Source organism: Cannabis sativa, chromosome 2, assembly GCF_029168945.1.
Source record: "Cannabis sativa cultivar Pink pepper isolate KNU-18-1 chromosome 2, ASM2916894v1, whole genome shotgun sequence".
In the NCBI taxonomy this organism is placed as follows: domain Eukaryota; kingdom Viridiplantae; phylum Streptophyta; class Magnoliopsida; order Rosales; family Cannabaceae; genus Cannabis; species Cannabis sativa.
The window spans coordinates 31,364,782-31,436,870 of NC_083602.1; the positions used below are offsets into that span (position 1 = coordinate 31,364,782).

Below are 72,089 nucleotides of genomic sequence, written 5' to 3' on the forward strand. Positions count from 1 at the left end.
CAAAAGATGGTTAAAGGTTTCAAATCAAACCCATAATCTGCCATCATTTGTTTCATCCATAACAATTGGGTACAACAACTACCCGCAGCAATGTACTCAGCCTCTGCTGTGGACATAGAGATTGAGTTTTGCTTCTTGCTATGCCATGAAACCAAATTTTTTTCAAGATAGAAACATCCACCACTAGTACTTTTTCTATCATCTGCATTACCTGCCCAATCAGCATCACTAAAGCAAACAAGGTTAGAATTAGTGTCTTTTGAAAACCAAATCCCAAAATCAATAGTGCTATTTACATAGCGAATGATTCTTTTCACAGCAGAAAAATGGGATTCCAGGGGATTTGCCTGATATCGTGCACAAACACCAACACTATAACAAATGTCAGGACGACTAGCAGTAAGATAAAGCAAACTACCTATCATACTTCGATACAAAGTTTGATCTACCTTTACTCCTTGTTCATCTTTGCTTAATTTCAAAGTTGTGCTCATGGGAGTGTTGGTATGTTTGGCTTTCTCAAGACCAAACTTTTTCACCAAATTCTTTCCATACTTGCTTTGAGGGACAAAAGTTCCCTCATCTGATTGCTTCACTTGAAGACCGAGAAAATAAGTGAGTTCACCTACCATACTCATTTCGAACTCCTTTTGCATTTGGGAAACAAAAACCTGCACTTCAGAGTTAGAAGTAGTTCCAAAAACAAGATCATCAACATATGAAAAAATAATATCAAATTGAATGTGTGTGATGAACTGTGTTTTAATAACATTTCCTTTTCTATAACCATGAGAGTGTAAAAACTCAGATAGACGCTCATACCAAGCACGGGGTGCTTGTTTCATGCCATACAAAGCCTTGTCTAAAACATGATCAAGAAGATGGGAATCCTTAATCGCTCCATTTTGTTGTGGGATTTTAGGAGCAGAAAGATTATGAAAAATACCATAAGATTTACAGAATTTACCATACACAGTATTTTCAAAATCTTTTCCATGATTACTCTTACCACGAACTATCTTACCAATGTTGCAATCTTTTTGAACTTTTAATTTCAAGCAAGGATACTTAAGAACATCAAAAGTATCAATGTTTTCTCTAAAAAATTCTACCCATGAAAACCAAGAGAAATCATCAGCACACATAAAAATATACCTCTTACCATTCAAGCTTTCAACCTGGATTGGACCCATTAAGTCCATATGTAGGAGTTCGAGAACTCTGGAAGTATTCACATCAGAAACACTCTTATGAGAAATTTTCAGTTGCTTACCAAGCTGACATGGTCTACATTTTCCCAAGGACTCCTTACCTAATTTAGGTAATCCTCGAACAATTCCTGCATTAGACAATCTCCTCAGATTTTCAAAATGAATATGACCAAGTTTTTCATGCCATAAATCAGTGGTGTTAATAGCAGAGTGACAAGTAGCATAGGTAGTGATGGTGTAATAGTTATCATTAGATCTGAACCCTTGCAAGACAATTTCACCAAGAATATTATACACATAACAATGATTACTATCAAAGCTCACAGTATAACCCTGATCACAAATTTGACTAATGCTAAGAAGATTAGCTTTTAGTCCATCAACCAACATGACATTCTTCAATCTAGGAAGCCCTTCGAAATTGAGAGTTCCTATCCCTATGACTTTTCCAACAAGACCGTTACCAAAAGTAACTTCTTCACACTGCATTGGTCTGATGTTCTCAAGATATTCTTTTTCACCTGTCATGTGTCTAGAACACCCACTATCAAAGTACCACATGTTAGTAGCAATAGTTTTAAAACAAGAAGAACCTACCAAGCATTTATTTTTGACAACCCATTTTTGTTTTTGTAAAACATGTTTATTTCCAAGGTAATTAGATTTAAACATGTTTTGCATAGTGATGCATTTAGGTCGAATGTGACCTTTTCTCCCACAAAAATGGCAAATAGGGATGAAACGTCTTCCATTCCCTTTAGAATTGTCAAACTTACCGTGGTGCTTCTTTTCTGTAACAGCAGAGTGCTTTGCTCTAGAGACAGAAACCTGCGAGGTAGAAATAGTTCTTCCAGAAACAAAACTATTAGATTTAACAAAAGTGGTATTAGAATTAGGTTGATTAGAAACATAACCCAGACCAACATGATTGGTTTGGCCAGATTTTTGAATTTTTTCAAAGATGGTGGAACCTGGATTTAGCATTTTCACATTCTTTTTAATGTTATCAAATTCCTTGGTTAAAGAAATAATTTTAGACTCTTTTAAAGATAGTTCAGATTTACAACATTTAAGTTTATCTTCCAACTCATTAATGTTGTTACACAAGACTTTATTATCTTTAACCAGGGAGCGATTGTCAGCACATTTTTCCATCAACTTACCAAATATTACCTTGTAGGATTCAACCATAGAATTCTCATCAATTTCTGACTCATCTGATTCGGATCTAGATTCTTCCTTGTTGTCATCGATCGAGGTATTATTCATGCACATGAATTTTCCTTTTTCCTGCAAATTTCTTGACAAAACACTTGTTAGAGCAACTTTTTCTTTTTCATCTTCACTACTTTCAGAATCATCACTCCAAGTAACATTCAATCCCTTTTTATTTTTCTTTAAGGTATTGGCACATTCAGATTGAATATGACCATACCCTTCACACTCTCTGCAACGAATACTTTTGTTAGATGAAAAAGGTTTAGAGGGATTGTTACTTGAAATGTTACAATTTGAGTTCTTTGAAAAGTTCATTTTATTTCCAACAGATTTCATGTATCTTTGGAAATTTTTTGCTAACAAGGTCATTTCATCATCATTTTCATCATCAGAAACAATAATTTCAGAATCATTGAAAGCATTACCATTGATTTTCTCATTCGAGAGACTTTGCTTACTCTTTTTCTTGATCTGTTGATTCAACTCAAAAGTTCTTAAAGATCCCATGAGTTCCTCAACCTTCATTTTGCCAAAGTCTTTTGCCTCTTCCATTGCAAGCAATTTTGTATCAAACCGTCGGGAAGAACTCGAACAATTTTTCGAACCAAGACAAAGATTCATCTAATTTTTCTCCCAAGGCAAAGAACTCATTAGAAATATCAGATAATCTTTCATAAAAATCATTTAAAGTTTCAGTATCTGACATTCTCAATTCATCAAATCTAGTTTGCAACATGGTAAATCGTGATCTCTTTACATCAGGAGTACCTTCAAATTGAATTTGAAGGATTTCCCAAGCTTCCTTTGCAGATTCACAAGATAAGATTAATTTAATAAAACCTTCACCAACACCATTAAAAATAGCATGTAAAGCTTTATTATTATAACCAGACAATTTTTCATCTTCAGTGGTCCAACTGAGTTCAGATTTTACCTGAGTATTACCTTTTTCATCATTTTCAGTAGGTTGAGACCAACCTATAAGAATAGCTCTCCATGCCTTCTCATCTTGCGATTTGATGAATGCTCTCATCCTGACCTTCCAATAAGTATAATTCGACTCATTTAACAGAGGAGGTCGAGAGATAGAGCTTCCTTCTGCAAACAAAGACATCTCACACAAAACAAGTTAAACGGAATAACCTCAAGATCTCACTAAGAATTTAGTGACTTGCTCTGATACCAATTGAAATTCCGTATTTTAATATTCCCAGTTTGATTATTTAATTAAATGATTAATTAAATGCAGAATAATAAAAGCTGTACCGAAAACGATTTTACGTAGTTACGTAATGCAACTCTGTAACTCCAGAGAAACCCGTAAAAACAAACGAAGGCATAAAAGTAAAAACACACAAGATTTTTGTACGTGGTTTCAACAATCCTTTCAGATTGTTACTAGTCCACGGGGCCACGCCCAGAGATAAGATTCATTAGATCGGTATCAAAAATACAAAGTAATTGACTTATGCATAAATAGACTCCCTCTTATTGTATGCCGCAAACTTGATGTATTCCACCTACTAACCGAATCTTGATAAAACTCCAAGTGCTCAAACTCCCTTCGATCACCTTGAAGAGTGCTTGAATCCTCCCGATTCAAGGCTTAAAGGCTATCTCCCGAAAGCCTATACAACCATCTCCCGAAGGTTGTGTGCTTGTATCCTCCCGATGCAAGACTTCAAAAGCAATCTCCCGAAAGCTTGTAAATACCCTTCTCCCGAAGGTGCACTGATGTTCTTCTTCGTTGTAGACTTGAATACAGACTCAAGACAATACAAACAACAAATAAACAGAGTAAGAGTAGAACAACTCTTCTCTACAAAACAAAGACACTCTTTTCTTATGATATGAAAGTGAATAAAAGAGTTAACATAACAAAGACACTCTTTCCTTCAGATATGAATATAATTCTAAGTGTGTGAAAGAGATAACAAAACCTAGCAGCTATAGGATGTATTTATAATGAATATACATCTCATAGACAGCTTACATTCGGTCTGAACAAGACATCTACTCACTAGAAACTTCCCTAAAATAATTCTTCAATCAGTCCAGGAATTTTCGTTTCTGTACCTACAGAATCGTGGGCAGTAACTACAATTTTCCTTTTATAGAAAAGGAAAGTTTAGCTCCGGTTTTCTCTTCAAGAAACCTGATCTAAGAAAATGGGAAACTCAACACAAGATCAGATTACACAGCTGGTTAGATAAAAACGAAATGGGTAACCAAACTTACCTTTTTTACCTTTTTTCCAAAAATAGGAAAGCTAGACAACTTTCCTTTCAAGTTTGAATACACCAAATAGGAAACCATATTAATGTATACCAGCCGAAAATATACAATGAATAATAAAATATTTTTGTCAATTAAATATGCCAAAAATAGAATTAACAGTGTATTTGTACTTATTTTGTTATGTAACCGATTCACTTTAGATTTATGTCTCAATATTTTTGGAATTGATTCTCACATTTTTTTTTTAATTATTACCAATTTTTGAGGTATTATGTGTTATTCGTTTTTACTCAATTTGTTGTTGAACTAGTTTGGATTTTAATTTATGTATAAGTATTTTAGGAATTGATTTTCTCTTTATTTTTTTTAATTATAACTTATTTGAGTTACTCTGTATTATTTATTTGTATTCATATGTTATAGAACCGATTCAATTTAATTATAACTGGTTTGAGTTATTTCATGTTATTTATTGTTATTCAGTATAACACTGTTATAGAACCAGTTTTATTTTAAAGCTAATTAGTAATTCCCCCCCCCCTCCCATTTTTGACATGTACCAAATCATGCCCCCTAAACTTTTTTGGTCGTTAAAAATTCCCCCTGAACTAATGAGATTGTTAGATTTAAGGACTTTTGTCTAATTTTACTTAAAAAAAATCTAACATGGATGAAAGTTCAAGGAGCATGATTTAGTACATATCAAAATTTGAGGGACATGATTTGGTAGATATCAAAGTCTGAGGAGCATGATTTAGTACATAAACAATTACTGAAACAGTAAAATTGAATAAAATTAGACAAAAGTCCTTAAATCTAACAATCTCAATAGTTCTGGGGGAATTTTTAACAGCCAAAAAAGTTTGGGGGGCATGATTTGGTACATATCAAAATTCGGGGGAGAAAAATCCTAATTAGCCTTATTTTAATTATAACAAGTTTGAATTATTTTGTGTTTTTATTTATATTTTTTTTTATATTATTTATTTATGTCATATAAGTAAAATTCATTCAATTTTTTCATTAAAAAACCCCTTTAGTTGGGAATATACATTTATGCCATATATATTTTTGTACCTAGGTAAATTCTCCATGGTTGTTTAAAGAAAATAAGGGAAAAATGGAGAGGGGACACATCATCATAATATCCCATCTTCTCCATACATATTTAAGTTTCAAAAAATCTAACAACGGTCATGGTCCCCCTTGAGTAAGATGTATATCTATCTCTATATCTGTAATTCTAAGGCTAATTAAGATTTTTACTCCCCAAACTTTAACATGTACCAAATTATGCCCTCTGAATTTTTCTAGCCTTTAAAAATTCCCCCTGAACTATTGTGATTGTTAGATTTAAGGATTTTTGTTTAAATTCATTCAATTTTACTATTTCAGTGATTGTTCATATACTAAATCATGCTCCCCAAACTTTGATATCTACCAAATCATGCCCATCGAATTTTGACATATACTAACTCATGCCCCTGAACTTTCATCCATGTTAGACTTTTTTTTACTAAAATTAGACAAAAGTCCTTAAATTGATCAATCTTAATTGTTCAGGGAGCATTTTTAACGACCTTAAAAGTTCAAGGAGCATAATTTGGTACATGTCAAAGTTCGGGAGTAAAAATCTTAATTAGTCTAATTCTAATTATCAACTATATTTATAGCTGAAAAAATATAAAAGAATAAAGTGATGAAAAAATAAATGTAAGATATTCAAAGAATGTCGATACATTAATTCAAAGTAGTCCTTTCATTGGATCGGTAGCTAAAACAAAATTTTATTAAGTAGTAGAGAATTAAGCTCCTTAATAAGTGTACTTAAAATGTAATTGGATCATATAAATATATAAAAATTAGAGAACTAAACCGCGCTTCGCGCAGTGTTGATCAACATTTGTTATTTTACTTTTTATGTAAAATGTTGCATTGTGATTTTTAAATTATTAAAAAAGTAACTAAACAGAATTCTAAAAATATAATTATCTTTGAAATATGTAGAAGTCTTCAAAAGAGGGCATGCAATCTGCGATTAGGGCGGTCTTTCACAATAAATATAATTTTGCTAGTTGGTAAATTTTTGTATGAATAAGTATAATATAAAATACACCGTTGATATGTGTTTTGGAAGATGTATACTCCTTAAATGGAAAGGATCATTCCCAAGGAGTCCGTACAATGTGACAAAGATAAAATTTAAACATGCACAAATAGAAAAAGAAATATATACATGTAAACACATGAAACTAACAACTACCGAGCTTGGTCACGACTTGCCAAAGCTTCATATGCAGGTTTGAGACATCTGTAGTAAGATTGATTGAAACTAATGTTAATAACAAATAGGAACAAAACTAAAAAAATCAATATATGAGGAAAATTCAAAAGATATAAAGTAAACAAAGAAAATTGCAAAAGAATGAAGAAAAAATACAAAGCAAAAAAACTTCTAATCATCCAATTAAAATGCAAAATAGAATAAAAATTGAGATAAATTAAAAAATTAGGAATAAATTAGAGAAGAGAGATTAGCTGCCACATCAACTCCTAAAAACACTCTTTTATATATATATATATATATTGATATATTGATGATTGATTATAAATAAAAAAAAATAAATATTTTTATATCAATTACTACAAATTTAAAAATACAAAAAAAATACAAAAATACATTAATATGAAGAAAAAAAAATTATTTATATGCTTTCAACTTTTCTTTTATAAAAATACGATTTTTAGTAAAAGTAATAAATTGTTTTCTAGTTGTTTTATAGTTTAGTTATAGATAGAATGAGGTTGTTTTTCGTAATTATATAACTAATTTAAAATTGTTGTGTGGTTAATTTTTTCATTATATAGTTTTTAATTATTTTCTTATTTTTTATTTAGAAATATGTATTTTTGTAATTTTAACTAAAAAAAAGTATTTTTATAAATAAAAATTTAAAATATTAAAATTGAAAATAAAATATTAAAAAAGAGTGGATTTTAAAAAATTCACCAAAAAAAGTTTGTACCCACCCACCACCACCACCCTATAAAAAATTTAATTTGACCATAACATCTTTTATATTTGATCTTTTGATTTCCCTTTTGTCAAATTATATATTAAAAAAGAAACCTTAATAATTTACTATATAGTGTCGTAATACATGACTAATCTGTATGAATGAAGTCATCAATGATCACACACACACTAAAATCCTAGGATAACAAAAACAATGAATTGAATGCTTTAACCCTGTTTCACCGCCTCATATACTTACAAGTATTCCATATATATAGGAGTCCCAAGTTTCCATTTTAGTACACAAGAACAACACACAACAGACAATAAGACTACTTAGAAAAATCCAACCCCAAATAACCAACTATGGCGCAAGAGAAAAGTGTCAATATTCCAAGAGTGAAATTGGGAAACCAAGGATTGGAGGTAAATTCTAGAACCCATCAAAATCTTTACTATGAACTTTTCATTTTGTTCAGATTTAAAGTTGTGATGAAGTTCACAAACTACAAAACCATAAATTTTAGCTAAAACCCAGTTGGAAATTATATCAAATACTGATTTTACAGGTTTCAAAGCTTGGATTCGGATGTATGGGACTTACCGGAGTCTACAACGCACCAGTCCCTGATGAGGTTGGCATATCAATAATCAAATATGCCTTCAGCAGAGGAATAACATTTTTTGACACCTCAGATATCTATGGAGAGAAGTCTGCTAATGAAATTTTGGTTGGCAAGGTATACTTAATTTGTTTAAATCCAAACATATTCGTATCTTAAAATATTGTTATTTCTCGGTACTGAATCAAATTTATTGTATAGGAATATTGATGTTATGTATACATATATAAATTAAATTAAGGTCAAATATGTTTTATTAAATAATAAAATTACATTTTCTGTATTTATTCCTATTAAAAATTATTTTAAAGTTGGTTATAATAAAAAATAAAATCGTTAAAAATTGAGCTTAGGGTTCTATTTTTATTATTTTAAAAAATATAAAGTATATTTTATCATTTAACAAAACAGAGATTCTAATTTATAATTTTTACAAAATACTGGATTCAAAATAGTATTTACTCTTAAATTAATGATATTTTGCAGGCTTTGAAGGAGTTGCCTCGAGATCAAGTTCAGTTAGCCACAAAATTTGGTATTGTGGAAATAAGAGCTGACCAAATTGAGGTGAATGGAAGTCCTCAATATGTCCGGTCCTGCTGTGAGGCTAGTCTTAAGCGTCTCAATGTGGACTATATTGATCTCTACTATCTGCACCGAGTAGACACAACAATCCCCATTGAGGATACTGTGAGTACATTTTTCATCATATATATTAATATAAAAAAATTTAGCTAGTTCTTGATCATTTACTATTTATATATATGTTACAATTATTATTTGTAGATGGGAGAGCTGAAGAAGTTGGTAGAAGAAGGTAAAATAAAGTACATTGGATTATCTGAGGCTAGCTCAGACACAATAAGAAGAGCACATGCTGTTCATCCCATCACTGCCATACAATTGGAATGGTCTCTTTGGACTCGTGATATTGAAGAACAAATCATCCCACTTTGCCGGTATTTAATCTATATTTTATGAGATTATTATAAGTATCGATTAATTAACTTAAAATAGTAATTATTGATTGATTAGTTTTGGTTAAAATGTTAATTAATGACAGTGAACTTGGAATTGGGGTAGTTCCATATAGCCCTCTTGGTCGTGGATTTTTCGGTGGCAAGGCAGTTGTGGAGAGTCTACCTCCAAATACTTTTCTGGTATAGTACCATAAATATTAAAGCTTCCTAAGAAGATAAATCCACCTGATATTTACTTATTATGTCACTTTGTGTCTATTTTTTTTTTTTTTTAATTTATCTAATACTGGTTATTGTTTGTATCGCTGAATGTAAGTTTTTATGAACCGGCCAACCAGAATAACTCGCCCAAATCAAAGTAAATAACTCAAAGAAAAATATAAACTGAAAAACTTAACGAAATATAACTTATCTAATTTTTATATTAGACGGATTGAAAATAATACCAACCCATATCCGAACTAACCCGACTAATCCAACTAAAATATTTATATATATTATATCTAAGTTATATATAATATAATCTATATACATATTTATTAAAAAAAATAAAAAATTGAAACCACAATATTTTTTTTACGGTAATAAATTTAAATTTTAAATTTAATTTATATATTTATCTTATTATCACAATTAAATAAAATATAATAATTGAATGTGAAAAAAAATAAATATTAGTGCTCGATTTGGGCGAGTTAATCTGACTGGCCGGGTTGAAGTTTAATGTTTTGTTAATTGAGCGGGTTGCATTTAAACTTTTATAACTTTTTGAGTTGAATAAAATGTAGCATAAACCGACTAAACTGAGTGACATACTACTTATTATTATTTGTTTTGAATATGTAGGAATCACACCCTAGGTTTCAAGGAGAAAATATAGAGAGAAACAAACTCTTGTATAATCAAATGGAGAAGATGGCTCAAAAATATGGATGTACGATTCCACAATTGGCACTTGCCTGGGTTCTTCATCAAGGTGATGACGTGGCGCCTATTCCTGGTGAGACAAACTCATTCATTATGCCACTATTTGTATATTAATTAGTAGCAAAAGTAAGTTAACTAAGCTTGTTTTGTTGATTAATATTGTAGGTACAACTAAGACAAAGAATCTCGATGATAACATTGGATCATTAAGAGTGAAACTGAGCAAAGAAGACTTGAAGGAGATTTCTGATTTGGTAGCCATCAATGACGTGGCAGGTGATAGAATACAAGATGCTTTTATTCGTTGTTCATGGAAGTTTGCAAATACACCACTTAAAATTGGGAATTGAAGAAAAAATGCCATTGTTAAATATTCTGTCTCACACTTCAGCAGAGTTTCAGTCTCAGATATAGTCTGTTTTGTAACAATAGACACTGCTAGCTCATGCACTTTCCTTCCAATAGCTTCTTCTCTTTTCTACATTATGTTTTGTTTCTTTGTTCAGAAACATCAATTTATACTACTTTTTAATTGTGAATTTACTATTTTGTACAACTTATTGTCTAAATTTATATTTACAAACATATTTATATCCTGTAAATGTAAGAAATTTAGCTGTCATGTATATGAATTAATTAATTCTAGCTTCAAAATCATACTTAAACAACATGAGTTAAATCAAAACAAACTAATCAAGAACAAAACTAGCAAACACATATCAAACCAGAAACATAAACACCAAGATAAATCTTGATAGCTTCTAGACACAACAAGAAACGAGAATTATACTGGTTCAAATCCCAAGTTCAATGTGAATTTTGTCCTACTCCAGTTTAAAAGCACGACCACCAATCTTTATTTGATGAGAATAAGAGTTATCAATCGTAGAAGCTACAAAAAAATAATCACAGTGAATCTTCTATGGTGTAATCAGGGGCGGAGCCAGAATAATATATTAGGGGGGGCCATTAATTTATCCTTGTGTGAAAATTCTGTATCAAATATATTTTTCATATAATTATAAAATAGTTTTAATACAAAAATACATTAAACAAATAGATTTAACACCTAAAAATTCCATATCATGCACTCAATAATAATAATAATATAAATCATATATATAATCAAGCAGGGATGGACGCAGTAAAAAAAAGTGTGGGGGCTATAGCCCTCACTAAAAAAAAATAGTGTTAAAAAAAATTAAATATCTTCTATTTAATTAAATAATTATACAACAAAATAGTAAAAAGTCCCCACAAAATAATTATAATTTTAATGTAAAGTAAATAAAAAATATATTTATAATAATTAAGCCCCCACTGATCAAAAATTCTAGGTCCGTCACTGTAATCAAGTAAGATAATTCTTGTAAAAAAAATCTTAAAATTTGTATTTTGAATTTTATAAGCACAAACTTGATATACATACAAAAATAAAATATTGTATTACAAAACAAATGAAGAAATATAATATCTCAATTTTTTTTATAAAACAACAAAAATTAATCACAAGTTATTACATATAAAAGTTTAAATTCTTAATAATGCTTTATTGCTTTAATAATATATAATATCTATTGTATATGTTTTTCTTCTTTAATTATTTTTTATTACTTGTATGTTGCATTGTATTTTAACTTGTGTACATTTGTAGTAAAAATATTAAAATTAATTTTAGATCAATTATTCTTAAATATTAATTTACTTGACATTAAAAGAATGTAGATCTCACTACAAAATACATTATAAATTTTAGGTATATAATTAGAAATTAGATTAAAATGTGTGTACACAATTATCAATAAAAATTTAATTTTGAAAAGTCAAAATACAGTAAAATAATAACATAGATGGAAGATCACTAAATGAAAATAAGTACTCTATACTATGTATTGAAAAAGTATTGTAATTGTATCCATAAAATTCAGGGGGGGCCACGGCCACCCAATGGTATAATGTGGCTCCGCCCCTGGGTGTAATCCATCAACACTCATTAACTCACTAACCCGAGCCAACATAATCATCAATGTTGCTCAATACAATTTCTCAATCACAACTCTTTATCTCTTAGATATCTCTCTCACGTTCACACTCTAACTTCTCTCTACAGTGTTGTCTCTCTCCGTTTTTTGGTTGAGTCTTCTTTTTGTTGTTCTTATGAAATGAGATGAGTAGCTCTCTTTATATAGGACAATGGATCCAATATATTTGCTATCATTTTTTACAATTAAGTTAGTTAATGAACAACTAACTAACCGAATCTTGATTAGGAGTTTAAGGAATTATACCACAATTAATTCTACCTTATTTCTTCAAGCATTAACAAGTTGTGCACATTTGTCCTATGGAGGCAGTAGTACTTTCATGTGTAGCTTCTTAGCAACTAAGGTTGAGTAAGTCCAAGGAATGCTTGAATTTACTGATAGGTAACACGTTAGTGCCAATATCAGCAGGGTTCTCTTCTAACTTTATTTTCTCCGGCTCGATTACTTCTTCTTCTACATTCTCCCTTATTAAAAATAACCAAATATTAATGTGTTTTGTCTTCTCGTAATAAACCGAATTCTTACACAAATGAATCGAAGATTGGCTGTTAGAATATACCCTTGTCCTTCCAACTATAAGCTTCAACTCCTTCAGAAATCCTTGTAGCCATATTGCTTTTTTGAATACCTCTGTGGTCGCGATGAATTCTGCTTTTGTAGTTGAAAGTCCTACTACGAATTGGATCTATGACTTCCAACTAATACAATCTCCATTAGTTTGAAACACATATGAGGTAGTAGACCTCATAGTATCCTTGTTTTATGCATAATCAACATCCACATATTCTTTTAAAGTTACTTTAAAACTCTCTTGTAAGTCAATCTAATATTTGATGTCCCTCTCAAATATCTCATCAGCCATTTGAGTGTCTTCCAATGGTTTATCCCAGGATTTGACATGAACCTACTCAATATACTTAAAGCATGAGCAATGTAGGTCTTGTGCTAACCATGACATACATGAGACACCCCAAAGCCATTGCATATGGAATTTTTTCCATCTCTTCTACTATCATAGGACTTTTCTCCTTGGTTAATACAAATTGTCCTCCAAGAGGTACTAAAGTGCTCTTAGAATCTTGCATCTTGAACTTTGTTAGGATCTTCTCAATGTAGTTCTTTTTCTTTAGGTGCATTACTCCATCACTCTTAGATCGATGAACTTCTAAACCAAGTATCTTCTTTACTTCTCCCAATTCCTTCATGTCAAATTCTTCCTTGAGTTTATCTTTAATTCCTTTGATCACTGCCTTGTCTTTACCCATTATCAACAAGTCATCTACTTAGAGTAGAAGATAAACAATTGTTAACTCTTCTAGGTGCTTGAAATACAAATAGTGATTGAACTTGGACCATGTGAAACCAATCTTCTAAACATAGCTGTTAAATTTATTGTTCTATTGTCTTGGAGATTGCTTAAGGCCATATAGGGACTTTTTCAACTTAAAAAACCAACTCGTTTCCATCTTATTCCACCTAAAATACAGGTGGTTGCTCCATGTATATCTCTTCTTCTTCTATATAACCATTTAGAAACATAGTTTTGACATCAAGTTGCTCCACTTCTAAACCTTGTTGAGTTTCCATTGACCACATAAGTCAAATGGTCTTATACTTCACTATAGGTGAGAATACCTCAGTGTAATTTATCACATCCACATGAGTGAAATCTTTGGAAACTAATCTTTTGTTGAATCTTACTAGCTCATCCTCTATCACCACTTCTTTAGCCTTTAGAATCCATTTGAATAATATCACATTCTTGTCCTCAGATCTTAGAACCAAGACCAAAGTCTTGTTCTGTAATATCCCGAAAAATATACTGATATTTTAATTGGACATATTTTATTAAATATGTGATTATATGGATATTAAAGTAGGCTTATAATCCTACTTAAAGCTAATTACGAGTTGATTAGGAAATATGAATTAATGAATAATAAAGCGTAATTTATTAATTACGGAGATTGTATTGGAATATGTGGGTATCGTAGATACCATAATTTGAATAAAATATTTTCGGGCCTGCGATTGTGGAATTTGACAGAATGGTCAGAAATGTCACGATGGTTGAAATTGTGTTATATTGGAATTATACCGGATTAGGTTAAAATGTTGGAAAGTATGTTTGATCAGGAAAGTTAGAAAATGACCAAAATACCCCTAGAATGTGTTTAGTTTAAGTTTAGGGGGGAAGGGTAAAATAGTCATTTTACCATGTATAATTTTAGTTTTGTCTTATGTGAATTTTCTTAATCTTTTGTTGGCTGAATTAAAGATAAACCTTAGGTTTATTCTTTGTTTTTTTTTTATTTAAGGGTAGGAATTTAAATTAAAAACCAAAAAGATGAAAGAAGGATATTTATATATTTTCTCTCTCTTCCTCTCTCTCGAAAATCCTAAGAAACCAGCTGAAAACTAAGTTTTTCTTCTTCAATCAACCAAGTCTAGGTTGGATTAAGTTACTTCTAAGTGCTGCCCAAGATTGAAAGGTGAGTTTCATGTTCTTGACCTTGAATTTCCGTGGTTTAGATTAAGCTTTGCTTAGGGTTAAGTCTAATTTCTGAGCTGTGATGTTTTGGTGAGTTTAGAATGTGTTTGGAGATTGGATTTAGAGTATGCTTAGGCTTGAATCAGTTGGGGTTAGTGGCTGCTTGCTTTGCTTTGGTTAAGGTGAGGTTTATTAAGTCTAATTTCATTTGATTATGCAATTTTGATTGAATAAATAAATTGTTGTAAATTGATGGTTGGAATATGTTGTATTTGTGATATTGAATTGGTCTGGAGCTGTTGGGCAGGTGTGGTTGAGTTTTGGTTCGAGTTTGGAGAGAAAACTCAAGATTGAAACCCTGCCAGAACCGGTCGACCGGTTGGTTCTGGTGTAGCAGAACGGGTTGACCGGTTTAGGCAGCAGGGGGAAATTTTCAGTTTTCTTCATGGCCGGTTTTAGGGCTCGGGGTGATTTCCGTATTTGGGATAGATTGTTTAAGAGTTGTAAAACTTATTTTGGAGCTAATGGAAGATAGGGTTTACCGATTATGGGAATTAGGGTTATTTCCAGAATGATTGATTTAAGTTATTTATTAAATGTTGTTGTCGTGATATAGGACTCGGGATCGTCAAAGCTTTGATTCCACCTAGGTCAGCATGTACGCTAAATTTCTGGACTGAGGTAAGAAAAGTATTAAATACTGTATAAGGTTAATGTTATGATTGTTACAGTTTCGATTAAGATCGAAATCTTGTTATACGTTGTTGTGACTTAATCCTAATCGAGGTTAACGATATGTATTGGATTTGACTCGATTATGATCGAGGGAAGTATTATGAAACGATTATTATCGTTTGACTCAATTATGATCGAGGGAAGTATTATGAAACGATTATTATCGTTTGACTCGATTATGATCGAGGGAAGTATTATGAAACGATTATTATCGTTTGACTCGATTATGATCGAGGAAAGTATTATGAAACGATTATTATCGTTTGACTCCATTATGATCGAGGGAAGTATTATGAAACGATTATTATCGTTTGACTCCATTATGATCGAGGGAAGTATTATGAAACGATTATTATCGTTGTGGCTCGATTATGATCGAGTAAAAGAAACAGTTATTACCGTTATGAATAATTACTCTTGAAACCGCGGATAGGTTTCTTACTTATCGTTGCGGTATCGGGCAACGATAGTGACATATATAGCTCGTGGGTAACGAATGGTAAGGGTACTTTATGAAGTGCCGGGATTGTGTGATTACGAGGTTGTGAGATGGATTAAGTGTATTGTTATATGATGAGTTGTAATTGAACATATTATGTTATAATGTGACTGAACAAATGTTATATTGCTTGTGAAGTTAATCACTTTTCTTGTAATGATGCATGATTAGAGTGCTTTATGAAGTACTGAAATTGAGTGGATATGTAATGTGTGAACTGGAGTGTCTTATGAAGCATTGAAAGTAAGTGTTTGCAATACTATATGATTATGGTGTTTTATGAAACACTGAGGTTATTGGTTATGTATAACTATAAATACTCTTAATTTTGTAATAAGTTTGCTTGTATAAACGTTGAGTTGTATATGTACGTTGAAAGAGAATGATCTCTTGGTATGTATAACATGTGGTACTATAATTGGCTATTATTTTCCATGATTTTCTTTATCTAGTAGCTTTTCTTGCTGAGTCACTGTGACTCACGGGTACTTCATGGTGCAGGTAAGAAGATTAGCAGTTTTGTTCAGCCATGGGTCAGAGGTCTTCCAGCAGTGTACATATCAACCGTGTTGTCTTGGCTCTCGTAAAGCAGGATCAACCCTTTTCTAAGATTTGATGTATAACCTAATCTTGTTCAAATGGATTTGTAATTAGTTGTAAAAGAATTTTATTAGCAGGGGATCCCCATATTACGGCAGTATTTAAAAATGAAAGTCTTATGTTGAATTTAATTAAAGGTTTTAATTAAACCACACTTTTCCAAAAATTATAGATTAGTAATAATAAGTTTATAAAAGCACACACGTGGCGTCCCTTATAGTCAGGGCGTTACATGTTCTTTCTAAGCGAGCTTAATTCATCATCCACAAATCGAGACCACTCCTTGTTCTTTCCATTTCAAGCCTCTTCTATACTCAATAGTTATAGTATGTCACACTACTGGGTCTATTGATAAAACATAAGCAATCAGATAAGCCTCTACAAACCTTGCTAGAATATAAATTTTTCTTCTGGTTCTATCTCACAAGTTGATAGTCAGACAAATATGGTTGTTCCTCATTCTCATTTGGAGTTGTGCCTGTGCTGTCATTCTTCTCACTTGGTTCAAATCCTTTGAGCTTGATTTCAAACTCTGTTAGATATTTCCTCTTGCCAGATGAATCTGCATCAGGTAACACACTGCCCTTCTCGGCTTTCAAGTGAGGGAAATTATTTTCATTAAACACAACATTTCTAGAAATTATCACCTTAGTTTTCCCATTCTGGTTTATGCAGATTCTATAACCTTTTGTGCCTATAGGATAACTTAGAAAAGTGCATTTGACAGATCTAGCCTCAAGCTTATCATTGGATTGATGTGCATATGTTGCACATCCAAACACTCTCAAGTGTTTCAAGTTTGGTATCTTCCTATACCACTTCTCAAAGGTGTCTTCAAGTCTATGACTCTATTAAGGCTCCTATTATCAAGGTAATAGGCAGTAGCTAATGCCTCTCCCCAATAAGGCTATCTCAAGCCCAAACTAAGAAGTAAATGCCTCACTTTGTTCAAAAGGTTTCTATTCAGATACTCAGCAACTCCATTATGTTGTGGAGATTTCACAACTGTCCTATGCCTATTTATCCCATGCTCATTACATAATCTATCAAACTCAGTGTTGATGAATTCTAGACCATTATTGGATTTAAGTGTCTTAACCTTTAAATTTGTTTTGTTTTCCATCTAAACTTTTCATATCTTAAATTTTTCTACATACTCATCTTTGGTCTTAAGTAAATAAGTCCAAACACATCTACTAAAGTCATCAACAATAGATAGGAAGTATTATTTACCTAAAAGTGTTGGGATTCTACTTGGCCCCCAAATATCAACATGCACATACTCTAGGACTACCTTTGTGTTGTGAGTTGCTGATGTGAACTTTATCTTGTGTTTCTTACTATTAACCCCAAAAGTTAGCGTTGTTAACTCTCAAGATTGGTTGACTAATAATCACGAGATTATTAAGAATGTGCTTAGGGAATTGCTCCAAAGGCATAGTAGTGCATGGTCATTCGACATGCGCATACTCAAAGTCGCTCGACCATGGCCTGAGAGATGTCACTCGGTCATGGCTTGAGAGATGTCGCTTGGCCATGCCTTAAAAGATGTCGCTTATCCTTAGCTTGAAGATGTCACTCGGCCATGACTTGAGGAATGTAGTCAGCCATGGCTTGAGAGATGTCACTCAGCCATGCCTTGAAGGATGTCAATTGACCTTAGCTTAAAGATGTCACTTGACCATGGCTTGAGGAATGTCACTCAGCCATGACTTGAGAGATGTCACTCAACCATGCCTTGAAGGATGCTACTTGGCCTTAGCTTGAAGATGTCACTTGGCCTAAGCTTGAACGGTTTGTCCATGGCTTGAGGAATGTCACTCGGCCATGCCTTGAAGAATGTCACTCGGCCTTAGCTTGAAGATGTCACTTAGCCATGGCTTGAGGAATGTCACTCGACCATGTCTTGAAGGATGTCACTCGACCTTAGCTTGAAAGATGTCACTCTAACATAGCTTGAGAAAAAGCCACTCAACATGATACTTCCACGATGACATAACAATACATAGAAAATTTTTCCTAAGTAAGGGAAATGAAGGTAACAAGGGTATGATCACAAGGACAAAGCGTGCATCCAGGAAATGTACAACCACATCCTCTACAAGCTTTAAGGGAGAAAAGGTACACATAGTGGATGCACCACACCTCCAAGTGTTGACTTCCTACCTAAGAGTGCAAAAATCCATTACCCGTGAAACTTGGTTCTGCCTGACACTAGAAAAAGGTACCAGGGGTGAGGCTTCCACCTGTAACGTCCAGCTCATGGATGTCTTGTTGTTCCTTGGGACCACAATTGTATCCCAAGCCATTAGAGCCTATAAATGTTGGGTTTTGTGCCCTAAATAAAACCCATTTCAATATAATTAGATTTACTAATTAATAAAGATCAGAAATCATTTTTATGTTGCATGGTTCACATGATTTATTTCATGATTATAAATTCTATTAGGTCCAGAACATATGTATTTGTTCATGATTATAGTGTTGTCAGCACAGTGGAATATAGTCATGATTATATGTTCAAAAGTTTAAATTCCCTGATTTGTCAGTTCACTGGGTTTAGACTGGCATGATAATCAACGATAGGTATACTTACACATTGGATAAGTGTTATGTATTTTCCAGGGCATTGGCAAAATTTACCAGTATCGGATGTATGGAGTATACATTGGAAGGGACCGATATTGAACTTTGATTAGATATGATAAATTTACCGTAATATCTATTCAATTCAATATTACTTAGTTGATCCTAGATCAAATGATCTTAATCCTGACATGCTTAGGTTAAATCTCAGGAGTGTTATTCATGTTCTTTGATTTGTTAGTTAAGCCTACTTTTTGGTCAGGGTGATACGTACATTTTGGGAACATGATAGTACAATTGAGTGGGAGCGCTAAACATAGATATGGAATCTATAGCTTCTATAGGTATTTAGAAGTGAAACGATGATTTCCTTCGAGCTTGGATAAAAAGAGATTAATGATTGAGATCTCATTTTAATGATTATATTATTTCACTAAAATATCATTTATAGGTGGCCAAGTGTTTTAAGGATACAATACATTAAAATGGTGTAACGGTAATTTTATCACTATGCAATGTAGATCATCTACAAAGGATCATTGATTATTGGGATTATAACAATGGATAATTAATAGCGTATCTATATCGTGGAACATATAGAGCGTTCTATGTAACTGAGAGTACAATTCCAAGCTCTATGGTGGATGCAATGAGGAATTGATAAGTTAGTGGATTTACTTTGTAAATTCTAGATCTGCTTATTGGAAGCTCGGTTATATAGGCCCATGGTCCCCATACAAGTTGAGACTATACTGCTTGTAAGACCCAGTTAATTGATTTTAGTTGATCAATTATAATTCTATAATCAGACTATGTCTAGTTTATGAATTTTCACTAAGCAAGGGCTTAAATGTGAAGAAAAGAGATCATAGGTCTTATTTATTAATTAAGAGACTTTATTAAGTCTAATTAATAAATATATTAAATGACAATATTATTTAATAATTAAGTTTTAGTTAATTAAATAATTTGGAATTGGCATTTAAGTGGTTAAATTGGAAAATTGGCATTTTTGAGATAATAAGATGGGAAAATGACAAAATGGCAAAATTGCAAAGTGGGGCCCATTATCCAACCCATGGCCGGCCACTATGCATGGATTTTACCATTTATTTTTCTATTGTTTTAATGTTAATTAAATCTAACCTAAACCTAGGTAGTTACCTATAAATAGATAGTGATGACTCACAAGTAGAGGCCAGCTTTGTACACCTTTTCCTTGTGGAGTTCTGGTTCCCTTGGTCTAATGAAAGCTCCCTTGGTCTGAAAGTCACCTTTTGGCTGGCTAGCTTGTGCCCAGATCCTGGCCGGCCATACAAGCTCATCCTGCCTGGCCTATAGACTTCCCTTGGTTTGCCAGACATGTTGGTGCAGCTCCTTGACAACTCGCTTAACTCCTTTCGCTTGATGCTTGACGATTTTGCCATACCTTGTAAGGAGACCTTGTCTTGTTATTGGCAAGGCTGTGTTCCACATGTACTCTATCTTAGCTTACGAGGACATCTCTTGTTAGGTAGATAAAATTTAGAATAACAATAATGATGGTAGTGAGGATGATAGTAAATTGAATAGTATCTAAAACATCATATGAGTTACATTAAAAAAATGTAACCTTAAGGTATCTTAAACAATAAAATAACATAATATAGCCTAAAAACATAAAAAAGAAACAAAAAAGTTTCTTAATATTAGTCGTCCTTTTTTAGAGACAGAAAAATATACGGTTCTCACATATTAAAATAGTCATGTTATTATTTATATATGTGTAAAATTTTAAAATAAATTTTTTAATAAAAAAGTAACCAATTGATATCTTATTCACATCAAAAGCAACTAAATTGTTGCTTTTTTCAAAACTCCCAAAAAATAAAAAATTTCTGAAAACTGTTATAAATATTAATAATTATGTGGATGCCCAAATCTTTTATTTATTACCATTAATTGTGATCATTCCTCTTTTTCTTAGTTTCCCTTTTTCTTAGTTTCTTAATATTTCACTCTTGTATTTGTATAAATAGGGGTTCACCTCATTGGAATAAACAACTCAGAAATTCTCATTCACTTTCTCTTTCTCTCTTCATCTTCTTCTTCTTTCTTCTCATCTACTTTATATTATTTTATAACACGTTATCAGCACGAGTCTCTGCCCAAGCTTCAAGCATGAGTCTCTGCCCAAGCTTCAAGCATGAGTCTCTGCCTAAGATCTAATGTAAGTATTTTGTTAGAGTTCTTGAATTGTTTCAAAGTCACGATACACTAAATATATATTTATATATATACTCATCTGACTGAAACAATTTCAATGATCTTTTTTTATTTTATTTTTATTTATATATCTATATATTATATATGTATGTATATATTTATTATTGATTTCATATATATATATATAATATTCTTATCATTCATAATATTTACAATATATGTGTGCTTATGATATGATAGAGAAAATCTATATAAATTATACATATATCCAGAAGATTATGTATCATCGATAAAATATTGCATATATCCTAAAGATTATGCATCATCGATAAAATATTGCATATATCCTGAAGATTATGCATCCTCGATAAAATATTGCATATATCCTGATGATTATGCGTCCTCAATAAAATCTTGCATATATCCTGAAGATTATGCAAACGTAATATTCATTATATAGTTGATGGATATATAATGAAAGAGATGAATACATATTTATATATATGTTCTTGTATTCTTTGAGGACAATGAAAAGTAATCTAATATCGATATAGATTTTGACAAACATTTCCTGAAGTAAATGTTTTATATTTATCGAAGAAAAAAAATGATTGTATTTATGTGAATACAACTAAAGAATCATTAAAAATGATTATTATTGATGCAATTTTATAGTGGGTTTTGAATACCCAAAAAGAATGTTAAGAAAATTGCATTGAAACATTAAAGTATAAGAATAACAATGAGCATGACTAATGTTATTTAAATACATGAGGCAGTATTTATTGTTCATCATTCCCTGCAGAAAATGATACGAATTGAAGTCAATCACTTTTAAAGATTCCTCGTATTAGTCATATTATTATACATTGTTATTACTTGCAATGTTGGAAATTATTGAATCTGACATATGTTAAAGATTAAATTTTGCATACATCTTGGAGACTATGCAAAAATTGCATTCATATATTCTTTGAATATCGTAAAAGAAATTGTTGAATAATTTCTTATATTTTTTATGGGTGAACAAGTAATAAATTTTTAAGAAATTTATAATAATGTTCTACTTGTTCAACGTCATTCCCCGAAGTGAATGTAATGATTTTAAATAATCAATGACATTATTTACTACTCAAATATTTCTAGAAAAAGTGGAAACAACTAAAAGATGAGATACCACACATAATCAAGTGCCAATCTTGCAAACTTATTTACAAAGTTATTACCAACATCAACATTTGAGAAGACGGCAGACAAGATCGAAATTCGTCGATTAGAAGATCTCCACAAATGCCTAAATGAGGGGGAGTTAGTTTACACTATACTCTTTTTCTTTGATCAAGTTTTTAGCAAGATTTTTAATAAGGCAGTTATTATGGACATCCAAGGGGGAGTGTTATAAATATTAATAATTATGTGGATGCCCAAATCTTTTATTTATTACCATTAATTGTGATCAATATTCCTCTTTTTCTTAGTTTCCCTTTTTTCACTCTTGTATTTGTATAAATAGGGGTTCACCCCATTGGAATAAACAACTTAGAAATTCTCATTCACTTTCTCTTTCTCTCTTCATCTTCTTCTTCTTTCTTCTCATCAACTTTATATTATTTTATAATTTTATAACAAAAACGAGATTTTTCCAATTTTTTCTATTTTCGGTAAGTTTTGAATTTCGGTATGTATGCTGATGTGGCACAACAATATTTGTACAAATAATTTTTTTAAAGATATTTTTATAAATAAAATTAATTTTAGGTATAATATTAAAAAAACCTAAAAATAAATTTATAGGATTAAGTGTTACTTGGATTAAAAAAAAAAAAAGTGTTACCGTACCAACCATTAAATTTTAAGTGTTTTTCTGCTAATATCCTTCATTGAAAAAGTACAATCCAGTCGTCAAATAATGTCATTGACTTTCTATTTAAAAATAGAGTAAATATGAAGATTATATTATATTATCAAATTTCCCTCAATAAGCACCAGTGGTCTAGTGGTAGAATAGTACCCTGCCACGGTACAGACCCGGGTTCGATTCCCGGCTGGTGCAGCTGTTTTGTTGTTGGGACTTTTTTCTTTTTCTTCTTATTTCTTTCTCTCTCTATATGTCTTTTTTCGTAAATCTACCTGGCCTGCAACGACAAATGACAGTCCTTTGCTTCGTCAGTCTTCCTACTTATACTAATGCTTTGACAAAAGAACTTTGAATTTTGAAAGATGGGTGATGATAACAAGCTCCAGATTCCAAGAGTTAAACTGGGCAATCAAGGACTGGAGGTAAAAATTCCATTTCAATTTCTTCTCTCTCAATTTATTTTCATCCATATTTGTGTACATTTCATATTTGTTTGACTTTCCATGTGCAAATTCTTACAATTTTTTTTTAACCTTTCTTTAATCTTACTCACAGGTGTCAAAGTTGGGATTTGGATGTATGAATCTGAATGGAGTTTATAAAGCCCCTGTTTCTGAAGAGGAAGGAATTTTGGTGATAAAACATGCATTTAGCAAAGGCATCACTTTCTTTGACACTGCTGACGCTTATGGTGAAGACTCTGCTAATGAAGTTTTAGTTGGAAAGGTGTGTAATTTTCTTCCATCATGTGTTAAAGCTATATTATTGTCCCAGCAAGAATGTAATTGAGGCTTTAGTGTGTTAAGAATGTATTCTTGTGATGTTTTAGGCCTTAAAACAGTTACCAAGAGAAAAAGTACAATTATCTACAAAGTTTGGTATAGCTGGACTGGACAGAGAAACCCTTTCAGTGATAGTGAGAGGTACCCCTGAATATGTACGGTCATGCTGTGAGGCTAGCTTGAAGCGTCTTGATGTTGATTATATTGACTTGTATTTTCAGCATAGAGTTGACACATCAGTGCCCATAGAAGACACTGTCAGTGATTCATTTTCTTACTACTTCATTTGTAAATTTCATTAAGATATCCTATTTAGCTCGAAGAGTTTATAATTGTGTTATGTGTGTTTGGAGTGTAGATGGGTGAGCTTAAGAAGCTTGTGGAAGAGGGGAAAATAAAGTACATTGGGCTATCTGAGGCCAGCCCAGACACCATAAGAAGGGCACATGTTGTTCACCCCATCACTGCCTTACAAATGGAGTGGTCGCTTTGGAGTCGTGATATTGAGGAAGAGATCATTCCCCTTTGCAGGTTTGCTTGTTTAGATTAGATTATGAAATGCCTGCTTTTATTCGAAATTGTAATGTTAAGCCTTGTAATTAGTTATTTTGTTAGTTCATGTTCCTTATTGTTTATCAGTTGTTATTTGAGTGCCTTGTGTTCTTGTTCTTGATTTGTTACTGATTTTTCTTGTATTAATTCTCCTTTATACATAAAATAGCTTCATAATTTAACATTTGACACCATTTTTATGCAGGGAACTAGGCATCGGAATAGTTCCATATAGTCCTCTAGGGCGTGGCTTCTTTGGGAGTAAAGCAATCAATGAAAATGAGCTGGGAGATGGACTTTTGGTACAAAAAGAAGTCTTGTCTTTGTTATGTCAATTCTAATACAAAGTGATTTTAGTATAAATGTCGTAAGCATTTGAACTTCCAATGATTTCTGTTATGGCTATAGGCTTCACACCCTCGGTTTCAAAGAGAGAACTTGAGCAAGAACAAACAACTTTATGATCGAATCGAAACCCTTTCAAGAAAGCACCAATGTTCTCCAGCTCAACTAGCTCTTGCTTGGGTTCTTCAACAAGGGAATGATGTTGTACCTATCCCTGGTGAGTGCTTTCCAATGAGTCCTTTCCTAGTTGGACTAAAGTCTAATATGTGTTAAGTCTCTGAGCTAGAATCTAAACGTGCCTGGTTTTAAATTCTTCAGGGACAACTAAGATTAGGAACTTGGATGATAATATTGGCTCAGTGAGTGTGAAACTAACAGAACAAGACCTGAAAGAAATATCTGATGCTGTGCCAGTTGAAGAGGTTGCAGGTGGTAGAGAACATGAGATTATACATAAAATATCTTGGAAATTTGCCAACACTCCTCCTTTCCCAAAAGGATATGAGGTCTCTACTTAGAGAAAATACCTTGGTCCATTTCACTTGGATTATAAATTTGTTTTGTATTGTATGCATGGACTTGTATGAAAATAAAGAATACTCGAATGGTTCTTGACTTTCTTAATCTAAATGGGATCTAATTAAACACTTTGGCTTCACTTGTTTTTATAAATTAAATTGTGTGATGTATGATCATGTGTGGTTTTTTTTTTATTTTCTTTGAAAATAAGAATGATTTATTTTATAGAATTCTTCATTTCTACCGTTTAATTATTGTTATTGTTATTGTTATGTTTTTGTAAGGTTCTTCATTCCTAGTTACATGCTGAAGACTATGAAAATCATCAAATTAAAATAAAATAAATTATTAAGATAGTAGGTCATGTTTAACATAGTTTTATATAGGGGTGTTCATCTGATCTAATTCGTACTATTTTGTTTATAGTGCATCCGATTTGTATTAAGTGTAGATTTTATATTTTAGATTCAATCTAATCTACAAAAATGCAGGATCGGGTATTTTAGATTGGTTACTTTTTAATATTAAATTATTTAATATTTATTAAAAATATATATATAATTTTTACCTAACTGACAATAAAATACAACAAATTATTGTTGTTTTATGTATCCAACAATAAATTAAAATAAATAAAATAGAAAATAACAAATTCAAAGCAAAAAGAAAAAATTGCATGTACAGTAGAACCTCTATTTAAGACTACTCTATTTAAGAATAACTTTTAATTTGTTATAAAAAAAATCAAGTCCCAATTTGGGCCAGTTATAAATAAGAATAACCTTTAAATTATAATTAATTGTACATTTTTTAAGTCCCGTATTACCAAAGTATACTTCTATATAAGAATAATTACATCTTAATAAAATATATACATGTATTTTGTAAATTTATTTATGTAAAATAAATAATTTTATTTTTAATTATAATACATGTATGAATATTATATTTACTCTAAAATATTTCCATTATGATATAGTATTAATGATTATTTATTATTATTATTGTTACGTTGATATTTTTTGGTTTTTTAATTTTTTTTTTCTAGTGTAACTCTATTTAGTTATGACCTCTCAATTAGAATATAATTTACTTGGTCCCAAGTGTATTCTTGGATAGAGGTTTCATAAAGAAAAGTTTAACTATGTTTTAAATTATATTTTCTTTATAAATATGAATAGAATATATATTTTATATATTATGTTTTGAAATATATTTGCATTGTATGTATTAAATTTTTTAAATTGCTACTTTTACAATAAAATATTAGTTGTATATATAATTTTTTAAAATATATCTAAATATGTGTGAATTGAATTGGATCGGTTACTTTTACATGTTAATCAACATCCAATCTGCATAGATTTCATATTTTAGATCCAATCTAATTTGCAAAAGTGTAGACTGGATCAGTTATTTTGAATTGGTTACTTTTTAATATTAAATTATTTAATATTTCTAAAAAAATAGATATATATATATATTTACCTAACTGATAATAAAATACAACAAATTATTGTTGTTTTATGTATCTAACAACAAATTAAAATAAATAAAATAGAAAATAACAAATTCAAAGCAAGAAGAAAAAATTGTATGTATAAAGAAAAGTTTAACTTTGTTTTAAATTATATTTTCTTTATAAATATGAATAGAATATACATTTTATATATTATGTTTTTAAATATATTTGTATCGTATGTATTAAATTTTTTAAATTTCTATTTTTTACAATAAAATATTAGTTGTATATATAATTTTTCAAATATATCCAAATATGTGTGAATTGAATTAGATCGGTTACTTTTACATGTCAATCAACATCCAATCTGTACAAGAGCGAATTTTAGATTTTCCAATTCAATCCAATCCAATCTGTACAAGTACATATATCTGCATTTTACAAATTGGGTTCGATTGAATCGTGCGGATTGGATTGAATTTGGTATTTTATGAATACCCCTAGTTTTATATATATAAGACCCGGTTAACCTCACATACCACTTTTTTGTGTCACCGGTGCCGCATTCAATTTTGGTCGTTGATTGTGATTAAAATTGATTGTCTTTGTAATCCAATGGTAACTAGATCAATTGATTAAATAATATTATGTTTAGGTGCTAATACAGGGGGTAAGGGATAAAAATAATATCGAGAGTATAAAAGTAATTTTAGTCATAATAACTATGGTAGAACTAATGAAATGATGTGACAGGAACAATATGGAACACATTGTTTCATTAAAGGGAATACCGAGAAAGTGGAGTAGAGCTCAGGAAGCTCAGAGAACAGAGTAGAGCTTGGAAAATTAAAGAACAAAATTTGCGAAATTTGAAGGGAAAAAGCAAAGAGGAAAGTGCATGCAAGGATATGAAGAGAACAAGTCCATGTGGACCAATCCGAACGAGAGAAAGAGAAATATTCAATGGTCATTCCCACCTATAAATAGAAGACACCATTGTTAAAAAATGCATAGATTCTTAACCACACCAAACTAGCTCAAACTGTAACGTCCCTGCTTCAAGCCTCTATTGGGCCCTTACACCCACAGAATCATAGCTCTTATACACGAGTACGTCACTATAGTTGCTTCCTGGAATGACGACTGATCCTACAGACTAACACAAGTGTTTCTAATGTGCTTTGTCCTCACTCGCACGCTTTTTGGAAAAACTTCCCATGAGGTCACCCACCCAGAAATTTCCCCAAGTCAAGCACGATTAACCATGGAGTTCTTTCGTGATGGGCTACCAAAAAACAAGATGCACCTTATTGATATATGTAGTACTAGTCAATCTATTTAAGCCCTCTTCAACTATGTAGTCCCATACCTACATAGTCTCGAAATCAAAATCATCCCACTTGACCTTCCCCAAGCTATGTGGGATTGCACAGCTTACTCGATATTTCCCCTTACGATCACAAGACTACTGACTGTCACAATCACCCCCCTTACGGGGTCTGACGTCCTCGCCGACCACACTTTCGGCTGAGTCAAGGCTTTGATACCAAACTGTAACACCCTAACAATTAGGCACGCTACGACAACTAATAATATAACCCGCTAAACCAGGATTACTAGAAATAAGAGCGGAGAAATTTAAACTTTAAATTAGCTACGGAATGAGGAATGAAAATAAATAACTTGTAATTATATAACTTATAAAGCCTACCAAAAGATTACATGCATTTCATGATCCCGTTAAAATTTTCACAAAACATTACAAGTTACTTTTACATGCCGACCTAGGTGGCAAAACTCGAGTATACAAAATACGTCCACTGGTAGACCCAACCCGCTTGGTCTAGTATGGCCCGAACATGTACAATCCACCGCCGAGCCCTCGCACTCATGGCTAATCACAAATAGATTTACCTTTTCCTGCACAATGAAGAGCCCGTGAGCCAAGCCCAACAAGAGAGTAAAAGATAACAATAATATTATGCAATATAAATATTCAAAATTTATATAAATACTGATGCCACCACATCTACTGTCTATATATTATAGAATTACGTGTTGCTCTCACACGTCTATTTACAATAAGGCTTTAGATTGGTTTATCTCGATTCTGATTACCGAGTCTAACCTAATTATGCCTTGTCCGCGTAATTCTTTATTTCAACTTATATAACATAGCATTGCATTCAAATCATTTAATCACTAGAGTAATAACCCTAGGTCATATAACCGCTCACTTTAGAGTAATAACCCTAATCACGGTTCCTTATTTAATTACAATCATAATATCAAATATGAGCGCCACCACACTTAACTCTACATGTTAACTATTGTCTTACCTGGTATTCCAAGTATGTAGAGATTCTAAATCCCTGAGTGCTCCTGAATAAGTACCAGTAATCCTAGTCACAAATTCCTGGGATTTCAAAATTACAGTTAATCCTAAAAGTCACTTTCACATAATCATATAATTGCATTCCAATTACAATTAGGCATATAGAGCTCGAAACAAGCTTTCCAACGATATACGGAATGTTCCAAATGGAGTTTGGATTCAAGAGTTACAAACAGAATAAGTTTAACACAATCTTCCCAGAAAACCCCCTAGCGGGCCGCGACACTCACAAGCCATGCCGCGACTTCTGGGTAACAAGCCCAGAAATTCCAACCTAGCAGGTTGCGACATGCAAAACCCATACCGCAACACTTGGGTTAAAAACTCGAAAAATACCAATTTTCAACCTACTCGAATTGTACCCAAAAACCAAAGCAAGCCACAACAAAGCATGCATACTTTCAATTCAAAATCCAAAACAACTCGTAACTAATATTAACAACAATTCTAGGCCAAACAAAGCCCAATAACAAGATAAGAACAAGAATTACAAGTCCAAATCATCCATACTAAAATTACACTTAACTCAAGCTTAAAAACTCAAGCATCAAAACCCCAATTGTGAACCCAAATTTTAGAATATTAACCCAGAAATTAAGCTTCAATTTCATAATTTCAAACCACAATTTCAACCTTAAAATCACACAAAATAATATAGATGCATATCGTTGGGTTTTGTGCCCTAAATAAAACCCATTTCAATATAATCAGATTTACTAATTAATAAATGACAGAAATTATTTTTATGTTACATGGTTCACATGATTTATTTCATGATTATGTTTAATGTATAAATTCTATTAAGTCTAGAATGTAAATATATATATATATATGGAAGAGGTTTCAATGGTTACATTTTTATTGTAACCATAATGGTTACATTTTTTTAAGCCATTGGATTATTATTTAATGGTTGTGATTAATTTGGAAATTAAATAAAAATAAATAAAAAATAACTTGTAACCTAAAAGTAACCTAATCATTTATTTCCTTATAAAACTTTAATTAAGATTAATTATATTTTAAAATTAAATTAATTATAATTATTAATTAATTTTTTGTAATTTATTACTATATAAGGATCTTTTAGCAATTTATTTTTTTTATACTTAAATTATTTAAAATTTTATAGCAAAGTTTTTTATAATTTAAAATTATACACATATAATTTCATAATTTAAATTTTATTATTCTTGTAATCTTAATTTTAAATTATTACACATAATTATTTAATTTTTTTTATTTAAATATTTAAAAAGTAAAAAATGAAATAAGTTGAAGGATTTTTTAGAAAAAAAATGGCTGCACTTGTTATCGATTGATTAGCTTGAGGCCTCATACTTAGTTCATATAATTGTAACAAAATAATTAAATATCATTTAAAAATAATTAATTATTTGAAAATTTATTATAAGAAGAGAATTTTAATTTGTGTCAAAAGAAGTTTAATTTTTGTAAAAAAAATAAATTTTTTTGCAAATATTATAATTAAATGGCTTAATTATTAAAATAATTCAAGTAAGGATTTAAATATAAATATTAATTACTAAAAAAGGTCTTGTTAAATATTTAATTAATTATTTTAAGAAAATAGTTAATTATAATTAAATAATTCTAAAAAAGGAATGTCTATTTAATTAATTATTTTAAGAAAATAATTAATTACAATTAATTAAATCTAAAAAATAAAAGTCTACCTATTAGTAATCTGCTATTACAGGTTAAAGAAAAATGTAAGCATATGGTTACAATAAAAATGTAACCATTGAATAGTCACCCATATATATATATATATTTGTTGATGATTATAATGTCGTCAGCACAATAAAATATAATCATGATTATATAATCAAAATTTTGAAAAGGAATATTGATTATTGTTAGTATTAAACTTAGGGCCATTTATTGCAATTTCTTTAAAATAAATAAAAGTAAGAATACATCTTATTTTTTAAATAAAAATAATAAATAAATAAATAAAATTAAAAATTAAAATATTAATGTAATAATTGAAAAAAAAAAAAAAACTTAATATAATAAAATGAATGTGTATTGACTACCAGTTTACTACCATCAAATATTCATTACCACCTAACTCGAACACTGCCAGCCTCAATTTCCACTATCCAACGTGCTTGGGATTTAAGAGGCAAAAAACAAGAAGACTTTAACTTAAAATATTGAACGATCGAGGGAACAAAATACTGAAATCAAAATAAGATAGACTCCAAATGGCGGATGATAACAAGCTCCAAATTCCAAGAGTTAAACTGGGTATTCAAGGACTTGAGGTAAGCCCCATTTCAATTTCCTTTCTTCTCATAAACTTTTTCTCTGTAGATTGGATCTTTTTTTTCTTTTTGAGTGCAAAAGAGCTCTAAAGATGCTCTTTTTTTTTTTTTTGCATTAGTATTCTCTAATTTCAGATAATAAAAACCATTGTGAGTTGTTCAGGTGTCAAAGTTGGGATATGGGTGTATGGGTCTAACTGGTGTCTACAACTCTCCTGTATCTGATGAGGAAGGGATCTCATTGATCAGATATGCATTTAGCAAGGGGATCACTTTCTTTGATACAGCCGATATGTATGGAGCTCATTCTAATGAAATTCTAGTTGGCAAGGTACATAAGTTCTCATTTTTAGTGAATTTATTACGAAAAAAGAAACTGAAATGGGAATTGCTAGAGTAGATATGCCATAAGCATAATTGAGTTGATACTCATACACCCCATAATCATATTGTATTAGTGTGATTAAATCCTTGTTACCATAATATGTCTAGGCTTTGAAGCAGTTGCCAAGAGAAAAAGTTCAATTGGCCACAAAGTTTGGCATAGCAGGAATGGGCAATTCAGGTATGATTGTAAAGGGTACCCCTGAGTATGTTCGGTCATGTTGTGAGGGTAGTCTGAAGCGTCTTGATGTAGACTACATTGATCTCTATTATCAACACAGAATTGACACATCAGTTCCCATAGAAGATACTGTAAGTGACACTCTTACTTTTACATACAAACCTTCAGAAAAAGGTCCTTTAACCTTTTTGCTATTATCATATAAGTATCTTCCAATTAATAGCATTTTGCTGTCAGTACTGTAAGAGTTAGATTGCTTATGTAATGAAAATTCACAAATTTAGATGGGTGAACTGAAGAAACTTGTTGAAGAGGGGAAAATAAAGTATATTGGGTTATCTGAAGCCAGCCCAGACACCATAAGAAGAGCACATGCAGTTCACCCCATCACTGCCTTACAAATGGAGTGGTCTCTCTGGACTCGAGACATCGAGGAAGAAATTGTCCCACTTTGCAGGTTTTTGTTCAGATTCTGAATTGTCTCATTAAATTTTGTCATCTCATTTTGCTTTTGTTCCTGTTCAAAATGGAAAATGCAAAGACAAGTTTTTAGATGGTTTGTTTTGTAGCTTATTTTCTCTATTTTGTGTAATTGTGTTGGTTGTCCCTTGGTGTAATTCTAACCCTTTATTTTCAATTGCTTGAGTGAACTAAGAAGGTAACCTTGATGTTTCAGGGAACTAGGCATTGGGATAGTTCCATATAGTCCTCTTGGTCGTGGCTTCTTTGGGGGCAGAACAGCTGTTGAAAGTTTACCAGAAAATAGTTTATTGGTAAAGATTCTATCTTTAAATTATGTGTGATGAAAGACAGTTGGTAAACTCCATTGATGCCAAATTCTCTCAACAATTGAATCACATAGAACCTTGTTTTTTTATTTATGAACTAAACAACATAAATAATAAATCACGGCCTAAAAGCTTCTGATGGACTTCTTTTCTCTGCATAAGATCGTAATGTTTTTCTTTCATTATTCCTTTCATTAGGCATCACACCCTCGCTTTCGAGAGGAGAATTTGAACAAGAATAAGCAACTTTACGATCGAATAGAATCCCTTTCAGGGAAGCACCAGTGCTCTCCAGCACAACTAGCCCTTGCTTGGGTTCTCCAACAAGGGGATGATATTGTACCAATTCCTGGTGAGCGTGCTATTCTCATTCCATTAGTTCTTTCCAAGTTGAATTAGAGTTTAATACGAGGTTAACTTTCTAAGCTATGATATCTTTTTGTAATTTGGAATTTCATCAGGGACAACTAAGATTAAGAACTTGGATGATAACATTGGCTCGGTGAGTGTGAAACTAACAGAACAAGACATGAAAGAAATATGTGATGCTGTACCAGTTGAAGAGGTGGCTGGTGATAGAATTTATGAGAGCATGATTAGTTCTTCCTGGAAGTTTGCCAACACTCCACCAAAAAAGTGACCTTCCTACCTAAGAAAATGCCATTTTGGTATTTATGAAATTTATTATATTTGATCCTTGTAATAAGATTACATGTTTTGGATTGAGAACCATGTTTGGTGTTCTAGCCGGTAGTAGACAACTCTTTCCAATACATAACTTACCAAATATTGTAAGAATATTGGTGTTCAATTAGCGAGCCTATTCCAAGCATTTCTCAAGGAAATCTTGCACCAACTAAACCGCCAATATAATAATGCAAGATTAACAATTTGAAAACCCAACACTATATTTTAGATTATAGAACTTTAATTTTGTCACTAAGTTATCATATGTTGTACAGTATACATTGTAGAATTCTCATGGTTACTTTACTAATGTGGGTTCGGATTCACATAAATTTAGAAATGGGAGTAAGTAAGAAAATGATTCTTCCTCCAATCACTGAAATGTCTGAGGGTAATGATATTTCTAATTTTTATAAAATAAAAAATATAAAGATAATTTTGTCCCACAAAAATATCTCACAAAATAATTACACCTTTTCAAATAAAATAAACAAAATAAATAGTTTATTTCTGTTTCCAAATAATTTTAATAAAAACATAACACAAATAATACTTCCAGTTTTTTTATTTTGAGATTTTCTAATGAGTCCTTTTTATATCTTTATATATTAAAAGTGTCTATCTAACGACAATTATTGGTTTAACGGGAATTCTTGGTTTAACGATTTTTTTTTTTTTAACGCCAAAAAAATAATTTTTATCTTTTTTAAACGGGTTCTTTTAACGCCGTTAACTTTTTTCTTATAAATATATATATATATAAAAAAAAAAAATCATCTCAATCGTTGCTAAATCGAAATGTTGCGATCGCGTTGCTAAATCGGGCCAAGACATTGTTGTTCGGATCGCCTGAGCATCACAAAGCTCTTGCGAATCAGTACTCAGAGTTCAACCAGTGCTTTGAACGAAGCCTTGAGGCTTATGAACGAGGCTCTGGATTTGTATGAGAAGGGACTGCACGCAGCGAGAACTCGGGAATGCATGCTCGAGCTTAAGGAATTGAAATCGAAGACTCTCCGATTCATCTCAGCAGTTCATCTGCAGATGGGTGAGTTTGAGAGTGTTATTAAGTGTGTGAAGGTGTTGAGAGAAGGTGACAATGAGGATCGTCATCCTAGCTTGCCTGTGCTTGCCTTGAAGGCGTGGTTGGGTTTGCGAAGGTTTGCTGAGGCAGAGAAAGAGCTGAGGGGAATGGTGGTGAATAAGGGGATTCCGGAGAGCGTTTGGGTATCTTCTGTGGAGGCTTACTTTCAGGCTGCGGGAACAGCTGGAGCAGAGACGGCAAAGGAAGTGTTCTTGGGACTTTTCATCTCTAGATCTCGCCGACATCAAGATCCAGAGCCCGTCGATCGATTTCAGCGATGTTGATTGGAAATCCAAATTTTCAGTACCGGGAATATGAAATCAACGATCAATTTCAATGCTTGGTGTTCCATCTGAAGCAGTATGTTAAATTATTCACTATTCATCCTATTTTCAGTTTCTTAATGATTCTATGGCTTTATTTCCTAATCTGATATATGTTGTTGCTTGTGTCTCTCAACCCCCATACTTCTCATCCAGGCATTGCAGAAAAAAAAATTATGTAGGAAATTTTACTCAGCGTATATATTCATCCATTTCATTCACCATGTATAATTCCCAACAGTCTTGGTAGCCAATTTTACATTCTTATTAATTCTGACAATTTGGACTCAAATGCAGCTATTCTGTTTACACCAGAGAAAATACATTGTTGATAGGTTATACATGTGTTTCCTATTTAAAAGTTATTTGAATGTTATCCTTTACTGTGCCTGAAGAAGTTTTTTCCATGCTTTCTTAGTTACCTATCTTTTTCCTACCATTTTCTCGTTTATTGATAGGTTTACATCAGATGTAAAGATCAAGAGCATATCTGTTGTTGGTGGTGCTGATGGAACAAGTCCTTCAAAGATGAGAGCGTAAGTTAAACCTTTGAGCTTTCCCATGCCAATATCATGACTTACTTATATTGCTCAAGTTTTCATCATGTGAAAGCAGGATTCTTGCTCGTGTAGTCGTGTGAGAGGAACAGAATAACATTGACACTGCTTTTTCTATAAAAAATGTTGTCACCCTTCCTATTGTTATTATATCTGAAACTGAGCTCTTAGATTGTGTTATCTAAACCAGGTTCTTAAACCGAGAGGGCATTGATTTTTCAGATGCTCAAAGTATGCAAGCTGTTCAGGTACTTCTTAACCTTATATTATGTGTGAATTGATTGAAAATGTTCAACATTTCCACTTATTTAGACTATGTGCTCGTGTTTAAGGAATGGGAATTGGCTGAAAATTCACAGGGAGTCTTAGAGTACCAAACAAGGTAACTACTACCTTCTCAAGTGCTACTTAATAAATATATATTGAGCTATATAATCACTTTCAATTAAAGCATTGTAGGCAGCTATTCCTTTCTCTTAACTGATACATGAAAATATGTCCTTAGTAGTACCATTAGTGTTACAAGGCACTATATGATATAGTTGGCATATGTTGAATGGTTTGTATTGCAATTGAAAATATTTGAACAAGTAAATGTAATTACTCATAAGATATGGTGTTGGGAACATATGATTCTATATAGCAATGCTCTTAGTAGTATGTTGTTCTACATTCAGAAATATAGATTATAGATAGATACATGCTACATTTGAGTACTTTTGGTATTATGTTTTGTCTCATTCTAATACACATTTATCCATAATAATGTTTAGGTATTCAAAATTCCAAAGTGTGGGAAATATCACATTACATTTCCCTGAGAATTTCGGTGGGGATGCCTCTCAGATTCACTACATTGGCTTCAAAGGTGAAGCTACTCAGGTAAATTCATTTTCCAAGAGAACTCTATTATAACATTTATTGGTGAATGAATGTTAATACTTATCAAGTTCATCATTAACTTTGTGTTTTCTGGGTGATCAGTTGAAGAGGGATGTTGTTGCAACGATTGTGTATGAAATTACACCAAATCCTTCTGATCACAAGTAAGTATTCTTGATTATCAAAATTTGAATTGAATTATGTAGGAAATTTTACTCAGCGTATATATTCATCCATTTCATTCACCATGTATATATATATGTTTATGTGTGCTTGTAAATTTTTCTAATTTAATTAGGCAGGGTATGGCCTACAAAACTACAGAAAATAATTTAGTCTTTTATTAATTAAAGTGACCGAGGAGATCAATCAAGAAATTGATGAATTTGATGGTTTTAGCTTTCTTCCAAACTCTTCATTTTCAAAAATAAAGGGTATTTTGCAATTTCAGATTTTCCTGCTCATACATACATACTTATACCTGACTTTAGATGAGAATATATAGCAGTAGCAATTGGTGTATTTGCAGTGACATAACAACTTTGTAAAGATTTGGTCTGTTGAAGAAGGATATGATATCAGATATATTATTATTAGTTCCTTTCTTTTTGTTATTTCCCTATGGGACTTCCATCCTCTTCTCATTTCATCTTTTAAGATCAAGTTGGATTCGTCTTAATTAGTTTTGTGAGTTGTGTAGAGATTCAGGAACGAATTCCCAACAGTCTTGGTAGCCAATTTTACATTCTTATTAATTCTGACAATTTGGACTCAAATGCAGCTATTCTGTTTACACCAGAGAAAATACATTGTTGTAGCAATTTTAAAATAACAGCAGCAATCACGCAATTTATTTAAGAAATTTGACTTTTCCTTAATTATTTCTTAGAATGCAAAAGTTAACTTACTATATAATTGCACTACGAATCATTGGTTTTCCTATTTTCTGTTATTTTTTTTTTGTTTAAATATGAATTTGAATTAAAGTAATATACGTGTATATTAAATAAATATAAATATACATGTGTTTCCTATTTAAAAGTTATTTGAATGTTATTCAAATTATTGTTATTTTTTTTTTTTTTAAGAAACTGAATATTTTTAGTTATGCTCATAAATATCATCATGAAATAAGGAAGCAGTTTTAATTTGAAGACCAAAGCTTGGTATATATACTAACATTTCAAATTATTATTTTCATCAATAAAGAGTATTCTGCAATTTCAGATTTTACTGCTCATACATACATACTTATCTTAATTTGTTTTTTGTGTGATTTTATTTACAGGGAAGAAGAAGGAAAGCCAAGTACATCACCAAGTCACAGGGTGTCAAGCATTTTCAAGTCAATTTACCTCTTTCCAGGTCAGTATATTATTCTCAAATTCACTGATGTTGTGCCATGTCTTTTGAGCATTTATGTTGGAATTTGTATAAGTTATGTGTTCATTGTATGAGTCATTTACGTTTTGGGTATCATTTGTGTTGGGTGGAGTTTGTTTTTATTCGATTTCACTATGTTATATTTGTTGTTTCAGATTTCTTATTAGTATAAAATATATATTCGATTTCACTATAATATTTGTTGTTTTTATTCATATTTTTCTCCCTTTTCGAACAGCCACTATAATGTAAAACGAAATATAACAAACATGTAGAATATTTTTAATTTGATGTATATGTATGTGTCATCTATACCCAAATTATATATATACATATATTTTAGTCTCTTTATTATTGTACATATAATAAATTATATATATAAGTACACCTCCCTTTATTATATAGTATTATTATATATATATTTTTTTTTATTCTTATTTAAAAAAAAAATAGAAATTAATCCCTAAATTTGAAGTGTGGAGATGTCGACACACCCTCTCCTACTCTATTTATTTTCTATTTTAAAAGTGACCCCATGGATTAACTTATTAAGTGAGCTAATCAATATTGGGTTATTCTATAATTTCTCACTAGGTCCCATTCACCTCTACCCCAATTATTCCCCATTAAATATAATTTTATTTTCTTAATATATATCCTTTTGTTATGATTTAACTTTTACTGGTGTTTGCCCATAATAATTAGACGTGGTTCATAATACCCCACAGGTGAGATATATATAATATAGTTTTTATTTTTAAAAATTAATTTACCATTGACAGTAATTTTCAAAATGCAATCATATGCTATAAATTAAACCTAAGCAAAATGAGATTAACGTATGAGTGAAACTTTTCTTCTTTTTACACAGCTTTTAAAATAATCACCTACATTAATGAAGTTTGTTTTCTTTATAAAACTAACCCACCATTTGTATGTACTTTATCAATAAAACAGTAACTTTTTGTTTCTTTTCTTTTTTTGTCATTGGAGGAAATAAGTAACTTAAAGAATGTAGATATTTTGTTTAAAAAAAAATGTAGATATTTTTCGTTTTTAAAATAATAATTGGAAGGAAATTAAAAAAAAAAAATCTAAAGAAGCAGTATTATACATTGTTCCTATACATATTCATAAGATATTTTGATTGTTTAAATTTATTGGTACATTTTTTTCGTACATTTATTTTGTAATTTTTTTTTTGAAAAGTACATTTATTTTGTAATTAAAACTTATAACTAATTATTTTTTTTTCTTCAGAAACATAAGTTGTTTGTCCAAAAAATTACAAAGCAATTATCAGCCAAAAAATGGAGAATTCAGTTGTACGTAGATGCAAACCGAACAATGAGTTCAAAGTACAATCAGTTCACCATTCAAGTAGTTGAACCAATGGAAGATTAGGCAGAAGTTACCTTTTTTTTTTTACAGTAATTTTATTTTATTTAGTGTTAAGACTTTTCTTGGTGCCCAGCTTCTTTCACTTTCTATTGACTTGTTATCTATGGATTTACATGGAGTATTGTATGCAAGTATTTCATATACCCAATTTTCTAGAAGTAAATAATAAGTATCATTTTATTATGATTTATATATACCTAATTATATTTTACCAACCAATTATAATAGCACAAATATTAATTTGTTAAAACAAATCATTCGTATAATCATACCTTCACATACAATCTAAATAAGAAGAAAAAAAAAATTAAACTTTATATATTAAAAAAAGAATATTCTGTTAAATTTGGTTTGATCTCCGTTAACAAATAAACCCAATAATTAAATTCAAAAAATTAAACAAACTTTTTTTAAATTAAAAAAAATCATCCCACATATCTCTCTAACAAACTTATATCCCTAATTATCAAATCCAATTATCAAATTAAATCCATTCTCCTTGCAAAATCTTTATCCCAAAAGTTCTCGATTTAAGTGTTTATTTCAAATCAAATCAAATCTTTATACCAATTCATTAAAATATTATTTACAAAGCATCATTTTGTTTGAGCCATCATTGTTGATTATGTTGATTATAAATGCAAGTTTATTATACTATTGAATACAAATTTTTATTCAATGTTAGTAGTGTATTTAACTTTCTAAAAATATATACACAGTATGTATAATAATTTGTAAAGAGAATTTGTCACTTGTATGTATTATTAATGTATCGAGGTTTTTTATAATAGTAGTGAAAAACATTGTAAGTGAGTTTTTGGCCTTAAGTTATAATGAATTAGTATTTTAAAGTTCATAATAAATATTTTTTTTTAAAAAAATATATATCATTTATAATTAAATTATCTATAATTTTCATGGAATCAAAATCATAATTCATTATCTAAATAAAAAATTAAATATATAAAACTAAGAATACGTGCAATGCAATCGTAACTTTAATCTAGTATATATATATATATATGAATGTTCTTCAAAACTATAAGGCAAAAGCCAAGAAAATCAAGTAATTATACAAAATAGTTACTACTCAAGATAATTAGGCAAACTCGGCCACCAAATAAAACAGGAGATTACTCGAGTGAGAGAGCTAGTTGGGCATGAGCAGTGACATTATTAGATTCATGATTACAATAAGACAATGAAATAAAAGAAAACAACTTCCACACGAAAGATATCGTGAATAACAATTCCATACTAAAAAAAATGTCTTCTTTTTTGCTAACAGTTTGAACTAGCCGATGACAATCGGAGAAGACTTTGACTTGAGTATAGCCCAACATAATATAGAGTAAAAGAGGCTGAAGCTTCAATCACGTGAAGGGGAAAGGGAGGCAGTCAGCGGAATTGAGGAAGAGCAGCAAATAGCACCCGAATCATCCATAACCGATGCTCCCAGCCCCACCAAACCATCAACTGATCGTGTCCCGACACCGAAGGCCCCTTCTCTGTCTAAGTTTTCAACTCACCCGACTGTGCATCTTGGTATCTCTACAAATAGTTTAAAGCCCACTGCCCCACTAAATCATCTTTCAAAAGTTTATGTTCATGGACATAAGTGTTTCTTCTATGCCAAATCCTCCAACCAAGAACAAGGAACTCCTCCACTTCTTTCTTGGAAAGAAAAAACATACAACCAAGAAGCAACCCCTATCTTGTCCAGACCTTTTAAACCCCACTTCTTCTGAGTTTCTTTAAGAGATGGGCAAAGCCAAAGGACATGTTGAGTAGTTCATTACATTTCAAACAAAAAGAACAAACATCAGGTGTTTTAAATCTAATTTAAATCTAATGATAGTTTTTAACCTCTTATTTCTTCCACCAAAACAACTTTTTTTTTTCTTCTTCATTTTTGTAAGGGAATAAAAAAAATCTTGAAAATGTGCAATGAGAAAATAATTTTTTGCTTTTAAAACCTTTAAAATGTGGGGTACACATAAAATCCATGTATCAATCTCTATATCTTTATATAATAGAATAATTAGCAATTTTGTCCCATCAATTTTGATAATATTAATTTTGGCTCATAAAATATAAGACTTGGTAAGAATCCCCTATCTATTACATTTACAGAAATTTTAGTCTTTTTTAAGTTCCGTCTAATTATTTCATTTAATAATGACATGTCTTTATCAATTAGTAACTTTGCTCTTTAAACTTTGACAACTATCAAATCGTACCCCGTCAAAATAAAAATGAAAAAGATTTAATATTTTTTTAGTAAATCTTAAAAATTTAATTTAGATCTTAAGAAAAATTATTTTGAATGATTAAGAAAATAAAAAAAATAAATTAAAATTTTAAAACTAATTATGTGATATAAAAAAATTATTTATTTTTATTAAAAAATTTATTTAGATATTAAAAATATAATTTGTAAAAACTAAATTTTAAAGGAACAAACTTGAATATATTTTGTCTTTATCAAAAAAATGTATATTTGTTTAATTAAACATAATATTTTTTTAGTTTAATTTATAATTTTTTCAAAAAAAATTATATTTTTATTGAATTTTTAATTATTTTTTTATTTGCTAAGGTATGAGTTTATAAATATAAATAAGTTTGATTTTTTTTAAAAAAAATCTTAGTCCATTTTAATTATTTATTAAATTTTCAATAATTTTAGTTTGATTTTTTAAGATACGTGTTGATAAATAAAATAAAGTTTGAAAATATTTTTTTTAAGTAAAATTAATATTTTTTTTATTAATTTAATATTTTTATCGGGATATTGGCGGCTAAACTACCTGAACTTTACGGTTTGTAACACTTAACCACAAAAACTAAATTTTTGGCGGCTAAACTACCTAAACCCTGGTTCCGTTTTGCTCTGCACACCTCCGTCCAAAAATCACAGTTAAGTGCCACGGTGGACTGTCCACGTGTACACACTTGTACACGTGGCAAATTTTTAGTGGTCCACGTAATTTTAATTTTAAACATACTAAAAATAATTTAAAAATTAAAAAAAAATTATAAAAATTAAAAAAATCTGTTTTTTTTTTTTCTCTTTTTCTTTTTTTTTTCTTTCTCTTTCTTCTCGATCCCCTAACCCTCCTCCTCCTTCTTCTTCTTCTAGCCATGGCCGACATCAATAGAGAATTAGCAAATTTTCTCTTGCCATTACAAAATCCCTTATTTAACATCATCAATCAAAATGGAGAACCGCACCCTAAAATTTATCTCACCAAAGATTTTTGAGTAAAAAAGAAAAACATTTACAAAAAAAAAAAAATTAGCTGTAAATATATGAAATAACTGAACTGATTGATATTTCAAATACATTCAAATATAAAGGCCAAAACTTTCTTGGCTTAATCAATCAAACCAATCAATTAAGACGAAAATCAACACAAAAATATTGAATAACAGACTTAATTTTCTTCCCATACTTGCAGAAATTGTTAAATTCATGTACAATAAAATCCAGCATATTTCAAAGATTAAATCCCTAAAAAGTTACAAAATTTAATCCCAAACTAAACCAATTCACAATACATCAACAAAAAGTAATACACATCACAAACCCCCAAAAGAGAGAAGAGATGGGGGAACCGTTCAATGTCTTCGGAGGAAGAGGAAGCCGATGACAAAACTAAGATGAAAATTCTCTATTTACCTGTTGTTGTTGAGGTTGACTAAGGAGTTGTAGATTCGAGAACAGCCTAGGCGTATGCGAGGATAAGCTCTGAGCGTGTAGATCGTGGTTTGGCGGAGAAAATCCTTTGGCAACCTTCTGCTTCTCTAAATTCTTCTCACGGACCATCTTAGCCTTCTGCCCATTGCCTCCGCCCATGGCCGATTGATGGGTTTAGGAAGAAAAGGAGTTGTGGTGATGGGTGTCGGGGTCCGAGGAAATGGTGGTGGGGGTTGGGGTTGTTACGGCAGAGGAGGAGGCCGGCCATGGCTTGAAGAAGAAGAAGAAGAAGGGTTAGGGGATCAAGAAGAAAGAGAAAGAGAAAGAGAAAGAAAAAGAAAGAAAAAGAGAAAAAAAAAAAAAAAAAAGATTTTTTTAATTTTTATAAATTGTTTTTTTTTTTTAATTTTTAAATTATTTTTAGTATATTTAAAATTAAAATTACGTGGACCACTAAAAATTTGCCACGTGTACAAGTGTGTACACGTGGACAGTCCACCGTGGCACTTAACTGTGATTTTTGGACGGAGGTGTGCAGAGCAAAACGGAACCAGGGTTTAGGTAGTTTAGCCGCCAAAAATTTAGTTTTTGTGGTTAAGTGTTACAAACCGTAAAGTTCAGGTGGTTTAGCCGCCAATATCCCTATTTTTATCCAATTTTTTAATAATGTTTACTATTTTTTTTTTTTGAAGTAGCAGAATATAATTTCTTTAAAATAATAGAATGTTATAATTTTTAAATTTTTTTTAATAAAAGTGGGAAAATTTTTGTATTAGTCAAAGTTTAAGGGAAAAAATGCTAATTTTTAACAGTAAAAGAAACGGAACGTAACAAAAGGGGCATAATTATATAACTTTTACATTTTATGGAGAATTTTTAATAAGCTGTATATTTTATGGGGCAAAATTATGTAGTGGCGAAAGTTCAAGGGGCACTCCTTTTCTTTTGATCAAGTTTTTTAGCAAAGTTTTTATGAGATAGATTTTATGGACATCCAAGAGGGAGTGTTATGAAATATTATTTATGGATGTCCAAATTACAAAATTAATTATTACCATTAATGCTTGCTTGTATTTTCTTTTATTACATTGATTTAGTTTCCAATTCTTTTAGTCATATTTTGTCTAAATTAATAGGGTTTCACCCTATTGGAATAAATAACGGAGAAATTCTCATTTAGTTTTTCTTTCTCTCTTCATCATCTTCTTCTTTTCTTCTTATCTATTTTATATTATTTTATAACATACAAATAATTTTTAATTACAAATAATTAAGTACGGGGATTGTATCAAATTTATCACAACAATATACCCAAATTGTATCCAAAAATAAAATAAAGACAATAGTTATTATAAACATCACCAACATCAGTTTTAATACTAGTTTTTCTTATACATATAAATATATCCATATCTTATTGAATTATGAAAGAATAGGTTATAGGTATAATAAAGTTAGATAGCTAAATTGTGAATGTATTAGTTATGCTAAATAATTTTAGAATATGGATATATTCAAAAATGCATAACAAATATAGAATTATTTTAAGTCTAATGTGTGTAAGTGTAAATTTTTCAAAAATAAACCATCAATTTTCAAATCATCATCCAAAACTTCTCAAATATTCTTATTTATTTTGAGATTTTTGACAAACCACAAATTAAATTTTTAAAATTTAAAAATATTAAATAATATTACAACTAATCAGTAATAACATTGTAGGTAAAAAAATTGAATTTTTGTTTCAAAATTACTTATTTTTTAAAATATAATTTTTAAAATTGTTTTTAGGTGAGAGCATCACTTTTGCTTTCACATGTAAGGACATTTTTTAAACCTTTAATTTTTAATCTGATGGTAATAATTTGTTGTAGTTTATTTGTTATCACGAGGTAGTACTAGCACATATAAAATTATTATTTATTTATTTTTAACTCTCTTATTTTTTAGCCATGATCTAATTTTTTTTCTTTCTTTAAAACGATATATGATATTATCATTATTTTTTGCTAACTTTAATGAAAAGATGAAGAACGAGGCGGGTTGGGACTAGTACAACTGGGTTCATGCGAAGATGGTGATGAGGCTATGGTTGAGGTGAAGAGAAGTTGAGGATGATGATGAGATGAGAGTGAAGGTGGGCGAAGGGTTTTTTAGGCTCAGATCAAATTATGGGTTTGGTGATCGTGGGAAAAGAAGAAAGGAGAAATGTGATTGGGGTCTTATAATGGAGTTTCTAGAAAATGGAGGTGGAGAAGGGTAGATGCTGGTCAGGGTGGTCGTGGTTCAGGCAAGGGGAAGGTAGAGACGAGGTGGCTATGGTGGGTAGGACGGAAAAGGAAGAAGATGAGAAAATAGGATTTTCTAAGAAAAAGAAATTTAAGGTATTTGAGATTATTTTGGTTAGGATATTATTTGAGAAATTATGTTTTGTTTTTTTTTTTTCCTGAAAAATCCTTAACAGCTCGTAAAGAATCCTAACTTACGCCAATTGTAGCAATATTTTTGCAAAAATCCAGCAAAAATATTGTTGATTGGTCCTTTAACGTGTACTACATATGCTAAAATTTTGCTAGAAAATTACTACAGCAGGGAAACTTCTCCAAATCAACGAAAAAAGCCTATTATTTATGCCCGATTTTGTTGTAGCAAAATTCAATCAAAAATATAGGAAAAACTTTAAACCTTCAAATCACATCCAAAATTCCAAATTATGCTCTAAAAACACCTAAAGCACCAAACAAAGAGTAAAATCCACTTAAAAATTAAAAATAAAATTGAAAGTGAAACAAAATAAAATAAAATAAAAGTAAAGCAGGCGAGAGAGGAAAAAATGTGTTTTTAAAAATTTTAAAAGCATCAAAACTATGTTTTCAATTTTGAATTTAAATTAAAAAAAAATAGAAAATAAAATTCAGTTGCCAAACACACTTTCAAAAGTCATTTCCATAATTTTGATTAAAAAATCAAAATTTAATTTTAAAAATTCTAATATAACTAATAGTATATATGTTTATGTGTATTAACTTATTTTAATTGGATGCACCTTTAATATTTAACAAATTAAAATACAAAAAAAAAAATACTCTTATAAGTGAGAGCAAAAGTAATGCTCTCACTTAGAACATCTCCAATGGTTACATCTTTTAAGATACTAAAAATTTACACATTATTTAAAAATATAATATTTTATTTTATTTCTCTTCTACATCATTTTTGACACTCTTACTTTTAAAAATATTTCAATGTATAGCTCTTTTTAAAAATACTATAATTATAATTTCACTCATTATTATTTAATATATATCTTAATTTTTAACTACAATAACTTTTTAGTTTTAATTTTTTATTAAAAAAAATAAATCCATGAATCATATTTTTTTTCTCTTGAATGATATAGCATCTAATATTTCAACACATAATGTATCCACATGAGATTGAGATGCTGAGTTTCCATAATTTTTAAATCACAACTCAATCAATTCAAATTAATTTCTCAAAAGTCAAAACAAAGAACTAGCATCTCCCACGTCCACCATTAAGCAACATTATGGGTTGCAGGCCCAATAATGCTTGGTCCTCACACAACGCGGCCAACTCATTCTCCGGCAACGTCACCGTCACCACCCTACCCAGACCACCTTCCGACGAAGGCATCACCATGATCAACCCTTCACCTTCCACATTCCCAATGTGATACGACACGTGGACCGGCTCTGCTCCCTCATCAAACGCAGTATCGTACATCAACGGCCCAACAACGCTACCATTCGGCCCACATGAACTGCCCAAGTGATCAACCTTAACACAAGTCAATTCAGGCCCATACATCCTAAAAGCTGGGCCGTAACTATTTTCCTCCTCCCCCTCTCTCTTCCTTCTCGACTCCAGCCAATCAATCGCTGACCTAACCTCATCATCGTCGACGCTCGCCACGTGGTGGTGCAGTTCTCTCACCACGTGTCCTAAATCAGAGCCACTACTGAGCTCTCGAACTTGTAAAGAAAGCATCGAAAAATGCAAAGCGTTGCCGTAATACCCAAGAGGAAGCGGAGTTTTCTTCAATAACTTCCTGAAGTCCGTACATATTGAGAGGGAGTATGTGGAGATATTTTTTAGGACCTTCAATTGTGCGACACGTGTCCAAAAGAGTGCCCCTAGATAATCGAAGGGAGTGGCGTTTTGGCAACTTTCGGAGATACCTGAGAGGCACTGCTTGAGTATTGCATTTGAGAATTTGAAGGTTGCCGTGGCCATTTTCACTAAGGGCGCCGCACGTGCGATGGACTTGGCGTGATAGTAAGTTACAGAATTCTTCTTGGGATTTGTATCGGGTCGGGTACAGAGATCGGATCCTGAATTTACGAGTGGGTGGGCTATGGCCCGACCACGGTGAGTGTCAATCCATGATTTGAAGAGTAGGGTTGCCGATGTTGGATCTGCATGCATGTGAGTGCAGCTCAGCCCAACGGCTACTCCTCCCCCTTCAAATTCATTTATCTGGATAAGATAAGAAAGAAAAAAAAGTTATCATATATATTTTTTACTAGAAAAAAAAGTAGTTATATTTGTGAGAATGTATCTCACATTAAAGAAATGTTTTTTGCTTTGATTTTTGATTAATAAAGTTTCCCAACTACCCAGAAGAATATCATGTACGTGTTTATGAAGTGGTCCTTGAAAAATTAGTTTTATACAGGCTCATAAAGAAAGAAGAATAACTGCATAAGGCAGGTAGAGATTTTCCTGCTATTTTTGACTTATCATTGCACTTAATTGGTCCTTTGATATTTTTTTAAAAAAGAACACCAACCCCAAAATGGAATCAATCTGACCAAAGAGACATTACGTGTCACCTTGTGAAATCGTCCAAAAATATGTCTCAACTTCCTGTCTAATATAATGAATATAAATGTGACGTATAGTAACGGAGAAAGCATTATTTGTTACAACTATCTCTTGTCATTCTCTCTCCTCAAACAAAAAACATATTTTATTTTTTGAATGGATTGACTAATTAGAAATATTTGCCCTCGAAAGCTTTCAATTTTAGATGCAGTTAAAGATTTTTAAATTTTTGAAATGGTTGAATTTAAAGATTTCTAACTCTGATCAATTTTATTAATATAGCTATTATTTATGTATTAAATTATGTCCAAAATTGTAATGTGTTGTGTATGATATTATGTTTCCCAATTTAATATATATTAATTAAATTGTATTTATATCTATTTGTAAAATTCAATAAAAAAATTTAAATTTAATAATTTTAATAATTCAATAAAAAAAAATTAACGGCCCCAAATTAAAAAATACAATTTAATACATTAGTTGCTAAAAATTCTAATATGTCTATTTTTTTTCTTTTTGAAAATCTAATAAGCCTATTTTTTTTTTTTTAACAACTAATAAGCCTATTTTAAAATCAAGTAAAAGATATATTCTGACCCTTTCAAAAAAATATATATTCTGATAAGAAGATAAAATGAAAGTAAAAAAATTTGGCCAAATTTATTCTATATTCCTCAGCTCCGTATCCCTTTTTTTTTCTTTTGTTTTTGTTCATAATTTTTCTGGAGCAAACAAAAATAAATAGAGATTTTTTTGATTTTTTTTTTTTAACAAATGCTAAACATCTCTTCTAGCGAAAAGATGAGCTCTTTCCAAATTCAATTTTTTCTAGGAAAACAAAAGAAAATATCCCAAAAACAAGGTAAATTCCTTCTCTCCATTTTCCATTCTTTTTTACTTTTTTTATTATTATTTTATTTTGCTAAAGCTTATATTCTTTTCTTTCTTTTTGTTCATAACTTTTAACTTATAAGTCTGTACAAATGAAGTATCATTGGTCACAGAATTAGAAATCTTACCCTAATAAAGATCTAAAAGGTTGTGGGTGAAGGAGAAGATCAGAAGTAAGAATTGCATATATATATAATATATATATATCTTTCACCTTCAGTCTAATATTTAACTATTTATCAATTATGGACAAAGCTTTTACAACTTTCTTAGTTGAATGTTTTTAGTTAGTCTTGTACGATCCTGTAAGGAAAAAAAATTAAAAATATTATTTAATATTAAATTATTGGAGGGTAGGCATTTACGAAATGTTTTCTTCTTCTTTTTATTAATTTTTTTATCAGATCTTTTTTTTTGTAAGATCAGATTCTTTTATTTTTTATTTTTGAAAGCATCAGATTCTTTTATTAATTTGATTCAAATACTTAATGATTAAACTTTTGGTCATATGAGAGAGAATAGTTACAGTCACATATTAGTGTTATAATTAATGCTTAAATGGCGGAATTCTTCTTCGTCAGTGCTAAGTAAATCGTTTAAGTATTAATGATGTTTTATTTTCTTAATTCTTAGACATGGATTGATAGGGACAGAACATTCATTAGTAAACAATATATTACAATTACAAAAAAACAAATTTATATTTTGATTTAATAATTATAAATTAAAATTGTAAAAAATTTACAGTGATTATAATATAAAGCATAAATAATAAATAAGAGCATCTACAATTATATTTTTATTTTTAGCTAAAATTTAAATAAAATAATTTTTTTTTATTTTTGCTTCAATGCTCTTTATTTCAATTAGTGTCTAATTATTTAATAATATTTTATAATTTAAATTTGTTAAATATAAACTAATTTAATAAAATAATGAAAAAAATAATATCAAAAATATTATTAAAACAATTTAATAAAAAAGTAGAAATTTTTTTATTCATTCTTATTTTTTTTATGGTTAGAAGTTTATTTTTTAAAATTAATTCTCTATTTTACTTAAAAAATTTATTTAAAAAACATAATTAGAGATGCTCAGAATTCTAGATTCGTGGATTGAGACAATTTTCAAAAGAGAGGATTTGAAATGTATGTTTTTTTTTTCTTTCTCCTTTGTCTTTTTTTTTTTTTTCTGGTACATTCTTGATTCTGCTTCTTTGTCTCATCTCATTGATTTAAATAAGAGCAAAACGTGCGTGTAAACATAATCATCTTCTTTATTTCTTCGTTCTCAATAAGTATCTTTAACTAATTTCATTACAATAATTGCAATTTCCTTAGGCAGCCAAAATAAGATTATGTTTCTGATATGATAAAAAAGCATAATATAAATATATACCTGGATTCGGAAAGGTGACCAATTAGTGGGGTCCTTAGGCATCTCATCCCAGACCATTAGATCTTTTTCTTCCATCCCATCAGCTGATCTTAGCCACTCATCAAACGAGGCACCAACTTGGGCCTTCACGACCCGAACACCTGCATCATTGTTCTTAACCTCCCAGTTACCATCTCCGTTTCGGGCTATCCGACCCGTTACTTGTGGGTACAACGAAAGAGCGTCCGAAAGGGATACCCTGGCTGGGTCCAAATCAAAGTCCTTGAGAACATTATCTCTGTAGTAAAATACGATGTGAAGGCTATGAAGACCCATGGCGTGATCAAGAGACGTAAACTTATGGGTTTTATTACCCGACCCGACTGGCCTGCTGGATACCGCTGTTAGCGTAGAGTGGACACTGACCCGGCTCTTGCTAACAGCCATATTATACAACAGTCAAAATGAATATATATATATATATATATATATAAATTAAAGGACAGTACTATAAGAAGATATGATTATGTAGAGAGAAAAGTTTTATGTTTACATCTATATAGGGAAGAAATTGAAGGAAGGTGAGGGTAGTTAAATGATATTAAATTAAAGGGGTTCCAAGAATTAAATAGGGGAAACTGGTACTGGTGAGTGCATTAATAATGAGTTTGAACATGATGATAATCTCTTCCGTCTCATTAATTTCTTTCAGGAGCATTGCTATTGGACGGTGTTTAGCAAATATATCGTTTTGTAATTGGTTAGCTATACTTTTTATAAACTAGGTTCTTTATAAACTAGGTAATATAGCCACTTTTGTCGCAGCTAATTTAATTTTTTAGTACTATAATAAAGAATAATTATTTATTGATATAATAAATAATAATATTCTTTTTTTTTTTTTTGAGAAAAAGTTCTGTTATTAATAATTGGAAGCGTCATTTACAATAACAGAGAAAATGGAAGGAGGAAAATCCTCATACCACACACAATCATTATCCAACGCTAATGCTTGCTTAGCCAAGCCATGAGCAGCTTGATTTGCATCTCTTCGGACATGAGACACACAAACATTAGGGAAATAGGACAATTGATTTCTAACATCAGAAATAAGATCTCTAAATCCTAAATTTCTAGATGCTAAACCATTTAAACTAGTAACTAGCAGTAAGCAATCAGATTCCACCAAATCGAGATTAATATGTAAAGATTGAGCCCATTGGAGACCATAATAAAGAGCCTTTGCCTCCATTTCATGAGGTAGTAAATTCCCAAGCAGTGGCTTGGAGAGAGCAGCTTGTACATGCCCATATGAGTCCCTTATGATAGCTCCAAGTCCCATTTTATTGCTGGTGGAGTCAATTGCAGCATCAACATTCAATTTCAATTTTGATGGAGGAGGTGCTGTCCATGGATGATGTGCCGCAACTGGGGAGGATTGCTGAACTGGTTTTGAAGCACACATGGCCTGCTGAAAGTTGCAGAGATGAACCTTAGCCTTAGCAGCAAGAGCTTCTGGTTTTTGGGGTTGTTTGTCATGGATGATGTTATTTCTATCAAACCAAATATACCACATTGTGCATAAGATCTTTTCTAATTCAGATTTGGTGTAAGTTTGAGATAATAACATCACATAATCTCCATCTTTCATGCGACTAGCAGCTTGAAAGTCGATTGAAAAATCAGTAGAACGCCATATTGCTTTAGCATGACAGCAGCTAAACAACGCATGCCCCACTGATTCCCATGCATTTGAGCATAAACTACAAGCAGACGAAGTGATTATTTTTCGTTGGAATAATGCTGCAGCAACTGGCAACGATTGTTGGATAACCTTCCAACCAAAAATTTTCACTTTCGATGGAATGTTTAGTCCCCAAAAAGATTTCCACCAAGTGCTGGAAGTTGCTGAAGTGGAGGACTGATGTTGAGTTTCAATCGAGCAAGCAAAATGGTAGCCCGATTGAACTGTATATTCGCCAGAATTATGATTATTCCAAACCCAAATGTCCTCTGTAGCAGAGGCAGCAAGAGGAATACTGAGGATTCGAGCCACATCTACAACTGAAAAATCCCTCTTAAGTGAAACCAGGTCCCAATTGAAGTCAGCAGTGATATAATTGGAAACACAATTGTGAGATAAACCAGTATAACAAACTGGTGTGAATTGAGTATTGCCTGGAATCCAAGGATCCGAATTACATCTAATGTTTTGGCCAGTTCCAACTTTAAGACGCACTCCTTGAATTAACAAATCACGCCCCCAACATAAACCTTGCCAAGTCATTGAAGAATAGGAACCTTTAGCAGCAGCCATGAAGTCACCATTTGGATAGTATCTTGCCTTCAAAATTCTTGCAAGCAAAGTATTTGGATTTTGGAAGATACGCCACGCTTGCTTCGCTAACAAGGCTTGATTGAAGTGAACGTAAGAACGAAAACCCATGCCCCCTTCCATTTTTGTTTTACAAAGGAATTTCCATTTCTTCCAATGTGTTTTCCTATTTTTTTCGGTTGCACCCCACCAAAATTGGGCCATCATAGAGTCCAATTGATTGCAAAAACTTTTAGAAAGTTTAAAACAACTCATAGCATAAGTTGGGATTGATTGGACGACAGCTTTCAAAAGAATTTCTTTTCCTCCAATGGAGAAAAGTTTATCATTCCAGGCATGTAACAATTTCCAAATTCGCTCTTTAATATCAGCAAACAAAAGCTTCTTATCTTGCTCTGAATAAGCTGGGAGACCCAAATACTTTTCATGGCATTCACTGATTGGCATTCCCAAAGTTTGACTGAAAGAATGTCTGATTGAGGATGGAGTATTTGGAGAAAAAGACAAAACAGACTTATCCTCATTAAGAAGCTGACCAGATGCTCTATGATAAATATCCAAAGCTCGTTTTATAGCACCTGAGGATCGATCATTTGCTTGACAAAAAAGCAGACTGTCATCAGCAAATAACAAATGTGTAATAGGAGGGGACCTTCGAGAAATAGCTAGCCCTTGTAACCGACCAATCGATTCCTCATATTGCAACAATCTAGAGAGACCTTCTGAGCATATCAAAAACAGGTAAGGCGATAACGGATCACCTTGACGAAGACCACGCTCCGGAGTTACTGAACCTTTGACTTCACCATTAATGAGGAAGGAAAAAGAAGTTGTGTGTAGGCAAGTCATAATAAGAGAAATCCAACGAATATTGAAACCCATCTTGCCCATTACCGCTGCTATATAAGACCATTCAACTCGATCAAAGGCTTTACTCATATCGAGTTTCAAAGCAGCATAACCTTTGTTCCCTCGTGTTCTATGCTTCAGACTATGCACCATTTCAAAAGCCACTAAGACATTATCTGTTATTTGTCGATTAGGAAGGAAAGCACTCTGAGTTTCAGAGATAACATTCGGTAAAACATGCTTTAACCGAAGAGCAATCATCTTAGAAACCAACTTGTAGATGACATTACACAGACTTATTGGCCTAAAGTCTGTCATTGCCTTTGGTTTCTTCAGTTTTGGAATAAGTGTAATGAGTGTCTTATTGATTGCTGTTGGGTTACCTCCATGATTTAGAATATGCAGAACCACTTTTGTAACCAAAGACCCAACCACTTCCCAGTTGTGTTGGTAGAACATAGCAGACATGCCATCAAGACCAGGACTTTTATCAGCTCCCATAGTTTTTAATGCTGAAAAAACATCATCTTTTGTAAAATCTTGGAGTAGAAAATCATTATGAGCATCTGTAATAGTGGTTGGAATTGTTGAGAGAACATGATTGAGAGCCCAATGATCCTCTTCTGAAGCTTTGAAAAGAGTTTCAAAGTAATTTGTGATAACAGAAGTAATTTCATCCTTGGAATACACAGTTTGACCATTAACATCCTGTATACTTCTGATACTGTTAGTTGCTTTCCGTGAAGAAGCTTTGGCATGAAAAAATTTCGTGTTTCGATCACCTGAAGTGAGCCATTCCACCCTAGATCGTTGTTGCCAATATTGTTCCTCATTAGCTAGCAGTTCATCTAAAATAGCTTCTGCCGAGGTAATTTGTTGTGAAAAATCAGGTGCTGAAGTTGTGTCATTATGTAACTGCTGAACTTTTTTCTGAGCTTCTTTGATATCCTTTCTCATATGCCCGAAAGTGTTATTATGCCACTGCTGCAAAGATTGAGCACAATCAGCTAGGCTCACGGTCAATTGATCAACACAATCAGTAGCAAAAGAGTCGGCTTTCCAAGAATCAGCAATCAATCGAGAACAGTCAGGAGAATTCAACCACATACGTTCAAACCGAAACCTTGATTTCCTCCTTTCCACGGTATGTTGAGTAGCAAAACTAAGCACTACAGAAAGTGCTCTATGGTCAGAACCATAGTAATCTTCATGTGTGACAGTTGGTGGTGTCAAATTATCAAGCCACACCGAATTGACAAAACACCAGTCAATTCGTTCTTTGAGAGCAGCAGGATTTTTCCTACTTCTTGACCAAGTGAAATCATCTCCATTAAAGGGCAGCTCATTCAAACAACATTGGTCTAAAGTGGATCGGAAAGCCTCCATTTGATTATCTTGTCTTAATGGTCCACTATTTTTGTGAGAATGTGAAAAAATCTCATTAAGATCTCCTATCAACATCCAAGGGTCAAGTGGAGAAACATCTCTAAGCCTTTTAACTAGAGTCCAAGTATGTTTTTTATTTTCAGTTTCAGGAAACCCATACACAGCAGAAAGATGCCAACGAGGACCATTATCACACACCAAGTAACAATCAAAATAATTAACATTCATTGAAAGAAGAGTTACATCGATATGATCCTTCCACAACAACATGATACCCCCTTTCAACCCAGTTCTAGGAACTTCTAAACCACAATTAAAACATAAAGATTGCTTAAAACGAGAAAGTGAATTAACTGTAACCTTTGTTTCCATAAGAAACAACACATGAGGATTTTGCTCTTTAACAAGCAAACGAAGTTTTCGGAATGCATTCGGGTTCCCCAAACCCCGAGCATTCCAACTGACGATTTTCATGGTGAACCGCGGGATTGCTGTGCAATCTCCGCGTAGTTGTCAAACACATCAGTGGAATCCACAGTTGCAGAAACGGACTGATTTAAACCAGCAACTTCTGACAAGGAAGGAGCAGTTTCAGAATTGTTAGCTCGACATCTCTTCAAAGTTTGTCTCATGGAGTTTGTGTCAAATTGTCTTTTGAAAACTCTATTCGGATGATCATTTTCTTGACCACCAACATTAAGCTTGGAAACAATTGTAGCAGTAGGAGCAGCAGTGAAAATAGCCTTCGAAACAGCAGGCAATGTTACGGGTCTCAATGGATGAATGGAATTTTGAAATGAAGGAGGACTGGGAGGATACGAGGCAAAGATATTGAGATTAGTGGCACTGGAGTCATTCATTAAATCCGATCCTATGTCAGGTGTGAAGACATCTAATAAAATAGATGTAGATTCGGTACCAGAAGAAACAATATTTTTCCCCTTATCAATATTTGTTTTATCAGTCCCAGGGATAATAATGCTCTTCCCTTTATTCTTCATTGTCAACTCAGAAGCAGAATTGTTGTGGCAGGGGAGAGGCGATTGGTCAGTGTGAGAGGTAAAAGATAAATTATGCAGAGATGATGGAGTAAAAGAAGGTTGTATGGGGCGATTTGAAGTGGATCTATTAACAAGTGAGGGGGCTAAGGCATTGTGTGTGTGATGAGCATGGTTATGGTCTGTCACAGGGCCAGAGTTTGAGGATTCTCCAACAAGTAAAGGAGACGGCTGGGGATGGGGTAAAGTTTGCAGTTTAGGAACAGCCGATGTCAAAGATGTCCTGGCCAAACGAGTAAGCAGAGGCCATGTATTGCCTTTGGGGAAGTCTGACCTATAACGATCATAAGAAGAAGATGGCAGTTTCGATCCTTTAATTTGAGGACCATATGGAAGTTCAGGCTCAATATTCAGATCAAGTTTTTCTAAAAATAGTGGACATTTTTGATAGAGATGACCAATCAATCCGCATTCCATACAATAGTCAGGCAACCGCTCATATCGAAACTCCACCCAAAATTCATCCTTAATTTTTGGAAGAGAAATCATTCTACCACGCAGCAATGGTTTGTTGAGATCAAGGTTGACACGAAAACGCAGAAAAGGACCCCAACCCTCATTAAGCGAGTCATCATGGACAGCAAGAAACTCACCAAGAATAGACGCCAAGGCCTTGGCCAAAGATCTCGACTTACTAAGAAAAGGCAATCGATAGGCTTGAACCCAAAAAGGACTGTAAATCATGATATCTGGAGAAACATTCAAATGCAAAGAAGGATCAATAAGAACAATGTGGTGATTTTGAAAGTGCCACGGCTCCTTGTCCAACACTCGAAATCTGTCTCCTTCACATCCAAAACAGACCATAAACAAATCCGAATGGTGTTCTTTGATGTTCACTTTGAAACGCCCATCCCAATGGTCAGCCATCTGTCTTTGAAACGTGGATAACCAGACTTTCTTACTAGTTAGAACACGAGCAATAAGAATAAATTCCTGGGAAACATCTGCATCAGGACCATCATCAGTAATGGCCAGAATTTCACTCTCATTTTCAGTGAGAGTCATAGTCGACTTCATTTTATCAAGAAGTGGATTCATGGAGAAAGTATAAGATGTCACAGTAGGGTAGAACCAAAATAAATAAGCAAAAAGGAAGATCAGTTTGGATCGACAATGGTGATGGTGGAAGAACAGGGGAAGTGGGTTGGAAATAACTGAAAAAAACTGAAAAACTGCCACAGAGCATGAACATGGGCAGACACTCTTTTTATAAATAATAATATTCTTTAAATCATGAACTTATCGTTAAAATAATAATTAAAGAGTACAAATATATTATTATTAATAATTTTATTTATTAAAAAATAAAATTCCATAAAATAAGAAAAAAAAATTATGTCCTACTAATTATTATTATTTGAGGATTATTAAAAAGTTCATTTGTTCGTTCAATTATTTATTTATTTAGTAAGCATTTTAAATTTATAACTATTAATCTATATATATATATAGAATTTTAAATTATTTTGTTAAAAATATTATTATTATGAAATAAATAAATAAAGTGGTGTAAGAAAAAATTGGGGTGCTCCTCATAAATATAATGTCTTATTTTTTTATGCTGATTATTCACCGTAGTCATCTTTGTATCTCATTTGTTGTCAACATCGTATCTCACTCATTATCATCATCATATCTTACTCGTTGTCATCACCGTATCTCACATTTTATCTCATTTGTTGTCACCACCCATGGTATGTTTATCATTCAACACCTTTATTAAGAATTTTAAATTTATAACTATTAATCTATAAAAAAAATATGATTAAAAAAATAAATAAATAAGGTGGTGTACAAAAAATTTGGAGTGGTTCCTCATAAATATAATGTATTATTTTTTATATGCTAATTATTCACCGTAGTCATCTTTGTATCTCACTTGTTGTCAATGTCGTATCTCACTTGTTGTCATCATCATATATCTTACCATTGTCATCACGGTATCTCACATGTTATCTCACCCAGTGTCATCATCATATCTTACTCGTTGTCATCACGGTATCTCACATGTTATCTCACCTGGTGTCATCTTCATATCTTACTCGTTGTCATCATTCACATGTTATCTCACTTGGTGTCATCACCCATTGTAAGCACCTTACCCGTTGTTTATTATTCAATACCGTATCTCACCAGTTTATATATATCTTACTTTTAACCAATTTGAGGCCTTATGCATACAACCTACAAATTTTGTAATTTATGAAAGAATTCACCATTAAACAAATAGAAAAATTTATGGAATATAAGAATATTTTTATTTAAAGAAATATATTTCTATTTAAAGAAATAAATTTCTATTTAAGGAAATAAATAAATAATTGATTTTCTAATAAATGAATATTTTATATTCATTGAATCTGGACAGAATCAATTATGTAATATTCTATATATGGTCAGATTTCTATATTCATTACCTGATTTGATATCCTAAATTAATTGTCAAAATATTCTGACTATTAATGTGGCACAGATACTGATAGAGTATCTCACCTATAAATATAGGGTCTCGGTCCCCAAGCTCCTCACTCATTCTGTTCATAACAGCAAATTCCATCTAAAGAGAGTTGAGAGAGCGAGGAAGCCCGATTACCCACATTTAGCCAGTTTCCTTTGCAGATCAAAGCTTATATGGGTTTGAACCTCAAGAATCAATGGCTGGAGGTATTTCGATCCTTAGTTATAGTACATATATGTTTTATTAATTTCGCACTTTATACATAATTATATATGTTTCAGTTTATACATATAAATTGTCTAACAGTTGGTATCAGAGCGGTTTTTATCTCTACTTTGATTTATTTTGAGTTTCATATATATACATACATTTACGGGGTTCTTCATTTATAATATAATATATATTTTATATATATATACTTTCATATTATATAATCCCAATTATATATATTCATACTCAATTTTTATATATACATATATATATACATTCATATTCATATTCATCTTCATATGTATACATATATATATTTATATTCATATTCATATTCATATATATAATATATATATACGTATACGATCGGTTCTTAATTTATATATATTTTATATATATATTTATATTCATATAATTCCGATCATATATATACATTTTAATTCAATCTACGTATATACATATATATATTCATATTTTAATTTTGTTTATATATATACGTAAGTATTGTTGTATATATATACGTATATACTTTTTTATATATATATATGTTTATATATATTATACGTTTAATATATGATTTTATTGCATTAAAATTGTATGTGATATATTTATGATATTTTTATGCGGTGTATACATTATATACGTGTATATATAAACATAAAAAATTAGAGTTACTGGTCCGTTGGTTGTTTTATTTCATTTTTCTTTTTTCGGTGATTATTTCGAATTCTATATACATCACTATATTCATATAGTATTATAGATCGATCTAAACATGTGAAAATTCATTGAAATTTGAAAATTTATTTTTTTAAGAGCTCATACGGACTAGAAATTTTTTATTAAAATTAAAGTCTAATTTTTATGTGTTTTAATTGCCTAAAACTGACATGAATCTCTTTATTTATGCATGGAGATTCAAATGAGAGTGATTCTATGAATTTTTATCGTCGGAATTCGTTTTCCTGTTCGGGTTTGGGTCGGGACAGTTTTTTCAAAAAAAAAAAAAGGGAAAATTCCAAATTTTTATAAATTTTTATTTATTTGGAATATTAATTATTTTCCTATTTTGTGTTAATTTAGTTAATAAATTACATTCATTCCATTTCCATTTTTAATTTAATACATATATTTAGAATTAATATGTTATTTAGTATAAATTGAAAATGGAAATTTGTTTTAAATTGGTAATTAATTACATGATTTATTTAGGCATGTAATAATTGTGCATTTAATTATTTATTACCAAATTTATGTAATTTGTTGTTTAAATTATTAAAAGTTGAAAAATCTGCCATTAAGTATATTCTTTAATTTTGCATTTAATTCATTTCATATAATTAATTATACTAATTTGTATATTTACCTTATTTATACAAATTAATTATTAGTACAAATATTTAAGATATTATATGGTTATAAATGCATAATTAATTACATATCATGGAATTAAGAATTTAATTTATTATCATACAATAATTGTTTTAATTTGTATTTATTTGGAAAATTTATTTTTAATACAATTAATTTTGATTTGTATGATTTAAATGCTATGCATAAATTCCTTTTATAGTGCTAGATATATTTAGAAATGTTCAAACATTAAGATATGTTGAATATTTTATATAGCACATTAAGTTTCATAAAACTTCATAAAATTATTCATAAAATATTCATAAAACTTCCTAAAATGAATAAAATATGAATAAAATGTAAGTAATTTTGTGGTTTGACATAAGAAAACATGAACTTGGGACAAATGCTCATATCTAGAACGGTTTTTAATGATCTTCGGACGACCACACTAGGAGCACTAATCTCAGTGATTGTCTACTATGTTAATAACAAAATTACTTTTAGGTAGAGCCCAATACCTAATGTCAAAGTGAAAATATAATTTTATATAATTAGGGAGTAGCCACAGCATCCTTATTTGTATAAAATTATATATTAATTAAAATTCACCTTAATGGACATAACTTGTAATTTATTATATAAGTATAATAATTTTACCCCACAGGGATTTTATTATATTTATATAATTAATTAGGATAATATGTTAAATTAAATTCTCTTAATTTACCCCACAAGGAGTTATAGGGATTTAATTTAATAGTGTTATCACAAATTTAATAAAGATAGATAATAAACCTTCATTTTCCTAAACTAATTGTTTAATTAAATCTATCATAAGGTTCATCTAATTTTATTAAATTTAAAATTTAGCCCACAGGCAATTTTAGATTTAGTAAAATTTTAATCTTCAGTTTATACTTTGGTGTCTAGTGAACCACATAATTTTAAATAATTAGGGAGTAGCCACAGCATCCTTAATTATATAAAATTATATATATTAAGTGGATCAAGGTCACATAATATGACATAAATTATGTGAACATAATAATCTTACCCCACAGGGATTTTATTATATTTACATAATTAATATGTTAAATTAAATTCTCTTAATTTATCCCACAGGGAATTATGTAGATTTAATTTAATAATTTTATCATAAAATATAAAATTTTGAAACATTTATAAATAATTAAGTGTTTCATACCTTTCATTGAGATAGAAATATTAAAGTTGAAGTTTTTCATAAATTGTGTAAATCTATCATAATCTACATCTAAATGTAATCTTATTAAATTAAAAATTTAGCCCACAGGCAATTTTTGTTTAATAAGATTTCATATTTAAGCATGTTTATTCATTGGTAAAAACATGATTCATTTAAACCTCAAAACTATATGTAATTTTATTACATCACTATTCATAAATTTTTACCATACCAGTAGAAATTTCCAAAATTTATTCTGATAACTTCATCCAAAATGTACAGTTTTTACTGTATAATTAAGAAAAATAAATCACACTTTATTATCACCAATAAATTTTCAATTTATTATGTATGAATTCATTCTAATATAGTTAATGTGATTATTAACACATAGTGGATTATTTTAGATTGTTGTTCCACATTCATAATTTCTTGCAAGGTTTACAAATAAACCTAAGAAAGTCAGTAACTGTGAGCAAATCTTATCCACAGACATGATGACTTCTCACATTTAGAAGTTTAAGGAACAAGCAATATAGTAGTGACTTTGTTTTAAAATTAGCAAAGACCTTTATGTTCCAAGCTTCTTTTGAAACTTGATTTAGACACATTTAAAGGTCTTTACTACAAAATGATGTCACTCATAAAGATATGCAAGTTCAATCTAACAATAAGAAATGTGTTATTAATAAGAATTCTTCTACATTATAGCACCAAAAATTATGGAACATATATCCATGGATAGAATAAATGTTAGTAAATGGTGGGGATATTCATTACACTTGATTTTACTAACTTTATTTAGAACTTGTGTGAAATTCATTAAGAATATATATTCCAACAAGTCAAAATCGGTGCATATTAGAATTCTATCATATTAGAAATCATACAAGTCAATTAATTTTGAAGACATGGACTCAAATTTTGCATCTCTTTTTTAATGATTACTCACATAAATTATTTTTCTACAAAAGTATAGATTTATATGTTTCAAAGACATTTAAATCTTAAGTAGAGAAATAGTGCATTTTACATATTAAGATAGTGAGATCAAATATAAAATGGAGAATACTACATTAAAATTCGTGAGTATGGATAAACTCTCAGTCCATTTGTAAAGTTTCTTTAAAAGCATGGATTCATTGCCCAATACATATGCCTGGTACACCTAAATCATAGTGTGTGATAGATTTAAGAAACTAAGCTTTTTTTTGGACATGGGGTGGAGCCTACATAGCAAACTCCAAACCTTCCTAAATCTTTGTCTATTGATACTCTTAAATGGGGGTGTACATATCGAATCGTGTTCTAACCAAAGTTGTTTCTCAAACATATTTTGAGTTGTGATAAGGTTGAAAATCGACTTGATGACATGTACACATTTTATAAATACTCATATATAGTTAGAGTACAATTGTCAAAGAAAAAATCTGGGCCCAAAACCATAAATGAGCATATTTCTTTTGAAAAGCTATAAGGTTTAAGGGTTACATATTTTATTATCCATCTCACAACACTAGAACTGTGGAATTAAGAATTGACTTGATCAGTGGGAGTGATCAATCTAGGAACCTAGTTTCAGAGAAAGATCATTCATATTTTCTCAAACTTCCACCTCAAGTGTTAGATTAATTATGATTCACAACAACCCTTAAGATTAATGGTTATTGAGAATTCATAACTAATCATTAATAATCTACAAGCCATTGATAAAATTCTAATAAGTTATGTTATTTAGTAATTGCTTACAACTCCCAAAATAACATGCATATTGAACCATTTGCTCTTTTAAGAGTTTGTTGGTCCATCCTTAAGATGACTTATAAGAACAATAAGATCAATATTTTCTAGTGATTACATTTTGAACAATAAGAGTTCAACTACAATATTAATTTGAGACATAAATTAAATTATAGAATGATAAAGAATTGAAGTTGTAGTACAACATGCCATGAATGAAGAAATGAATATCTTAAAGAGCGATTAATAAAGTTTATCTTTAGTAAAGTTGCCTAATGGGGTGGAGAACATTAATTAAGCATAAGTTTTTCACCAATAATATTCATTGGGCAACATTGAGAAATATAAAGATATAAAAGAATATTCATTGCTAAGAAGTTCATTTTGAAATAAGAATCAATAACAAAGGAGATTTACATTCTCACTTGTTTTTATAAATGATTCTATTATAGACCTTGGCATTTGTTGCTCGTTTCAATTCATTAATCAATTCCAAACAGTGAACTAGAGGACAATGTATACAGACTGCCATAAATTTTTCCTCTAATAGTGGTGAACATATGCAAGCTTAAGGTGTCTACCTGTAGATTAAAACAAACATCTCACAAATTGGTATTATATCATCTTTTCCTTTAGGTTTGAAAAGAGAATTATTGAAATAATTATATACCAGAAGGTTAGTGGGAGTAATATTTGTTTTATACGTAGATAATATGTTACTTGCAAATGATGATAAAAGTTTTCTATATAAGTTAAAATAATTCATATCTCAAATTATTATTTTGAGATAAGGAATATAAATAATATATATAATTTTAATTAATTAGAGAGTAGCCACAGCATCTCTGATTAAATAAAATTATGTATTATTCATCTGATATAACTTTTATCTTTAAGTGTGATAAATTCAACTCGAACCAGCATCTGAAAAATGATCTGGAGTGAGAATAAATTAAGAACATTCATTTGCTTCTATTTTAGAAGCCTAATGTATGCCTAAGAGTCTGAATAAGACTTTGCATTACATTTGTTTCAGGATCGTTAAGCAGTATCAGAATAACTAAAGTTAAGACCACTTTATTCTTCATACAAAGTGATGAGGTGTCTTTAAGATACTAAAAATTATATTCATACATATTTTGTTAAGATGAATTGACCATCTGGAAATATAGTTAACCAATTAGATTCTTCCACACTTCACTGGTTATATTGATTCACGTAAGTCAATATTTTATTACGTCCTTAAGATTACCAGTAAGTTATATTGTAGAGAATCTTGATTGTTATTTCCACTATAGAAGTCAAATTCATTTATTGTTTTGAGGATACATCTCGTATGATGTATTATAGAGTTTCATAGTAGGCCTAGAGTTCAGAATTACAGTTTCATGAGGCCATTAAGAAAATTTTGCGATAAATTCAGCTACAATATTTATGGCTAATAACTATAAGAGTACTGGTTGAAGCTAGCATATCGACATTAAGTATTTAGCCATAAAAAGGCGTGATACATGGTCATTAATCACACAAACTGAATTGGGTGATCGCATATCCTTGACTAAAGGCATGCCGTAACACAAATTCAAGGATCATAAAGTAAATATGGGATTCAGTTAACCTATATGCAGTTTTTTATATTTGTACAACCAAAAATTATTCAATGAAACTCTAATTTCGATATTTTCTCATATTTATGTGCACCTTAATTTCATCAGAGAAAATTATCGTAAGAGGACCTGAATAAACATAAGGGTTAGGGTTTATTCACTTAAGTACATTGCCACATTAAGTACATTATTATATAATAAATATATCGTAATACATGGAAGATAATACTCGACTTATAATGAGGATATGTCGCTATGATTCGTATGTTTATTATATAATGAGGAACATTTGGGTTTGAGTGTTTTAGTCTAAATGCTGACCAAGTGGGAGAATATAAGAATATTTTTATTTAAAGAAATATATTTCTATTTAAAGAAATAAATTTCTATTTAAGGAAATAAATAAATAATTGATTTTCTGATAAATGAATATTTTATATTCATTGAATCTGGACAGAATCAATTATGTAATATTCTATATATGGTCAGATTTCTATATTCATTACCTGATTTGATTTCCTAAATTAATTGTCAAAATATTCTGACAATTAATGTGGCACAGATACTGATAGAGTATCTCACCTATAAATATAGGGTCTCGGTCCCCGAGCTCCTCACTCATTCTGTTCATAATAGTAAATTCCATCTAAAGAGAGTTGAGAGAGCGAGGAAGCCCGATTACCCACATTTAGCCAGTTTCCTTTGCAGATCAAAGCTTATGTGGGTTTGAACCTCAAGAATCAATGGCTGGAGGTATTTCGATCCTTAGTTATAGTACATATATGTTTTATTAATTTCGCACTTTATACATAATCATATATGTTTCAGTTTATACATATAAATTGTCTAACAATACTCATCCAAAAAAATTAAGAGATCTAAACCTAATAAAAATTGAGAAAAAAAAATTCCACTACAAATCCAAAGAAAGAAGGCCCAAAAAAAATTAATTATAGATAAAAATATCATATATATAATTTTATTTAAGTTAAGCTATACAAACAATTCAATCCTTGTAAAAATAGAAAGAAAAAAGCAAAATAAGCCAGAAAAAAAATTAATCTATAAATTTCTATCTAGTAAAAATATTAGAAATTTAATATTAGTAGAGATAGAATTTGGATAAGTTTAGGGAGAGGATTTATATAAGTTTAGGGTTATAATAAGTAATAAATATTAGAATTGTTTTCTTTAAATTTTAGAATTGTTATGGTGAAAGGGAGATGATTATGTATTTATAGAAGTTTATAGGGTTATACGGTTTATGGTTAGATTAGTTTAATTTTTTTTTTAAAAAAAATTGTATATAAATATATTTTTTAAATAATAATTATATAGCATACATAAAACCAAAGACGTGTGATGATAAATTTGGAATTAGAAAAAATAAATTATTAATTAATATAATTAATAATAATAAAATGATAAAAAAATATGAGAAAATAAATAATATTTATAAATCTAATAAAAAATTAAAAAAGAGAGAAAATTAAGGAGAGAAGAGATAAAACTATTTGAAGTGATTTCAGACTGTGTCACCGTTTCATACTTATCCTTTATATAGATATATAGATTATTGATAAATATATACCTCCATGGCTAGTTTTATATTGAGTTTATCAAGAAGAAGCCTTCTCATACATATCGATGACTTCTGTGGCTTATGAATTAAAATAAGAAATCCTAAAATAATAATATAGCACTTGAATTATATGCTCTTGAGTTAAAAAGAGAAAAATATGAGATATTTTTTTTAAGGAAAAAGTAATAGTAAGTTGAATTATTAATTTATTATAGGTATTTTTAAAAAAGACAAAAATAAATAAATACACTTGTTGTTTGTTGTGTGCGATTGAGTGATTAATTTTTTTAAAAAAATAATATGTGAATGTAAAAATTAATAAGCTATATGTTTGCAGATTTAAAAAAAAATTGAAAAAATATTTTTTTATTAAGGAAAATAAATTTTGGTACGTTTATTCTAAATTTTTTTAATAAAATATTAGAAAAAATAATAAAATAATATTTAAAATTAGAAAAATGAGAGAATTAAGTAGAGAATAGGAAAAACTATTTAGAGTGATTTGAGGCTGCCATGTCACCGCCCCATACTTCTCCTTTATGTATATATATTGATTATTATATTGCCGACGTTGGTTCAGAGTTTGAAGATGTACCTCACATATGGTCTTGTAGGTCTTAAAGACCTCATAATTTTCCTGAGCACATTTCTTTGAGGTGGCCCAATAATCATCCTGAAATGCAAAAAGTGTATTGTCAACTTTTGGGCTCTGATACTATTGATTTGGGCCAAGATGCAAAATGACCCTAAATCTAACAATAAAGTTAATAAATGTCCCTTTTTAAAAAAAAAATTAACAAAATGTCCATTCCGTTAAAAGTTTGATAATGAAATTACAATTATAACCTTGAATAATTAAGTATTTGGTATAGTTATTTTGTACAATAGTATATCGTTTTTATGTGCAATAATATATTAAAAAAAACTGAAAGGTAGTATATATATATATTTTTTGAAATAACTGAAAGGTAGTATATTAGTTTAAGATTCTAGTATATTATTTTAATGTGTCATGGTATATAATGAATGAAAGATAGAAATTAAAAAATATGGAATATTAGTTTAAGTTTGAGGTATAGTTATATTTCACTAGGAAATATTGTCTTTATGTTCATTAGTATATCATGAAGGAAAGAAAAAGAAGAAAAAACATGTGGAATATTAAATTAAGTTCTTGGTATATATATATTTTCCACTATACTGGTGGTATATTGATTTTTCACTATAATAGTTATGCTTATGATTGCAGAATATAGTTTTTATATGCTATTGTATATTGTGAGAAAAAAAATCATTTAATAGTATATTAGTTTAAGTTTATGGTATATTTATATTGGTCTAAGGTATATCGTTAGTGTGTGATATGTATATCGTGAAGGATAGAAGGGAAAAAAAAATTATTAAATATTAATTTAAGTATGAGGTATAGTTATATTTGACTGAGGTATATTGATTTTATGTTCATTGGTATTTCATGAAAGAAATAACAAGAAAAAAAAACTTGTGGAATATTAAATTAAGTTTTTTGTATAATTTTTTTTTTTTTTCACTATGCTAGTGGTATATTAATTTTTGACTATGGTATATCTACTTATGATTGTGGTATAAGTTTTTGTATGCTAGTATATTGTGGAAAACAATTCATTTAATAGTATATTAGTTTAAGTTTGTGATATATGTATATTGGTTTAAGGTATATTGTTTGTATATCATAATTATTTTGCACAATAGTATATCGTTTTTATGTGCAATAATATATTAAAAAAAACTGAAAGGTAGTATATATATATATATTTTGTTTTTTGAAATAACTGAAAGGTAGTATATTAGTTTAAGATTGTAGTATATTATTTTAATGTGCTATGATATATAATGAACGAAAGACAGAAATTAAAAAATATGGAATATTAGTTTAAGTTTGAGGTATAGTTATATTTCACTAGGAAATATTGTCTTTATGTTCATTAGTATATCATGAAGGAAAGAAAAAGAAAAAAAAAACATGTGGAATATTAAATTAAGTTTTTGGTATATATATATGTTCCACTATACTGGTGGTATATTGATTTTTCACTATAATAGTTATTCTTATGATTGCAGAATATAGTTTTTATATGGTATTGTATATTGTGAGAAAAAAAATCATTTAATAGTATATTAGTTTAAGTTTATGGTATATTTATATTGGTCTAAGGTATATCGTTTGTATGTGATATGTATATCGTGAAGGATAGAAAGGAAAAAAAAAACTATTAAATATTAATATAAGTATGAGGTATAGTTATATTTGATTGAGGTATATTAATTTTATGTTCATTGGTATTTCATGAAGGAAAGAACAAGAAAAAAAAACTTGTGGAATATTAAATTAAGTTTTTTGTATAATTTTTTTACACTATGCTGCTGGTATATTAATTTTTGACTATGATATATCTGCTTATGATTGTGGTATAAGTTTTTGTATGCTACTGTATATTGTAGAAAACAATTCATTTAATAGTATATTGGTTTAAGTTTGTGATATATGTATATTGGTTTAAGGTATATTGTTTGTGGTTTAAGGTATATTGTTTGTACATCATACGATATATTAATAAAAAACTAATTATATGCTTAAATAACATATTAGACACTAACAACAACAACAAAATCTAAAAGAACAAAACATATAATACATTTTATATAATGAAAAAATAGTTGACAAAAATTTAGTAGAGATGTTTTGATTTATTGTTTTTCATAATTTCTATTAAAGGAATAAAACATATAATACCTTTTATATAATGAAGGGTATTTTAGGTATTAAAAAGTAAAAAAGGACATTTGCTTTATTATTTTAAAAAATGGACATTAACTATCTATTAAGTTAAAAATAGGGTCATTTACTTGCATTTCTCCTATTGATTTCTACAAGGCCCAACCTTCTCTAATCTCCAATCCGCTGAATCTATCTGAGCTTATCGTGCATCTGCTGGGGAATAGAAAGGAGTAAGATGAAAAATGTCTCTTTTATTAATCAATTAACCAAATTTACCTTTATTTTTTTTAATTGAAACATACCTCTTTTTATATGTATTGTAACAAAAATGTCCTGACATAAGGGAGTCACATGGAGAGTATCTTGAAGTGCCAGGGGCAAAATTGGTACAATATTTAAAAAAAGAGGTAAAAGTAATAGATTTAAAAAAAGGGTAAAAATAAAAGAGGACAATATAAAAAGGATATAGAGTCTAATTTCTTCGAATAGAAAAACGAAAGGCCCATACTTGGTATAGTCCATCTTCGGATGTTTACAAAGCATCTCCATTTGGAACAAACTCGAACCCCCTGTCGCTATCTTCGGAGGTTAACATGGATGATGATAGTGTTGCTCTGTTAGAAGGTTCTAAATTTAATTTTGGATCCAGTAATGAGGGAGAGTCTTCTCGAAGGAAAGGCAGGAGGGGTAAGCCGAGGGGGGCCTCTTCTTCCCGTGGGAGAACAGGGGTGAGAATGTTAGATTTTATGCCCTAAATAAAACTCATTTCAATATAATCAGATTTACTTATTAATATAGATCAAAAATAACATTTAATGTTGCATGGTTCACATGATTTATTTCATGATTATATGTATATAATGTATGAATTGTATTTAAGTCCAGAACATATCAATTTGTTAATGATTATAGTGTTGTCAACACAGTGGAATATAATCTTAATTATATGTTCGAAAGTTTATTCCCTGATTTGTCAGAACACTGGATTTAGACTGACATGGTATAATCAGCGATAGGTATTCTTACACCTTGGATAAATGTTATGTCCTTTCCAGGACATTGGCAAAGTTTACCAGCATCGGATGTATGGAGTATACATCGGAAGGGACCGATATTGAACTTTGATTAGATATATTAGAATTTACCCTAATATCTATTCAATTCAATATCACCTGTTGATCCTAGATCAAATGATCTTAATCCTGATATGATTAGGTTCAATCTCAAGAGTGTTATTCGTGTTCTTTGATTTGTTAGTTAAGTCTACTTTTGGGTTAGGGAGATACGTACATTTTGGGAACACGGTAGTGCAATTGAGTGGGAGCGCTAACATGAATATGGAATCTATAGCTTCTATCTGGCGAATAGAAAGTAAAGGATGATTTCCTTCGAGCTTAACCAAACGAAATAAATGGTGGAGATCTCATTTCACTTAGCTGAAATACCATTTATACAGGGTTATGTGTTTTAAGGATAAAATACATTGTAGGGTGTTACGGTAATTTAATCCCTTTACAGTGTAAATCATCTATATAGAGGATCATTGATCACATTAGGGTTATAACAATGGATAACTAATGACGTGTCTATATCGTGGAACATGTAGAGCATTCTATATACTGAGAGTGCAATTCTAAGTTCTATGCGTAGATTCAACGAAGAATTAATAAGTCAGTGAATTTAAGATATAAATTCTTGATCTACTTATTTGAAGCTCGGATATATAGACCCATGCTCCCCATACTAGTTGAGACCATACTGCTTGTAAGACTCAGTTAATTGATTTTGATTAATCAATTATAATTCTAAAGTTAGACTATGTCTACTTTGTGAATTTTCACTAAGCAAGGGCGAAATTGTAAAGAAAAGAGATTTTAGGTTTATTTATTAATTAAGAGACTTTATATGTCTAATTAATAAATATATTAAATGACAATATTATTTAATAATTAATTTTTAGTTATTAAATAATTAGAATTGACATTTAAATGGTTAAATTTGAAAAATTGGCGTTTTTGAGAATATGGGATAGAAAAATGACAAAATGGCAAAATTGCCAAGTGGGGCCAATCCACTATCCATGGGCGGCACACTTAGTGTGATTTTCCTATTTATTTTTCTATTATTTTAATGCCAAATAATTCTAACCTAAACCTAGGTGGTTACCTATAAATAGATAGTGATGGCTCTCATTCACACTTAACTTTGTCAGATGAAATTTCCCTCTTTTCTTTTCTTCTCTAAATTTCGAATTCCTTGAGTGAATGAGTGAGTGCCCACACACATCAAGTGGTATCTCAATCATAGTGTGTAAGACTGTGGAAAACCATCTAACAAGAAGGAGATTCAGCATCAAAGGAAGGAGAGAAAGAGATCCAGGTTCAGATATTGATAATGCTCTGCTACAGAAAGGAATCAAGGGCTAGATATCTGAACAGAAGGAGTCATTATTATATTCCGCTGCACCCAATGTAAGGTTTCCTAAACTTTATATGTGTTTATTTCATTGTTTTAGAATTCATATTAGGATGTTAATGAAACATACTTGTTAGTAAATCTAGATCTTGGTAAAATATATCCAACAACTGGTATCAGAGCCATGGTAATGATTTACTTTCATGAAATATGAATTAAAACGATGTTATATGTTGATTTGGATGGTTTCATGTGGTTTATGTGCTTATTTGATGATAGTTTAGAAATCGCAATATATGTTACTGAAATATTTTTTATTTCGATCTGGAATTATTTTTTCTAGAAAGTAGATAAAAAATTAATAAATTTAGGCTTTTACAGAACTTAATTTGGATTTTTTATGAATTAGTTATGATTTTTTGAAGTTGGACGAAAATATTAGGATTTGAAAGCGCACACGCGCGCGCGGACGCTCGGACAGCACCCATTCAGACAAGGCCCTGACCGAGTTTACTCGGACACGGCCCCTGTCTGAAGGGCAGCTCGCGCCCACATCCCTCGGTCAAATGAGGCTGCTTGCAGCCTCTTTCCTAGGCCAAAACCAGCATTCCGCGCGCGCAGGGGTATGCAATGCATACCCTTGTGCCTTAAACTTGTTTTCGTCATAACTTTTGATTCAAAAATCGTTTTTCATTGAAACAAATACCAAATTTTGTTAGAATTTTGTGTAGAATCTAAATTTTTAATTAAAAATCTAATTGTCAGAATAAAATTAATTTTTATTAATTTTTTAATTAATTAAAATTTGTTTATGATATTAGTAGGCTTTGAATTTTGAAAATTTGATTTCTCACAAAGGAGCCTTATGATTATTTTTGAAATTTTAGATTATTTTATTTATTTTAATTATAAGATCAGATATTTTTTTAAAATTTTAAATGATCTTACTTTGATATTAAAATATTATCTTTTTAAAATAATCTTGTTCTAATTTCAAAATTTTGCTAACCATATCATATCTTTTTCAAATTTTTTATTTTCAAAATATAATTTATTAATTA

The 72,089-nt window shown here is 30.5% G+C and overlaps 5 protein-coding genes and 1 non-coding gene across 11 annotated transcripts; 5 read left to right on the forward strand and 1 right to left on the reverse strand.

The window, feature by feature from the left end:
* The first annotated feature begins 7,908 nt into the window (after positions 1–7,908).
* LOC115718616 (perakine reductase) lies at positions 7,909–10,769 on the forward strand. The gene is made up of 7 exons (XM_030647430.2): positions 7,909–8,109; positions 8,253–8,423; positions 8,793–8,996; positions 9,093–9,265; positions 9,370–9,466; positions 10,133–10,286; positions 10,379–10,769. Exons 1-7 carry the CDS (start codon positions 8,050–8,052, stop codon positions 10,561–10,563), a joined length of 1,044 nt encoding a protein of 347 aa, XP_030503290.2. The 5' UTR covers positions 7,909–8,049; the 3' UTR covers positions 10,564–10,769.
* Positions 10,770–23,356: 12,587 nt separating this feature from the next.
* On the forward strand, positions 23,357–23,427 carry TRNAG-GCC (transfer RNA glycine (anticodon GCC)). Its single transcript has one exon. It is a non-coding gene; the product is annotated as a tRNA-Gly (tRNA).
* A 58-nt stretch (positions 23,428–23,485) lies between these two features.
* On the forward strand, positions 23,486–25,558 carry LOC115718495 (perakine reductase). Of its 2 annotated transcripts, XM_030647292.2 has the most exons (7): positions 23,486–23,654; positions 23,788–23,958; positions 24,062–24,271; positions 24,373–24,545; positions 24,772–24,868; positions 24,975–25,128; positions 25,230–25,558. In XM_030647292.2, the coding sequence occupies exons 1-7, from the start codon at positions 23,595–23,597 to the stop codon at positions 25,427–25,429; spliced, it is 1,065 nt and encodes a 354-aa protein (XP_030503152.2). In that variant the 5' UTR covers positions 23,486–23,594; the 3' UTR covers positions 25,430–25,558. The 2 variants fall into 2 exon arrangements, with proteins under 2 accessions (XP_030503152.2, XP_060966427.1); XM_061110444.1 differs by lacking the exon at positions 24,062–24,271 and having other exon boundaries at positions 23,497–23,654.
* Positions 25,559–31,353: 5,795 nt separating this feature from the next.
* LOC115720593 (probable aldo-keto reductase 1) lies at positions 31,354–33,834 on the forward strand. The gene is made up of 7 exons (XM_030649740.2): positions 31,354–31,578; positions 31,742–31,909; positions 32,071–32,274; positions 32,428–32,600; positions 32,820–32,916; positions 33,130–33,283; positions 33,393–33,834. Exons 1-7 carry the CDS (start codon positions 31,519–31,521, stop codon positions 33,569–33,571), a joined length of 1,035 nt encoding a protein of 344 aa, XP_030505600.2. The 5' UTR covers positions 31,354–31,518; the 3' UTR covers positions 33,572–33,834.
* Positions 33,835–34,399: 565 nt separating this feature from the next.
* On the forward strand, positions 34,400–39,436 carry LOC115721946 (uncharacterized). Of its 5 annotated transcripts, XM_061110446.1 has the most exons (8): positions 34,403–35,062; positions 35,484–35,561; positions 35,773–35,830; positions 35,915–35,964; positions 36,356–36,464; positions 36,567–36,628; positions 37,753–37,829; positions 39,108–39,436. In XM_061110446.1, exons 1-8 carry the CDS (start codon positions 34,980–34,982, stop codon positions 39,113–39,115), a joined length of 525 nt encoding a protein of 174 aa, XP_060966429.1. In that variant the 5' UTR covers positions 34,403–34,979; the 3' UTR covers positions 39,116–39,436. The 5 variants fall into 5 exon arrangements, 4 of the variants coding, with proteins under 4 accessions (XP_060966428.1, XP_060966429.1, XP_060966431.1 ...); XM_061110445.1 differs by lacking the exon at positions 39,108–39,436 and having other exon boundaries at positions 34,402–35,062; positions 37,753–38,020; XM_061110448.1 differs by lacking the exons at positions 37,753–37,829; positions 39,108–39,436 and adding an exon at positions 36,818–37,296 and having other exon boundaries at positions 34,404–35,062.
* A 6,820-nt stretch (positions 39,437–46,256) lies between these two features.
* Positions 46,257–50,660, reverse strand: LOC115721023 (hydroxycinnamoyltransferase). The gene is made up of 2 exons (XM_030650250.2): positions 50,089–50,660; positions 46,257–47,448 (listed from the first exon to the last, which is right to left on the reverse strand). Exons 1-2 carry the CDS (start codon positions 50,512–50,514, stop codon positions 46,465–46,467), a joined length of 1,410 nt encoding a protein of 469 aa, XP_030506110.2. The 5' UTR covers positions 50,515–50,660; the 3' UTR covers positions 46,257–46,464.
* Positions 50,661–72,089: the final 21,429 nt, after the last annotated feature.

Excerpts from the sequence above, each read along its gene's own strand:
- LOC115718616 (XM_030647430.2), top strand. The coding sequence starts at position 8,050 with ATGGCGCAAGAGAAAAGTGTCAATATTCCAAGAGTGAAATTGGGAAAC. Across the intron at positions 8,110-8,252 it reads TGGGAAACCAAGGATTGGAG|GTTTCAAAGCTTGGATTCGG; the intron begins GTAAATTCTAGA and ends CTGATTTTACAG. Across the intron at positions 8,424-8,792 it reads ATGAAATTTTGGTTGGCAAG|GCTTTGAAGGAGTTGCCTCG; the intron begins GTATACTTAATT and ends GATATTTTGCAG.
- LOC115718495 (XM_030647292.2), top strand. The coding sequence starts at position 23,595 with ATGGGTGATGATAACAAGCTCCAGATTCCAAGAGTTAAACTGGGCAAT. Across the intron at positions 23,655-23,787 it reads TGGGCAATCAAGGACTGGAG|GTGTCAAAGTTGGGATTTGG; the intron begins GTAAAAATTCCA and ends TCTTACTCACAG. Across the intron at positions 25,129-25,229 it reads TGATGTTGTACCTATCCCTG|GGACAACTAAGATTAGGAAC; the intron begins GTGAGTGCTTTC and ends TAAATTCTTCAG.
- LOC115720593 (XM_030649740.2), top strand. The coding sequence starts at position 31,519 with ATGGCGGATGATAACAAGCTCCAAATTCCAAGAGTTAAACTGGGTATT. Across the intron at positions 32,275-32,427 it reads CAGTTCCCATAGAAGATACT|ATGGGTGAACTGAAGAAACT; the intron begins GTAAGTGACACT and ends TCACAAATTTAG. Across the intron at positions 33,284-33,392 it reads TGATATTGTACCAATTCCTG|GGACAACTAAGATTAAGAAC; the intron begins GTGAGCGTGCTA and ends GAATTTCATCAG.
- LOC115721946 (XM_061110445.1), top strand. The coding sequence starts at position 34,980 with ATGTTGATTGGAAATCCAAATTTTCAGTACCGGGAATATGAAATCAAC. Across the intron at positions 35,831-35,914 it reads AAAGTATGCAAGCTGTTCAG|GAATGGGAATTGGCTGAAAA; the intron begins GTACTTCTTAAC and ends CTCGTGTTTAAG. Across the intron at positions 36,465-36,566 it reads TCAAAGGTGAAGCTACTCAG|TTGAAGAGGGATGTTGTTGC; the intron begins GTAAATTCATTT and ends CTGGGTGATCAG.
- LOC115721023 (XM_030650250.2), bottom strand. The coding sequence starts at position 50,514 with ATGGCTGTTAGCAAGAGCCGGGTCAGTGTCCACTCTACGCTAACAGCG. Across the intron at positions 47,449-50,088 it reads GGTCACCTTTCCGAATCCAG|ATAAATGAATTTGAAGGGGG; the intron begins GTATATATTTAT and ends TATCTTATCCAG.